At 37.1% G+C, this 72,089-nt stretch overlaps 1 protein-coding gene across 2 annotated transcripts; it reads left to right on the top strand.

Moving 5' to 3' along the window:
* The first annotated feature begins 38,011 nt into the window (after positions 1-38,011).
* cables1 (Cdk5 and Abl enzyme substrate 1) lies at positions 38,012-70,803 on the top strand. 2 transcript variants are annotated; one of them, XM_084412161.1, is made up of 10 exons: positions 38,012-39,211; positions 52,191-52,262; positions 53,019-53,111; positions 54,363-54,440; positions 58,436-58,541; positions 59,504-59,657; positions 59,998-60,101; positions 62,819-62,925; positions 68,125-68,329; positions 68,583-70,803. In XM_084412161.1, exons 1-10 carry the CDS (start codon positions 38,673-38,675, stop codon positions 68,721-68,723), a joined length of 1,599 nt encoding a protein of 532 aa, XP_084268287.1. In that variant the 5' UTR covers positions 38,012-38,672; the 3' UTR covers positions 68,724-70,803. The 2 variants fall into 2 exon arrangements, with proteins under 2 accessions (XP_084268287.1, XP_084268288.1); XM_084412162.1 differs by lacking the exon at positions 54,363-54,440.
* Positions 70,804-72,089: the final 1,286 nt, after the last annotated feature.

Raw genomic sequence — 72,089 nt, 5'->3', positions numbered from 1 at the left:
TCAGTCATATAATGCAGGTCTATGGTCACTGTCTCGAAACACAAGCACAGAGTCCAAATTAAAACAATTCCCCATCGTCCAAATGAAACAATTCCCCATCATAAGTACACATTGATGGCCTAAGACACGAAACGAGCGGTTTGTGTGAGAAAACGAACAGTATTTATATCGTTGTTATGTCTTGAAAACAGCACACGTCCAAATGATCTGACGGCGCGGGCGGGTATAGATATATACATAGATGTCGCCTTGGCTACGGTTTCGTTCCAATGAACTGCAGTAGCGAAGGCGACATCTAGTGTATACCTCTATACCCGCCAGCGGGCGGGTATAGATATATACACTAGATGTCGCTTGGCTACGGTTTCGTTCCAATGAACTGCAGTAGCCAAGGCGACATCTATGTATATATCTATACCCGCCCGCGCCGTCAGATCATTTGGACGTGTGCTGTTTTCAAGAGACAACAACGATATAAATACTGTTCGTTTTCTCACACAAACCGCTCGTTTCGTGTCTTAGGCCATCAATGTGTACTTATGATGGGGAATTGTTTCATTTGGACGATGGGGAATTGTTTTAATTTGGACTCTGTGCTTGTGTTTCGAGACAGTGACCATAGACCTGCATTATATGACTGACAGACAAGAACGGTTTGACCTAAAAATATCAAAATTGAAACTACTGCGGAAACAAAGACACCTACATCTTGGATGCCCTTGAGGTAAGCTAAAACATATCAAAAATGTATTTCAAAGTGAACTATCCCTTTAAGTAGCTTTTATAAATGTGCCTTAGAAAAACACATTACTGGTGTGGATCTTGAGACAAAACAATGGCACTGACATATTTGAAGATAAGTCATTGCAAGTTGTTTTTACTTAAAACAGCTCAATAATGCATTTTAGTCTGTGACTAGGCTTAAACCTTGTCTGTGAAACCAGGGGAATATAATATTACATTCACACAACCCAAAGACATGAAAGATACTGTAAGGGAATTGGAGAGACAAAAATTGCCCATAGGTATGAGTGTGGATCTGTCAAGGGATGAGGTGAGGACTCACTTGTGCAGAGTTAATGGGCTTTTTTATATATACAGATAAAACAAAAACAACTAAAACTACCCCGTGGGGGAAAAACACGACTGGCAGCTGGCCAGGACAAGGCAGGACTGGAACAGGCAAGCCACACTGGCAACACACGACAGGTAACATTAGATAGCAAAATGGCACAGGACTGAAAACACAAGATTACACAGGGAGCAAACAAGGCAGGTAACAAGGGAGGACAGGTGAGGCAAATCAACCAGTAATCAGAACAGATAGGCAGGGTTAAAGTCTGCGTGAACCGGAAGTTGCAAACGACTTTTTGTTTGCCAGTGTTGTGACGTATTTCCAAGTGAAACGGAATAATGAACATCTCTGCTCATAGCAGACTAATGGTTTGAGGGGAGTGGTTTAGCATTTTCAACCCATCCGTCAAACTGATGTCATCAGAAAAGGAACGCCATTCCAGACCGGAAGTAACTTTTCAGATTTTGATTAAAGATTACCACGGCAAACAATTTTTTTTCTGTGTATTAATTTGCACGGATTAATTGTTCACCACAAGACTAGTAATATGCGCTAACAAAGTAAATGGGGTCAATTTTGATTTCATGTCGACTTTAAGACAATAGACAGGAGAGGCTTGTTCGACTCGACGCAGCGCTGTGCAGACCGATCGGCAGTTGACTTGAAGTAGTGCTTGCCGGATAGAAATTCTGTCCGACTTGAGACAGTGCCGACGCCACATGACTGTGACGTATGCCATCAAAGTACCGCGAGAGCGATTCGAGAGCAGCCGGAGAACTCTCAAGAGCGGCTCATGAGCTCTGATGATGACACAACTGTTCCACGATTGGCCGGATTCATCGCATGACAACGATCACGTGTGTTTCGTGTTTATTCTCACACCTTCAGTTCCACTTATGTTCACAAATCAGTTTTTTATAGTAAAAAGTAAAATCTCTTTTCATTTAGTCGCGATGTTATATTGAGTCATCAAAAAAAACTGATAAAAAAAAAAAACGTAGACCCCACTTTAGTGATAGTAGGCTATAGGCTTATGTTGAACTTTATTCTTGCACAAACAGACGCTGTATTTAGCAGTAGGCCTACATAAAGTATTGAATGAAAATCGCACGCTCACACATCAAGACTGGAGTGCAGAGAACGAGCGAATGCTCTTCCCATGCACTTACAAACAGAGCATGTATGCCCGAACCCCGACACAGAACCGAAACCAAATTAGGCCGAAGTGTGATTGTGTCTGATGTGACCTTGCGATGGACTTTCCTCTTCTGTGGCCCAAGATGCTGGGGTACAATGAGCAGTAATAACACCTTCACATGCACACAGATTATGTAAAATGCTTCTCATTTAAACCCCTTGAACATGTATTTTGGGATGGAGCTCGAACTCATCATAGAGTGCAGCAAGGATGCTATATTTTTGGCAAAATCCAGATACAAGTTAGCATTTTAGCACTCCACGTTCTGAAGTCAGTGTTTTTTTGTTTGTTTTTTGTCTGTGGTTAACACAAGCTCAAGATATTTTCACGTTTTATAAAGACTGAAAGAGTCATCGGAAGCTTAGTATCCCTGGGCTGGGATAGGAACATTCGAGAGTGAGGAGATGGGGTGGAGGAGGGATGCTGGGAAACTGTTGTGGAGAACCGAGGTGAGTCAGCTCTATATATAACTTGCCTCCCCTCGTGCTTAATGGATAGATTATCTGAACGTGCTTCTCACTAACTTTGTTAATAAAACATCATTACTTCTGCCTATTGTATTTAGGCTTTAAAGACTTGTTCATTTGTAAAGATTATCATGATGAACAAAACATGTAGGCTATAATAATAACTTTTGTTGGTCATAAAGCTTATTTTCAGCAATAATCCAAAAGCCAATAGATTTTTTTTTTTTTTTTGAGGGAACCAGAGTGATGCTAACTTCCAGATTGGCCTACAAAAATATGTCACTACTGCAGCGTTCCATTGGACTGTTTTCACTATTCATGTTTGGGACTGACAACATTTACTTACAGGTGTGAGTGTTGGAATGTCGAAGTGCCCTGTTTACACAGTAGCTTACAATAGCAGCTCAACTACTGTCTGTATGCACATGCAATGGAAGTCAACCTCCTATTCTATTCATGATTATCACCTGTAAACACAGCAATGTGGCTAAAGTAAAACTAGAAAGTCTTATCATATTTGACATATTTTTACCTGAGTGAATGGATCTAAAATCTTCAGATAAGATTCAGCTCATATCTTCTACTTATGATACCAAAACCACATATAAAAAACCTACAACAATAAAGCATTTGAATAATAACTGTTATTTGATGTACTGTGGTTAAATTATCACATAGATTCATTTTGGAATTAATAGTTTTGCCATAGAAAGTAGCAAAGGTCAACAGAAGTGAACTGCTCTGAGTAGGATGTGATCTAGTTGTCATCTAGTAATTATAGTCATTATAACATGGCTTGAACACAGCATATTGCACTGTATGATGTGACAAACAACTAGCTCACACAGAACAGGTTAGGCGGATAGGCGGTTGTGTCCTGAAAATATACAGGTGTGATTCCAGCTATAAAATGTGTGGTTGTCACTCTCATAAATTGCCAAACTGCGTGTGAGCGTGACCAAATGAAGAACTGAAATACAGGACTGACAACAATATAGACCTTACTCAGGGTAGAACCATATAAAAAAATTCTCAGGAGTGAAAACAAGAATGTGAGGGATAGAATTACACTGTGTTTAATGAATTGATGTTTAACAACAGAAGCTTCTGATTGACGAAACGTCTTTGTGAAAAAGATTTCAGTAGATAGAAACAGTTTTAAAAATAGCAGCAAAAACCCCAGAGTTCAGTAGCCAAACAAACTGTAAACATAGGGCGGTCACATGCCGTTAAGCATTTTCTGGCGCAAAATGTGACGTTTGAGAACCTAAAACCCTGTTTCTCCCAGTTGACACGGCAATACATAACCGCCATTATCAGAAATCTCCACTTTGGCCGGAGTTTTTAGAAATAATAATTTTCTGTGATAAAAATGGGGTTTTCGTGTAAATGAGAGGCCAACCCGCAGGGAAATATATGCGTCTTCCCTTTGTGTAAACGGGGCCTAACATTCATAGTTTGACTCCACACTCATTCAAATGAACTCTGAAGCAGTGTTAGTGGTAATGACATAATTAAGTGATTAATTGAGTGATGATTGATCATTAGTGGAGACACCTGATATTAATAAGCAGAATTACTGAAGGAAATGGTCACCATTAAGGTGATCGGTGTTTGCTTTAGTTGGGCGCTTGACCCTTCACTTCATAATATTAGATTTTGTCTGGTTGCTTTAACCATGTGTTTATAAAACATGTTTGTTATGGCACAGAAAACACAGAGAAAATGTGTTCAGGTGTTGATTATGCTTGATAGTTATATAATCATCATGTAATGACCTGATTAATTGATATAATTCGGAGCCCAATCTCTGATTAAATGGGTGATGTGTTGATTTTACATTATTGATGTTACAGCATTAGATTCTGCAAAAGTTTGCAACTACTTTATTTTTAGAGACACACACACATCAAGAATCAGAGAATGAATCTCAACAACGATGACAAACATCATATTCAGATAAACGGATCAACTCTGAACATCACAAAACAAGCTACTAAAAAGTCACATAAAACAGCAGAAAAAAAAAAAAAAAAGGTAAGAATAAAATAAATTACTACACAATTCAGATCACAATTTATTCATGCCGCAATGCATGGCAATTTTTTTGCGCAAAAAAACTAAAACAAAACAATGACTCATTTATTATTTCTCAGCATTCTCATGAAAGAACATGACGCAGTTTGGGTATTGTGTAGCTTTAATATGTCTAAATCAATATGTGCCAAACCATGATGGCAAGATGACGAATTTGATACCTAATGGCACCAGGTTGAAGCCTGTTTCTACAAATCCAGGAAGAGAATCTTGCCTGGGCAACTCCTTAGTGTATCGCTTAGGTTGTGTTGCCATTTGATCAGCTTTCTTGTTTGTTTAGCAGTACATCATGAGTCAAGAGTCTCTCTTTGATTTAGCTGAGGAAAAAGTTTGAGTATTTTCATCTTCAAACCATATACCAAGCTGAAATGACCACTTAAGAAGGGTTACTTCCCTTTCCATTCCATTTCCTTCATTCCCATGGCAGCTAAACGGACATCTCGCGTTTCACCTGTTGCTGACCTCTTACCTGTAGATGCCCCCTCACTCTCCTTCATCTAACAAGACCGTGTGTGTACAGTAGAGGTCACATTCACAGACGTTCACACCCTCACACCTTTCAATGTGACGTAATCTTGAATACAATAGTCTATTTACCTGTTTTGTCTCACTCTTAATCAGGGATTAAACATTAAAGTGCAGCAAGTGTGAGGTAAATATGTTCAGGCTATATTTGAACACTTCTAAGCAGCGGATATTAGTGTCAATACTGGGCTTTTTCAGCCTGGCATAGAATGTTTGCCCTTTTCTAAGAAACTAGTGCAGTGGGAGGCCAGACAGACTCGCCATAATGGTGTCAGGAGCAGGGCACGGTAGGAGGTGGAAGGTTGTAAATCAGAATAGTGCTAATTCTGAGTGAGTGAGAGACATTAGACATTCTGTTGACTATAAGTAACTGCTTAATCTCTGCTAACTCTTTATTGTGATGGTCCTCCAACAGACATTCTACTGACTATTGGTAACTTATTTAATCCCAGACAGCAACATCTGGTACATGTGGATTCAACGCGCACTAGATGTGGGCCGGATCTGGGCCAACACTATGTTGCTGTCTGGGTAACTTTGCAACTACGTCAACTTATTCTACTAACCCTAATCCTACCGCAAAAAGTCTACTAATACTCAACTAATACTCTAATGAGAGATCATTGACATGTATTATATTCTGTCATTATATTGTCAACTGAATGTCTAAAGTGGACCATCAAAATAAAGTGTAACCAGGATTTTCTCTAGGCACATTTCAGAGTGTGTTCATCAGTTGTGATTTATCTTGTGCAACTATAGCACTGTTAGCTAAATATCAGCTAATGTAATTAAATAATAGTGTGAGGGAGGGAAAAGTATGTTTTGTTGATACTCAGTCCAACACTGATCCTATCTGTAATGGTTCGCATATATAAACAATCCAAAAAGAGCAAAATGCAAGATGAAGACACTTCTAATGAACTAAAGAGAACCAAACTAAAACACAAAGAAACTAAAGACATAGAAATAACCTTAATTTAGTAGTAAGACATGACAGTGTCCTGACCTAAAACATAAATCCACTTTATCTGATTTCATTAGATTTCATGATTTCAAAACCACATCAACCCAAAGAGCTCCATTTATCAATTGTTTCTTACTTCTTGCGACTCCTACAACATTTTGTTTTGGCTTTCTTTTGGGGGTTTAAACCTTTGGTGCACAATGTAAATTATTTGGCATGCTGAGTATCCTTAGTGCGTACTTCTGGGAAAAATAACCAGGAACATTTTTTTCTTACTACTCTGAACAGGCTTGGGAAAAGAGGCACATATCTTGATTTAAATTTTTTCTCTTCATAAAGGCCTCTAGTATTGTAAAGTCAGTTTTTATTCCAAACGATTTTGTTTCAAAATGTTCATGTTGATGGATTCAAGAGAGAGAAGTTGAAAAATTCCCATAACATTTTGGGAATCGAGTTTCTGGTGTGCTGCTAATGTAGTGTAAACTTCAACAGAACACCCTCACAGGAGCCTTGTAATTCATTATCAAAACTGGAGATGAAACATGAGTTGGTTCATTTGTTGAAAAAATCCATCCATTTATCACAATGACAATTACAAAATTAAAGCAGTTGTCACATTAAAGTAAAAAGAACAAATGTGACCCTGGATCACAAAACCAGTCACATGGGTCAATTTTCTGAAATTAAGATTTATACATCATATGGAAGCTGAATAAATAAGCTTTCCATTGATGTATGGTTTGTTAGGATATGACAAAATCTGGAATCTGAGGGTGCAAAAAAATCGAAACATTGAGAAAATCACCTTTAAAGTTGCTAATTTATGTTTGTGATTGTGCTGCATTCACTCACAAAAATAAATGTTTTATATATTTACGGTACGAAATTTACTAAATGTTTTCATGGAAAGTGATCTTTACTTAATATCCTAATGATTTTTGGCATAAAAGTAAAATCGATAATTTTGCCCCATACAATGTTTTGTTGGCTATCGCCACAAATATACCCATACTTGTGACTGGTTTTGTGATCCAGGGTCACAAATACAAAATATATGTACCGTTACAGAGCCTTCTTCCACTTTTTGTGCTTAAGCATCAAGTTTACCAGAGGAGCTCTTTAAATGTTTATTCTGGTCCTTGTTACATATGTTGATTTTTTATTTTTTTTATAAAAACTTGAACTCATGGCCTAGTGGTTAGTAGCATTTGTGAAAGACACAGGTTTGAGTCTGGTGTGCTTCATGGGCAGAACCTGATTTCACTAAGTCCAACATGTTCCTGGATAAACATCTTTGTTGATCCTGGAACAACATTTCAATCAACCAATCAGATTTGAAGTTTACATAAGTTTATGTAAAGTTTAGGCTTAGAAACAGGGTTAGGTGCTTCTACATCGGCATCCTTCATTTCTGTCTGATTTAATGGATAAGTTATTGATAGGGTTAGGTTAAGGGATATGGTTATGAATTAAATTTTCAGACAGGAATGTTGTTCCACTATCAACAAAATATGTTGACCCAGAAACGCGTCTATCTCTGCAAAATCAGAACAGGCTTCCATGTATCCCATTCTCTCTTTTTCGTGATTTTTCTGTGATATTTCACTCTCTCCCTAAAATAAAAAGTGGAAAAACCCATATATATTATTATTATTATTTTTAAGCAGAAATTCAGCTACTTTTGAATTGTGAAATGAGCAATGGCTTACAAATAGCAGAAGACAATAACGTCACATACATCCCAGATAGCAACATAGTGTCGGCCCAGATCCGGCCCACATCTGGTACATGTGGATTCCACACATACCAGATGTGGGCCGGATCTGGGCAGACACTATGTTGCTGTCTGGGATTAAATATCATAGATGCAGGTATGAAATCGTGGGCCACTGAAGCTATGTTTATTTGGTGTCTTTTCTCAGCTAATTTTGATACATTAATAAGATTGTGATAGATTTTATGGATTAATCTGCATATAATTTAGTTCACATTTTTGCATGATTGACAGCCATAATAAATATACAATTTAAAATCATCTTACAATTGCATTAGAATCTCAATGAAATGTATAGTTACTTCTGTACATTTCCAACAAACCTCCCATGTTTGCATTTTGCAGATTTGCTCTCTTCTCTGGGGGCAGATTACATTGAGTTCTTGCTCATTACAGATACATTTTCACTGTCTGTTTCGAGAAGGTAACCCAGGATAAATGACTGTGTTGATGGTGTTAAACAACAATGGTAGGTTTACTCTTGTGGACTCTAAACACTTTAGGGTTGTGTGTCATTTGTCAAATGTTTGGAGAATGTTGCTGAAGCAACACTGCGTTACCATTACCATGAGGAGGGGGCGGTAAAAGGGGTGCAACATCTTATCCAGATCTATTATCCGTATCTAAACATATCACATTCGCTAGTTTTCATGGTTAAATAATTAGCACAGAGAGGAGAAGGAAGTAAAAATGTGGTGTACAGCCTGTGATGGAGGAGAGAGTCCAGACCCGGCTCTGAGACCCTCCCTTCTCCCGTGGCAACAGTAAGTGTGGACTTTGGATGCTGAAAGAATTATAAGTAGTGAGGTAAGCAGCTGTCATGCATCTATTGTGTATCAATTGGCCACAACATGCTTTTTCTATAGGCTTCATAAAAGTTTGTTAGATTCATCCTGTCATAAGAACGATCTTTGCTAAATTGAGTTAAAGGCTAACCAAGCCAAACTTTTATCAAATTATAATAAATGATTTTAGCAAATGACACCAACATGAAAATTGAAGGAATGGACAAGTAATTGAGGTATTGGCTATACTGTGCAGTGAGAAATGTGCATATAGGGCCCTGTTCACACCTGATACTAAGATGTGTTTTGGTCGATCGGATCACAAGTAGACGAGGGAGACACATTCCCGTATACATCTGGTGTTTTAATCCGTCTCTTTTGTCCACTTTCAACCGCTTCTGTCCTGATTTCTTCGAGGGGAGGGTCTATGAGCGGGTTATATGTATGTTTGTTTGTTTGTTTCAGATATTTCGATCTAATGGACGAAATAAGCTTGTGTAAATAACATATGAACGCGCCCGAAGACGACGGAAAAACATATGGAAAAACATATGGAAGCATCAGCTTTCATTTCTGCTGCAAGATCACGGCGAACGCTGTGAGTGCGTGTTAGAAATCAGGAATGGTGAGAGAACATTGTGCTTGGTATGTTTTTTTGTCTTCAAACCAAACTTAGGCCTTCAGCTGACAAAGTTTAAATCCCATAATGTTTATGCATTAGGTCAGTAGGCAGAGAGCAGGCGGTCTTTTGAGGCTGTTCGAACGCATTCGACCACATAAGCGTCTACAGTACGAAAGTAATCCAGTCGAATACGTTTTCAGCCCTGTTGACACCTTGTATTAAGATGCGTTTTCATCAATCCAATCACAAGTGGACGACACCACATACAGGTGTAAATGGGATTTTGAGCTTGTCCACTTTTGACGACTTCCAGAGGTAGTCGAAAACGCATCGACGGGATTGCTTTTATAGTGTAAACAGCCACAAAAGACCGTCTACTCTTAATGTGTAAACAAACAGTATGGGAAGCGCACTAGCCAGACACTTTACACTTTATCGTCTAAAGACCCAAGTGTGGTTTGAAGATGAAAAATGTACCAAGCATGATGTTCTCTCACCATTCCTGTTTTCTAACACACACTCAGTGTGATCTTGCGGCTATCAGAGCAGAAACAGAAAAGTGGACAAAAAAGACTGATTAAAACACCAGGTGTAAACTGGAATGTGTCTCCCTCGTCTACTTGTGATCCGACCAACCACAGCGCATCTTAATACCAAGTGTAAACAGGGCCTTCGACTACCTCTGGAAGTGGTCAAAAGTGAACAAGCTCAAAATGTCTTAGAACCTGTTTACACCTGTGTTTAGATCAGATTGATGAAAATACATTTTCATACCAGATATTAACAGGGCCTAAGGGTAAATCTGCTATTAGTATTTCAGTTGCTCTTTATTTTCTAGTTTTCAGATAAGTCTGAACAACATTTATGGGGGGAGGCTTGCTCAAGTAATCGCATAAAGTAAAAATGTGACGAAAACGTAATGAAGACTCACAATGAAATTCTTAAAAACTCATGTGGTGCAACAAAAATGCAGGAAACAAAAGCATAAATTAAGGAAATGAAATGACCCCTGCACACCCTCATGACTGTCTGTCAAGATCAAGAAGTCTTTTAAAATACCAGGTTATATACACTTTGGCTAAAAAAGCTTTTGCCGTGAGTTATATTACAGCAGAGCCATAAAAATAGTTGACTGTAAGTTTCTATAATGTTCTGTGTCCCTGCAAAGATACTTTGTCTTTCGTGTTGCTTTTAGAAATGCAGTTGGACTTCTGGGACTTCTTTAAAAATAATACCCACACCCCGGTACTGAGAGTGCACAGTACAACATTTCCAAAAACCGTCAAAGCTGTCACATTGCCAAATGGTGATTTGTTCTCTTGTTGGACCTTCTCATTTAATTTCAGCTTGTTAATTTCCCACGTTCTTCAAAATACTCTGAAATCATTAGGGACAAGTCAATAATCTCCCCCAGAACACAGTTCAGCTCACATTTAACATTAAATAATAAACTATTACAAGGCTCTTCCTTCGTGTTGTCACTTTTTGAATGAGACTTTATTCCATGTGGTCAGAAGAGTACATGAAATACAGCCACCTCTGATAAAGCTACTATTTTAGTCCCACTGTTTTCTTGGAACGCACATTTTCTGGCTTCAAGATGAACTCCCTTTTGAGCTAAATCCCTTTTGAAAGGCAAGGTAGGATACAGTCCAGTCAGTAGAGCTCCATTGCATTGTGACTCAGGCCATAGTGCTTTAAATAAACTCTATCAAGCAGATGTAACTGCTGAAAGCCCAATTATGTTCACTTCAAAGCAGTGTTTTCAATACTTCCCGTTGGCATATCAAGTTGTGCCCAGTGCTTTCATCTTGTCCTGTGTGCCCAAATGATCTCAGCTCATAGACAGAGTCAGGAAGTCATCGGGAACGCCTGTCGCATGAATGTTCCAGTGATGGAGTGAATGTGCTTAGTATCTCAGTAGCCTGGGAAGAGGATCCAAAGACCCCTAAATCTCAGATAAGACCCCTAAAGTCAAACCCGGTCTCATGAGAAATTGCATGAGGTGGTGATATCATATGAATTCGTATGATGTGATTTAAAGTCCCCCTGTAGTCAATAATTGTATCCCTTAAAATTCATCTTTGATCACCAAAATGACAAAAAAAGGAAAAAAGAATTCGTCATGCCTTAAAATAGCTAGAATGTAACTCTACACCCTTGCCTCATTTAGTATACGCGGTTCTTTGAATATGCAAACTAGCCCCGCCTCCACTCACTCACTCCAGCTCAGAGATCCACTCATTGACGATCACACGTTGACGTGATTGGTTACAAGGTAGTTTGTGACGTCAGAAACACCAGCGATTTCAAACTTGAGACTGTCTTTGGTTCACTGCAGTTTTAAGGAGAAAATACTCAGCAATGGTGTTGACTTATATGAATTTGCACATGGTTTGTCTTAAAGCATATTAAAAACACCACATAGACATATAAACAACATTAAAAAGCTGATTTTCACCACGGGGTGACTTTAAGTAAACGTAGAATATTTAGAAAAATAACAAGCAAGCATGAAGATCCACTTCTCGCCCCATCTCTAAACATAATCGCCAGTAGGGCATTAACCCAGAAAAGCATGAGTGAGATTATATGAATTCATACAAATTAGCCACTATGAGAGTGTGTTGAAAAGTCTTTATTATTGAAAACAAAAGGCTGATATGAACCTTTAAATGAAGCACAAATAGAATTTTAATTTATTTTACATGAAAAAAGTTGATCAAACGTTTCAAAAAGTGGTCACCCACTTCCCCCCCCCCCCCCCCCCCCAAGTACTTTTCCCAAAGTATGATTTTAGGTATAAAAAAACAGCTTTCTCTGTGTACTGTAGCGTGTTTGCAGCTTTTAAGAAAACGCACAATTGAAACATTATATCGCTTCTCTTTCCAGACACGAGTTTTTAATGCAAAAGCTTCCTTGGGTTACTTTAAGGAGTAAAAGCCATGAGAAAGTGCTGATGGAGTGTTTTCATACTCCGGCGTCGCCGTCGTACGTCTCCGTCCATTAGTCGGGCAGGGAGAGGGGAAATGATGCGGCCCATCATTGTGTGTCGGCAGAGCCTGAGAGAGATTGCGGGGTCGGAGGAGGTGTTAGGGAGCCTTGCGGTGCTGCCGTAAAGGAAAGCGCCGGCTCCACAGGGGGTTCCCTCCTCCCCACGGGCCCGCGATAGGCTGGGTGGCAGGAGGGCCGTAGCTCTGGGGGAGGGTCCCTTCTGCCCTCTCGCTGACAGGATCTGGTCAGTGTCCTGCCGCTGAGGGTCACGGCCCAGCTTACGAACACAAACTTATCTTCCGTGCATCTGCCGGGCCGCCTGCGCAGTCAGTCTGTCTCCTGCGCTCTCTTTCCTGCAGGGGGAGGTTGGGTGATACTTCGCTTGAGGAGAGTGACAGAGAGAGGGAGAAGGGGGACAGAATGGGAAAAAACCAAGAAGCTAGACCCTGCCAAGTCGCTGAGCTACATGGAAAACACGAGCTGCCTCCAGGGTAACAGGCCCACTTCTGAATTTCGACAAACAAAAATAACTCGGGCGACTGGATATGGCCATTCCTCAGGCGAAGTGCACTTTTTTTTTTCGATCTGTCAGCCAGAATTCCCAGAAGCTGAGCAAACTCATTCTGGAACCTGCACTGTCTTTGAGGACTGCTAATTTTCTCTACTGTTACAAGCGAGGAAGAAACTTAATAATACTGTTTTGCCCCAGTTATTTATCATTCTTCTCTCCACAGATGGAGATGACCTTTGAGTGACCAATGGTGAAGCTCAACCCTGGCCCTTGCAGTGACTTATTTCATCATTTGAGCGGCGTATGATTAAATTCTCATGACCTAATGCATTGTAGAATGCCTTGGAACTGAAGTTAATGTTTTCTTCTTTCTCTTTCTTTCTTTCTTTTTTTTTTTTTTTTTATTCAACTCCCACCCTTTCCTCAGCAGAGCAAGGCTGCGTCTGCCCAGGAAAAAATGACATCTTCATTAGAAGGGTTTGGATTGAGCAGAGAGTGAGAAAACAAATGATTGTAAGCGGTGTTGATGGAGTGCAGTGAATTCTACCTGCCAAAACCTTGTCTGGCTAACCTGAACCCAGACGAGAGAATTAGGAGATGATGAATGGCCAAGAGCGCGCTATCTGATGGGAGGAGCGCTGTGAAAGGCATGGTTTGAGTCTCTTCTTTTTTAGGAAGCGGTTTTGGTTCAAACTGCTGGTTTTGGGGCGAGTTTTTTGTGAGATGCATAAGCCAGTGACATAATGCTAATTATTTTTGTCCTATGTGTTAATTTCTTCAAAATTACATCTATACATATTTTTCATTCATTTTCACTGCATATCAAAACCCAGCTTATGAGATAAAAAAAAACATATATGTAATGTATATATATATATATATATATATATATATATATATATATATATATATGTATATATGTACAGTACTGTGCAAAAGTCTTAGGCATGTTAACCCTTTCACGCGTAGTGGTCACTACAGTGGACAGCTATTAAAAAAGCATTTTCTTGAATTTGCACGGGTTTTTATGGCAAAGTTGCACATCAACCTCTTCATTGGACCCTGGTGCATCATCCTATAAATTGCAACCAAGTGGCAAACCGTTGTGTTTCGATTTTTTCCCCCTCCAAACCAAGATGGCCAAGGGTCAGTCAGACATGCAAAGTTGCTCCGGAATATCCACCCATTCCTTCTATCCTAGGAGACTCTTGTAGGTAAAAAAAAAATTGCAGCATCAAGCAATATCTAATGAGTCATATCACAGTTACATTTTGCAAGTTTTGATTTTAGATTGAGAGAAAACTCTGATTAATCACATGTCCACTGTAGTGGACGTCATGCATCAATGGCTATATTTCAGCTACAATTCATAATTATAATGTGAATATTGTTTTTGAAATTTAAAACTTAAAAACTTAATCTGCAGTGACTTTTTTACTGTAAATAAATGTATTTGTATTATTAGAATGTAATTTTCATTGACATCGAAAAAAGTCATGTGATTACATAATGTATGACACTTGTAATGCATTACTTTACTTGTTAGATCAAAAAGTAATCTGATTTCGTAATGCACGTTATTGTAATGCGTTTTTTTACTCATAACATCAAAAAGTAATCTGATTACGTAATGCATGTTACTTGTAATGCGTTTCTTTACTCATAACATCAGAAAAGTCATCTGATTTCGTAATGCACGTTATTGTAATGCATTTCTTTACTCATAACATCAAAAAGTAATCTGATTATGTAATGCATGTTACTTGTAATGCGTTTCTTTACTCATAACATCAAAAAGTCATCTGATTTCGTAATGCACGTTATTGTAATGCGTTTCTTTACTCATAACATCAAAAAGTAATCTGATTACCTAATGCATGTTATTGTAATGCGTTTCTTTACTCATAACATCAAAAAGTAATCTGATTTTGTAATGCACGTTATTGTAATGCGTTTCTTTACTCATAACATCAAAAAGTAATCTGATTAGGTAATGCACATTACTTATAGTTAATTACTTGTTAGATAAAAAAGTAATCTGATTAGGTAATGCATGTTACTTGTAATGCGTTTCTTTACTCATAACATCAAAAAGTAATCTGATTATGTAATGCATGTTACTTGTAATGCGTTTCTTTACTCATAACATCAGAAAAGTAATCTGATTACGTAATGCACGTTATTGTAATGCGTTTCTTTACTCATAACATCAAAAAGTAATCTGATTACGTAATGCATGTTATTGTAATGCGTTTCTTTACTCATAACATCAAAAAGTAATCTGATTACGTAATGCATGTTACTTGTAATGTGTTTCTTTACTCGTTACATCAAAAAGTAATCTGATTAGGTAATGCACATTACTTATAGTTAATTACTTGTTAGATAAAAAAGTAATCTGATTAGGTAATGCATGTTACAATACATTACTCGTAACATTAAAACAAATCTGATTACGTAATGCATGTTACTTGTAACACATTACTTTATTTGTAACATCAAAAAAGTAATCTGAATGGGTTATGCATGTTACTTGTAATGCATTACCCCCAACACTGATCATTTCAGATGAGATTGAAAAAACGTATCGCTAGGTTTTCTCAGAGGAGGGCTATGATAGAAATGTGCATGTCCATCTTGAACATAATCAGAATTATCAGCTAATAAGGGTAAATATCCATACTCTGGTGCACTGGAGGGAGCATCTGAGTGGTTTCCACAGTTGTACCTTGACAGGCTGTAGAAAATTCTGATGGAATCACGTCCTCATGTTCTGATATCAAAGATACGCGAAGTGCAACTTGTATGAAGTTGTATGAAGCCTTTGCAATATTTCGCATTTATATTTTTTGTATATTTTATAGTTTTCGCATGATTTGATATAATTGTATTGATTAGTTTGTTAAATACACATACTTTATCTGTTTGATTATTGTATTATATTTAATACAGTATATCTTCAGTTTCAACCATAACCATATTAACATGCCTAAGACTTTTGCACAGCACTGTACTGTATATATACATACATATACATATAATCATATTTACATATATATATATATATATATATATATACATGAGAGAGAGAACAGAAAGAACCTTAAGTTGTGATGAAGAGCTAAAAATATAAGTTATTGTTTATAAATGATTTGTTGACGATTTGATTAGCTAATTATTAATTGCTAATGAAACCTGCTGAGCTAATACCTAACTAATATAAATTTCAAGCGTTATTAAAGACACGTAAACACTCAGTAATTAAAAAGAACAAATAAACAAATTAGCAATCGCACAAATAAATACAACTGAACAAAGATACGACTGAAATAACAGTGTTTTAAGATTTTCAGGTACAGAAGCTGTAATCAAATGTAAAAAAAATATATACACTACAAATATAGTTACAAAAGATATTCAGTCAAGAACAGCAAGTGGATTTTCTCTCTTTCTTTTGTTGTTTGATTAACATTATTATATAGACGGTAGCAGGAATATTAGGCTGCTGTCACTTTAAGAGCTGCACGGATCCAATATACTGTTACACACACTGTAAAAAAAAAAATACATCCCCAAGTCAAAATTTTCTAGTGACTGGTCACATCTAAATTTTTCAATTAGTCTGACCTATTATTTCTCATTGAGCCAATGTTAAGAGACTATTGCAACAAGAATTGCACTTGGGCCAATGTAAAAATTTAGATGTGACCAGTCACTAGAAAATTTTGACTTGGAGAGGTTAGAATTTTTTTACAGTGCATGCGTTTTTTTAATCAACTGTGTACATTCACTTTTGTCATAACCGACTGTGTTTATGAAGATATTTTGACACATTTTGGTGTTTATTTGTTCATTCAAGTGCAAAAACACACGGAAGAGAACTTTGTTCAATACAGTGCACTATACAGAATGAGAGGCGGCTTTATGTGTTCTTGTTTTGTATGTTTTGTGTTATACAGTATGTATGTGCACAGAAAACAGCGCACAAGCCTTGAATTGTTTAAAATCACATTAAAACAGCCTTTTCTGTGTGCGCACTTTGGGTGTGTGTATAGCACAGAAAACAGCACAGGTCTTCTTGCGCTTGAATGGTTTAAAATCATAATAAAATACAAAGGAATCAATAAGAGGAACCGAAAGTATCTGATTCCTGACCTTAAGTATTCGATTGAAGAATTGGAATACATTTTCGATTCCCAGCCCTAGTGTTTCTCAAACCCTCAGCCTCAATATTTAATGTGTGCAGACTGAATGGGGGAAATTCCTGTGAATGTCAACGGTAAGTAATGATTTGTTTTATAAGAATTTAGAGTTTTCCAAGAAATAATTACGCTGGTACAACCAGGAAACCATTAAATTATAAGAGGTAAACCTGTCATTAAAATGTAAAATGGTAAACCTCTTCTTTGGAAACTGACACTTGTTTTTTCACTGCATGTTTCCATGAGGTGAGGCGTAGATCTTTACAGTATCACTAATGCTACTATCTTTAGTTGAATAGAACTGAGTAAAATGTCTTAACTGGACCATTGAAATAAAGTTTAACCAAGTATTTAACCATTTTCAGCATCACATGCAGTGCACTGTCCTTATCACCTGATGTCTGATCATATGGTGCATCATAAAGGTTTTTAGCTGTCTAAAAGTAGAGCACACAGACTAACTGGTTAAAGTTTATGAGACCTACTGAAGTAAAAAGCAAAGCAGAGCAGATGTTTTTTGTGGTGTTCAGTAATAAGAAGGGTTAATAGTGTACAGAGGATGAGCAGTGAGTGATGTGCTACAGGTTTTACAGTGTCTTGTCAGAGGGGCTTTAGGAAATGTGGGGCAGTCTGTGGTTAGTGGTCATTTTTGACACAGGTTGATCCTCTGCTGTATCCAACTTGTATTTCACATTGTGAAACATGAAACAAATGACCTTTTCTACCCTGTTTGTGTCATTCCTGAGCCTCACAGACTCAAACCCAGGTTAACCACCCTCCAAATGTTTAATCAGTGTCATATATCACTGAAGAGATATTATAAATAAAATTAGACAAACATGTTCAAATGTTATGTGTGGACTTCAAGGAAAGAAAGCAAAAGTTGAGGAGGAATAGAAGTAAAATAAAAATGAAAACACAAAAAAAGCTTAATGGACAGAAATCCATTTTCAACCATAGAAACTAGTTTAGAGATAATGTCAGGTATCCTTCAGATGTATTTAATATGGTAAAATCGAAGTTAAATGGTTTTAATCAATCCAAAAAATATGATTTAATATCACTTAATAATCTTATTACATCAATGAAAGTAGTTTTTAAGGGTTAGATCAGGTAAATAGCTTCTTAAGGTAACAATTTGCTTTTGCTACTTGTATTTTAAAGAAAAGGTGATATACAGAAAAGGTTTCTGCACCAGAAACAAGCAAACAAAGACTGAAAATGCTAACTAACTAACGCTAACTATAAGTAATTTACAAATACATGTGAACTAACTCTCATTGGAGTATTAGTAGACTGTTAGTTTAGGGTTCGAGTTAGTAGAATAAGTTGACACGTAGTTGCAAAGTTACTTATAGTCAGTAGAATATCTTTTGGGGAGCATCAAAATAAAGAGTTAGCAGATATTAAGCAGACAGTCTACTAATGCTCTAATGAGAGTTAATTGACATGTACTTGGAAGTTACTTTTAGTTAGAAGAATGTCTAAAGTGCACCATCAAAATGAACTGATTCAGAATACTTTTGCTGTGTGTACTGTATCTGCTATGTTTTATGATGGTTCCATGGAAACAAAGCCATAAAAAAAGTATTTTCACAGTAACATCAACAAAAATTCAGTTTAACAGATCTCACATTGTTCACTCACCGCATCAGTGTGTTTCATGAATTATAGTGGCCGTTAAACACGGCTTGATCTAATATGGGGAAGCTTTAATAAAAATGTCAAACCACTTCACAATTTATGAGTCATTGTGATGATCTATACTCACACCTTGAACTTGTAGGCTAGGACTCCATGTAAACTTGTAAATATTTCAAAAATATCTCAAAAACAAAGCACACTTTATTTCAATAGTCCACTTTAGACATTCTACTAACTATAAGTAACTTTGCAACTACATGTCAACTCTCATTAGAGTATAAGTAGACTGCCTGCTTTTTATCTGCAAACTCTTTATTTTGATCCTCCCCAACAGACATTCGACTGACTGTAAGTACCCATGTAGTTGCAAAGTTACTTATGGTCAGTAGAATATCTAAAGTGGACTATTGAACTAAAGTGTAACCAAGGGGTGTTTCCAGAATGCATTCCCTAAACACTGCTTCTAAGCATCGTGATCTGGGGGAGAGGCTCAGATGAAATAGGGGGTGCTCGAGCTCAGCGTACATTCTGTCCTGGCTGCCTCTCTCAAGGCTAGTTGGGGCGTGTGCTTCGCGGTTTCCACCCCTGTCCGTTCAAGCAGGTGCCAGGCACGGTGAGAGGCTTCAGTCCTGCAGCGCTGACCCAGGACGCCCTCAGCCAGCCCGTGATGGATCCTCTCCTCCTCCTTGTGAGCTGGAATGGGCTGGAGCCTCACATTCCTATTTATCAGTGTTTGCGGTAAATGCATACATGTGCACAAACAAAGCGAGATTAACACAGTGACCTGATGTAAGTTTATCCACTAATCCGCAGAGGCTCTCTGTAGAAAAAGGGTTGTAGAAAGTATGGGGCATTTCATTAGCAGCCCACAAGGATTCATTTATTTACTTGACATCAGATAATACTCTGCTTTAATGTACTGTAAAAGGAATAATAATGTATTTCGGTTTCACTTTATTTTGATGGTCCCTTTAACACATTCTGTTGACTATAAGTAACGTTGCACCTACATGTCTACTAACTCTCATTAGAGTGTTAGGAGAGTATTAATAGACTGGTAGGGTTAGGGTTAGCATAAGTTGACATGTAGTTGCAAAGTTACTTATAGTTAGTAGAATGTCTGTTGGAGGATCATCACAATAAAGAGTTATCAGATATTAAGCAGATAGTCTACTAATGCACTAATAAGAATTAGTTGACATGTAGTTGCAAAGTTACTTATAGTCAACAGAATGTTCAAAAGGGACCATCAAAATAAAGTGTTACCTGTATTTTCATTGAAATTGTAAGTGACATATTGGTATCATACACCTGTCGCAATGCAGCGCCAGGCGAGACGCAAGTGTTTTTTGATAGTTTCAGCCCGACGCAGTTATCATTTTCAAGTCCTGTGCCCATTTGTGAGCCCGTGGGCTTTTGGTCTGAAAACGAGGTATGTTCAGGCGCATTGTTGGTGCGTTGCTATTTTGAAGCTGAAATAGACTGAGCCATTGACCAACAAAAACCTGGTCTAAAGTCAATGGCGCAATATTTTTTTTGTTATTTAAAGTGCGCGTTAGTAATATGCGCCTATATTTTGGACCCGCCTCACATCGTGCGTACACTTTGTCCCGAAGATGGTCTGCTCGTTAACCTCGCGCACGAGCAGATCTGTTTCCTCGCTACAAAAAGCGTTCAGTTTTTCCGCTTGAAAATTCAGCCATGTAAATAGCGAATCATCCTTAGCACGAGCGCAACTGGCTTTTAAAGGGAATGTGAGATGAGACTCTGATTGGTTTATTCCACGTTACGCCCAAAACACACCCATTACTCATTAAGAGGTATGGGGACAACCCTTTTAGACCAAGCGTCGGGTCATTAAACTAGCAAAAGCGGAAGTGCGCTCGCGCCGTGTGCTTTTGACCATGCGCTTAGATCGTTAAAACAGGGCCCAATGTGTTTTTTAGGACATTGCCAGGGACTTACTTCTGAGTTGTTTTTAGCATGTTGGCTATAAAGCTGGTAGATGTTAAAAGGCAATGACAAAAATATTCTCCTCAAAACTGAAAAGCATAAAATAGTGCTAAGTGCAATTAAAAAAGCTTTATTTTGCCCGATCTGTTTGCAATAGTCTAATAAGCATGAAAATATAGCACATTGTTAGCTTAGCATCTTGCTAAGGCCAAGCTTTATTGAACTCATTTGTGATGCCCTTTAGGCTACATCTACATTAATCCGGATACATTTGAAAACTGCATTTTCGTTTCAAAACGCTCTCTGTCCGCACTAGCATTTTCAAGCATTTTCCAAAAGTTTCTCATTAACACTGAAACGTCGCTAAATTCACCTGACTGCACATGCATAAAACCTCATTTTTATTTGACATCGTCCCTATCTCTTAGACATTGAGAAATAAAGTGAGATTAAATATACCTGAAGTATATTTGTATTGTTTAACATATTTAATATTGCAGATTTGCGTAATTTTTTGAGTTTGCAATTCACTGTTTTTAATCTGTTTTTGTGCAGGTCAGATGAGTAAATGCTTGCATTAGTCTAGAACTACAATAACCATCATGTTCACACACACTTACTCCTGATTTCTCTCAACATGGGGACAGGAGAGCTGTCAGTCAATACATGGGAAAACAAGTAACTTATACTTATTTTAAAAAGTAACTCAGATAGTTTACTGTAAATTTAAAAGTAATGTATTGTTACTTGGAAAAGTAATCTGATTACTTGTAATGTGTTAAACCACAGCAATGTTATATCTACAAATTGTATGTTTTCGAGTCAAATTCATAGGAAATTGTCAACTTGTACAAAACCTACAAATTCTCAAGAGATTGGGCTGACAATAAATGTCAATGTCCTTACACTATAATAGAGACACTTTATTAAAAGAATGAAAACATTAACAACAAAGTAGTTTGGCATAAACTTTAAATCCAACTTTGTGGTGTCTTTAAAGGGATAGTTCTGCCAAAAATGAAAATTAGCTCATGATTTACTCACCCTCAAGCCATCCTTGGTGTACATGACATTCTTCTTTCAGACGAATACAATCGGAGTTACGTTAAAATATTTCCTGGCTCTTCCAAGTGAATTGCTGTTTCTGTGTTGAAGTCCATAAAATGTCATCAATCCATCATAAAAGTGCTCCACACGGCTCCAGGGGGTCCTGAAGTGAAGCAATGCATTTGTGTTAGAAAAATATCAATATTTAAAACATTATAAAGTAAAATAACTAGCTTCCAAACGAACATACGGATTCCACTTAAGTGTAAAGCACAACTTATGCGAGTAATGCGATGTACTGCGGATATTTACGCTACGCCATGACGCACTACACTACTTCTGACGTCACAAGTTGCATATGTTGTGCATTAGGCGTGAATAGACTGCGTATGGCCGAATATATATATATTTTTTACTTTGTAACGTGTTAAATATGGATATTTTTCTTACACAAACGCATCGCTTCGCTTCAGCCTTTATTAACCCCCGGAGCTTCACGGAGCACTTATATGATGGATAGATGCACTTTTATGATGGATAGATGCACTTTTATGGACTTCAAAACAGAAACAGCCATTCACTGCCATTATAAAACTTGGTAGAGCCAGGACATTTTTTTAAATAACTCCGATTGTATTCGTCTGAAAGAAGAATGTCATGTACACCTGAGGGTGAGTAAATCATTTCATTTTTGGGTGAACTATCCCTTTAACTACTAGTACATAAAAAAAAAAAAAAAATTGTTAGATACAATGTACTTAACGGGTTAATATTGTATTGCAAAACACTTTTGCTGCTATTGTGGTGGGATACGGGTAAGGTTAGGAACATGGAAATTATATTGTGATAAATGAAAGATGAAAAAAAATATATAAATGCTAGATTTTACCTGACAAGGCAAGATTAGTTCAGGTCGTAAAATGTTGTGGTGAAACTGTTGTGGTGCATTATTATGAATTAATAATTCACATATAAAAATAAATAAAAACTTTTTCAATTTTTATTTAAGAAATAAGATTAAGATTAAGATTAAGATATCTTAATCTTGTATCTTGTATCTTAATCCCGAGTGTAATAAAATATATATATATATATATATATATATATATATATATATATATATATATATATATATATATATATATATATATATCTTTTTTTTATGATAACAAAGCATTGTCACGGTGGCTGTAATGAAGCGCACAAGGACAGAGATAGAGTAACAAAAACAGTCTTTAAAAAATCCACAAACAACACAGTTTGTAGGAGAAAAACATACAGCCAGGTTTAACATTAACGCTAGCATAGATGACACTGAACAAGGGAACTAAGGTAACACAGGGCTTAAATACAATGGGAGGGTGATCAAACTGAACGAAAACAGGTGTGAGGGACAAATTAACAATCAAGGAAACTAACTAGGAACTCAGGCAGGCAAACCAGAACACGGTGAATCAAAACCAAAACTCAACACACATGTTATACACATTACATTTTAACGGACATTATATTTAAACTTTTTTTGGGAGGAAATTAAATCATTGTTGATTTTAGAGGATTGTTGCTAAGAAAAGGGTTACAATGTGTTTATGGTGACGTTAATACAGTGTAATGGCACAAATAAGTGATATTAATTAAGTACATGTACTTACTATAGGGTAAAGGTTAGAGTTTCATGTTAGTTACTTATAATTATGCTAATGTACTGTTATTACTATAGTAAGTACATGAACATAAAGTGTCACTAGAAACAAATATAATTTATGTCCATAGCATAAGCAGGACAAGTTAAAAAGTTTGAGCATTAAAAATGATGCATTAATAATGATGCTTACCTTAGAAATCACCTCCCATTAGTGTCAAAGGACAGGTGACAGGTAAAAAGGACGGGGCGTTTAAGATCAAACAGCTTTCAAAAGAGATTTGGAATGAATGAATCATTGATCAGATACACAGATTGTATTTGAGGGGAAAAGGTCATTATGGCATAAACGTCAATGGAACGTATTGCTTGGATTTCTACAGAGCACATATTTTAAGGCACTAAACCAACATGTTTGACACACACACACACACACACACACACACACACACACACACACACACACACACACACACACACACACAGTACAGTCATCCCCATGGCTGAGGAATGCACAGGTCTTCTTCCTCTCTACTTGCTGACTCATTATTAGCTCCTTCCTCTTGTATTGAAGGACTGCTGTTCTTGCATGGGATTTTCCTCACATATTTGGATTTTCCTATAGCTGCTGTTGCAGTAAACTTGGAGTCGATACACTGACCTTCATAATGAATCAGCTGCTACTGTTTTCACCTCAAATTTCCCCCATAAATCCTCCACCATGTTTCCTCTTAGCCACCCTTTATTGTTTCATCAAGTGTCCCTATCCTGCTTGATTTAACCTGAAATCAAAATATTCTCCAAATAGTTATTCTACGAAGGCTGGGTTGTGATCTTTTCCTTCAGAATGGGGGTCAGTGTGAGGTGTTTTTATTCTACAAGTGTATTATTTTCTTGAAGGCAGACACCAGAATGTCTCTTCAAATGATGATGACTTGAATAAACAGCCAATATGAAAACTGAAGTGGAGCGAGTGATATTAATGAAGCATGGGAAGGGGCTTGTGGAACCGCACATGTACAAAGAGGTTTTCAATATTTAAGATGCCATGGATCATAGGCGCCGAATGGTTGAGCAACCACATAAAAACATGACACATTCACCATTCATTTTAACCAATCAAAACAATCGATTGGGATTCTGGAACCTCTCTGATTGGTGGATTTCACAGGGTCGTAATACACACAATTCTACCATTGTACTTAGCGTATAATAATACACAACAACCCGATAGAAAACCTTGTGCTTTCTGTAAGTAATTAACTCCAAGGGCCCTATCATACACTCGTCGCAATGCAGCGCCAGGCAACTAGCAAGTGTTTTTTGCCAGTTTCAGCCTGACACAGTTATCATTTTCACGTCCTGCACCAGGTTGTTTGAATAGCAAATGCATTTGCGGCCATTTGTTCGCTGGTCTGAAAATAGGTGTATTTTCCAGAGGAGGAATGGGAGAAGGTCATGTGGTCTGATGAGACAAAAATAGAGCTTTTTGGTCTAAACTCCACTCGCCGTGTTTGGAGGAAGAAGAAGGATGAGTACAACCCCAAGAACACCATCCCAACCGTGAAGCATGGAGGTGGAAACATCATTCTTTGGGGATGCTTTTCTGCAAAGGGGACAGGACGACTGCACCATATTGGATGGGGCTATGTATCGCGAGATCTTGGCCAACAACCTCCTTCCCTCAGTAAGAGCATTGAAGATGGGTCGTGGCTGGGTCTTCCAGCATGACAACGACCCGAAACACACAGCCAGGGCAACTAAGGAGTGGCTCCGTAAGAAGCATCTCAAGGTCCTGGAGTGGCCTAGCCAGTCTCCAGACCTGAACCCAATAGAAAGTCTTTGGAGGGAGCTGAAAGTCCGTATTGCCCAGCGACAGCCCTGAAACCTGAAGGATCTGGAGAAGGTCTGTATGGAGGAGTGGGCCAAAATCCCTCCTGCAGTGTGTGCAAACCTGGTCAAGAACAACAGGAAACGTTTGATCTCTGTAATTGCAAACAAAGGTTTCTGTACCAAATATTAAGTTCTGCTTTTCTGATGTATCAAATACTATATGTCATGCAATAAAATGCAAATTAATTACTTAAAAATCATACAATGTGATTTTCTGGATTTTTGTTTTAGATTCCGTCACTCACAGTTGAAGAGTACCTGATAAAAATTACAGACTTCTACATGCTTTGTAAGTGGGAAAACTTGAAATCGGCAGTGTATCAAATACTTGTTCTCCCCACTGTATATAAAGAGCGCATTAGTAATGTATGCCTACAGGTGGGTCCACAACGCGCAAACACTTTGTCCCGTAGATAGTCTGCTCTTTAACCTCGCGCATGAGCAGATCCGTTTCCTCTCTGGAGAAGCATTCAGTTTTTCCACTTGCAAATTCCGCCATGTAAATAGCGAATCCTTCATGGCGTGAGCACAACTGGCTTTTATAGGGAATGTGAGATGAGACTCTGATTGGTTTATTGCACGTTACGCCCAAAACACACCCATTACTCATTAAGAGAATAGGGACAACCCTTTTAGACCAAGCACCGGACACGCCGACCATTTTTCCTGTTGTTAAACTAGCAAAAGTGGATTCGGACCATGCGCTTTAGACCATGCGTTAACATAGGGCCCCAAATCATCAGGAATATCAGTGAGAGAGATATTATTATATATAATATAATATCATATTATACATGACAATATTCATGGAAAGAACGTGAATGAGGAAGTGCTTTTGTTTGGTTGGATCTTACGCTGTTGACCCTTCCTTTACCCCTTAACCCAAAATTAACCCTTACAATACCAGCAAACCGGTCCCTAACCTTACCCACATACAGCAGCAAAAGTGTTTTGCAAAACTATATGAACACAAAAAACACAAAGTACCTAACAATTATTTTTAAGTAGCCTAGTAAAGACACCTAATATAAAGTGTGACCAATTTTTTTCTACTCACTGTATAGTAGTGACAAATTATTATTATTTATATCAATCTTTTATCGTTTACTTATTCTTTTATTATTGTTTTTCTCTAAACTTTCCACACACACCCTTGCAGCCCCCATCACTTTTAGGTCGCTTAATGGTCCGGATGCTGCCTTAGAAGACAGTTGCCTATGTAGGCACTGGGCTGAAGGTAACCAGGCTCCTCACTAGGTTTTGGAACATGTGCAACTTCTTCTTGTTTTGGAACAACTTCAGTGTCTCCCACCAAACTCTAACTTGCTCATTCTCTTAAAATGAATGTTTTCATTTTGAGCTGAACAGTAAAGTATGTTTTCCCTTCTCTCCATACAAGAGAAGGGAAAACAAATACAGATTCAAACTGTTTTCAAAAATGCCATCCCATTATGACTAAATTGTTTTAATGTTCTAGTTGTGCGCAAGAGTGAAGATGTGATTAATTTGGTCAGCTCTCATCTGACAGCTTTATGAGGTGCCTCAGTTACCATCATTTCAAGAGGTCATAACCTCACATGTAACACATGATCATTGGACTAATAACTTATCGTGGGAAAATGTATTATTGTTTAATTATGTTCTGATAAATTATGTATATTTTATATAATGAATATATTACAGTTGAATTGCTAAAACACAACTCCATTCTCAACCACATTCTCAATAGCCTAAACCAATTTGTCGAATAAATCACTATTTCTGCAAAACCTTTATACAAGTTCAGAGAGGGAGAGGAAGAGGAGGAAGAGGATGAGGATGAGAAAGATCAAGATGTGGACAGTGTTGTGAAGGCTGGATCTGACTAGAAGGTGTTTTGCTTTGTCTGGCAAGAGACGACATTGCCTGTGATGTGGACAAACTAAAGTCCTCAAGCCAGACCCAAGATGAAGACATGGAGCCCTATCTTGCACCCAGCGCAATTAACTTTGCACACCGACGCATGTATCATTCCTATTTTGCACCCGCGCACAGCGGACTTTTCCCTCCACAGACGCACGTCTGTAAATTAGGGAATGAATTTGCGCTCCCGGGGGCGGTTCAGCGCAAAGAGGAGGCGTGTTCCGCCGCAAATTATGTTCCCTGGTGCTATTTTGCAGTTCAGATGCTATTTTAAGGGTGCATGCTTGGCCATAATGTAGCGTGTGCACAACGCGCATACACTTTGCTTCTCTCATCTACATAGGCAGCAGTTCCCATTTTGCAAACCATACATAATTACAAGGAAAAATATTACCACACAAGGGAAATCATTGTGGTGTCCATGACGATGTGAAAAAATATGCATAAATCTAGCTTACACAATTACCCAAATTATTATACGCCTGTTTAACCAAAGCTAATTTGGGTGGGTTTCTCCCATCCCCAATGTCACTTCTCTGTGTTTTACGGCCCTGACGAGAACGTTGGTCTCCTCGGCTGTGAACCGCTTGCGCCTGGCAAATCCGCCGTTATAATACCAATCCGCCATGGAACAAGCGCGCCTGCTCTTAAAGGGAATGTGAGATGTCGCTCTGATTGGTTTATTTCACGTTACGCCCAAACCACACCTATGAATAGCTGCTTCAGACCAACCCATTTTAGATTTGCGTCGGGCGCAAGAGTAATTTATCCCGCTGGTATAATAGCAACAGCGCCCAAGACCCGCCCACAAAGTTACTTGCGTTTCGTGTTTGATACTTGCGTTTCAGATCGTTAAAATAGGGCCCATGATGTTGAAGCAGAATCAATCTCTCATTGACCTTGATTTTGCAGTTGCTCAGCTTACAGTATTTGAGTTTACTGTAACACGCTTTTAATTTAGAGTATTATATACAGTGCTGTGCTGAATATACAGACATTCAATAGGCCTACTATTCAATATTCAGTACAATACTATACTTGCAGTGCATACAGTCTACAATATATTCACCTTACTCAGTTGCAATTAATTACTATACTTTTGTATGTAATAGCAAAAATCGTTTACTGTATACAATATAATTTTTTTTCTGTAACATTCTAGATGCTGTGTTGTCTGTTTGTTTGTTTGTTTGTTTTTTGATGTAGTGTCTAATGAATGATCTGTAGTGCTCCTTTTATTGATCTGAAAGTATTGTTTGATTTTGGTTGGAGTTTTGTGAGTTTAGTTTGACAATTTGGAATTTGTGTTTAATGTTTAAAGAAATGTGCCTTAGCAATTGTGAAAAATATGGCTAATATGGAATTATTAAATTCCAGAAGTTTTTTTTTTTCTTTATAATCAAATAAAAGTACTTCCAAAACTTAATTAATATATATATGAAAGTAAAATATGAACCTTTAGGAGAAACTTGTCAGTTCTATTTGTAAAAATGATCTGATAATCTAATTTCTGAGGAATTCAGGCACATGCCAGGAATGTGTGTGTGTGTGTGTGTGTGTGTGTGTGTGTGTGCGTGTGTGTGTGTGTGTGTGTGTGTGTGTGTGTGTGTGTGTGTGTGTGTGTGTGCGTGAGTATGAGTGAGAGTGTGTGTGCCTGTGTGTGAGAGTGTGTGTTTGTGCGTGTGTGTATGTGCGCGCGTGTGTGAGTGAGAGTGTGTTTGTGTGTGTGCGTGTGCGATTGTGTGTGTGTTTCCCCACAAAGATATTAAACCAGACGTGTGTGTTTAAAACGCATTTGTCAAGTTCTTAGAAATGTATTCTTTATATTCAGATTCATTAATTCAGTTTCATGTTGTTTTAAAAAAAAGAAGTTATACCATTGTTAAAAAAAAATCTATTTAATGACATGACTGTCATGTGGTGGAAACATCAAGTAAAATTAACATTAACCTAATGAATTACCTAATTAAGTGTTACACATACAATTATTATTTTCATAAATGTCTGTAAACATACGTTTAAAAAATTTTAAGATAAAATGTTCAAATCAAATGAAATCACATTCCAAGACAATTTCTGACCTTTACAAGAAGTCATTGATGTGGGTCTGCAGGGGCCGTTAACATTTTTGTGTCTAATGTGCCATAACATCAATGACACATTTATTCTTTTATAATCATTATAATTTGTCTAGAAACAGTATTTGTACACACATGTTCTTCAAGTGTTATCAATATTTCCCCAATATTTGGTCTCCATCAACTGAAGTGGGCTGATATAAATCTCTCCAGTTTGAGGGCCAGGCCTGACCCGTACGGTTGGCCCCCATGAGCCTTTGTTTGGCAGACGCCTCCGCTCCTCCTTTCATCCTCCCTTGAGATAAATCCCTCGCTGGACCTTCATACATCACAGTGGAGCTGCTGCGTTTGATGTGGCCCACGGGTGGGCTGGAGATGGACTTCCTCACAGTTCTCGCTCATCAATCCTGCGGTCTGACCGCTCATCTCCACCTCTGCCCTCTTGACCACAGAGAAGCAACAACAAGAACACTCAGCGTCAGACTGTGTGACGTTAGGGCAGAAGCAGCTATCCGTCACTCCGATCTGGCTCCTGAAAGTATATAAATCTCCACCTAATTTGGTAACTTCCATACATTTCCAACGAAACTGACTGACATTATGTGGCTCCTAATTATTTTAGTCACACCCAAAAGCAAATGTTGGTAACACTTTAGGTAACGAATCAGGTAACACTTTATTTTACAGTGTCCTTGTTACACGTTACATTTAGTAATGACTATAAATTATGCATAATTACATTCAACTAACCCTGAACCAAACCTAATCCTAACCCTATAGTAAGTACATGTAGTTAATTATTATTACTTAAATGTATAATTACACTGTAACAATGACACCTTAAAATAAAGTGTAACCAGTTCCATTAGTTAATGCCTTACCTAACATTAACTAACAATGAATGATGCATCTGTTATTAATCTTTGTTAATTATATGAATTCAAATATAACTGTTCATTGTAAGTTCGTATCATCTCAGGTCCATTAAACAATATGATAACACTTTACGGTAACACTTTATTTTATAGTGTCCTTAGCGTTACATGTTACATTACTGTAGTAACTACAAATTATGCATAATTATACAAGCAACTAACCCTAATCCTAACCCTAAATACCTGTCGTTAATTATTATTACTCAGTACTTAAATGTATAATCCCGCTGTTAAAATGACACCTTAAATAAGGTTACACTTTATTTTAAGGTGTCATTGCTACAATATAATTTAAGTACTTAGTAATAATAATTTACAGCATGTACTTACTCTAGGGTTGGGTAGGATTAGGATTTAATTGCATGTAATTATGCATCATTTACTGTTATTACTATGGTAAGTGCATGTAGCATATAAGGATACTGTAAAACAAAGTGTTACCAAAATAAAGAGTAACACTTTATTTCATAGTGTCCTTGTTACACGGTACATGTAGATACTGTAGTAAATACACATTACATATAATTATACTAAACCTAAACCAAACCCTAATCCTAACCCTAAATACTCAGTACTTAAATGTATAATTACACTGTAACACAGACACCCTTAATTAAAGTGTAACCCACATTTAACATTAGTTAATCTTAGCTAATTGGAACAATTACTAATACATTATTAAAATCAAACGTTCCATCTGTTAATATTATTTCATTAGTTCATTGAACTACTGTCAATAAAGATGAATAATTACTGTAACAAATATATTGCTCATTGTTAGTTAATGCATTAACTAACGGTATGGACCTTAATGTAAAGTGTTACCAATAATATTAACAGATACAACTTTTGATTTTAATAATGAAATTTAAATTTAAGAAATTAACATTAACTGTTGGAAGCATTTTTCATTATTAGGTCATGTTAACTAATGTACTGGGTAGTAACTGATTACATGTAATCTGGATTACGTAATCAGATTCCTAAAATTAAATACTTGTAATTAGATTATATTAAATTTTTTAAAACTTGTAATCAGACTATTTACTTTTTTATTTATTACATGATTACTAAATATTCACAAAATAGCAGTAAATTATTCATAATTCAATGATTCTCCCTAAAATTTCCTTCCTAAATAGGTTCAGAAAGTCTTCCACACATAACAACGGCCACTATAGGCAGCTATATGAAAAACTGAGAGGCCACACATAATAAACAAGTAAAATATTTGTAAAAAATATTAATTATAAGCTTTTCATCCTTTTGCAAACCACCTGCAGTTCCTTCAAAAACCCCAGTTTCAGAAACCCTGACACAACGTTTAATGCACTTCATGTTGCTGATAACAAAACAAATTAATACATTTTCTTTCTCTTTGCATATTTATATGCAACACGATTATTCTATTCAAAGCAGCGTGATAAACGAGTTAAAAGTAATCAGATTACATTGCCTAAAATGTGGAATGTAATGGATTACATTACTAACAAGAATTTTCCTCATGTCAGTTGTGTGCAGTAATGGATTATAATCTTTAAGGCGACATCTATGTATATATCTATACCCGCCCGCGCCGTCAGATCATTTGGACGTGTGCTGTGTTCAAGAGATAACAACGATATAAATACTGTTCGTTTTCTCACACAAACCACTCGTTTCGTGTCTTAGGCCATCAATGTGTACTTATGATGGGGAATTGTTTCATTTGGACGATGGGGAATTGTTTTAATTTGGACTCTGTGCTTGTGTTTTGAGCCAGTGACCATAGACCTGCATTATATGACTGACAGACAAGAACGGTTTGACCTAAAAATATCAAAATTGAAACTACTGCGGAAACAAAGACACCTACATCTTGGATGCCCTTGAGGTAAGCTAAAACATATCAAAAATTAATTTCAAAGTGAACTATCCCTTTAACAAACGGGACCTTATTATGAAGAGTTACCCACATTTCAAACTTTACGTTTGATTAATAAACCGTAGTCGCTTCACATGAGTCACATTTTACTTCCTGAACCCCTCTGATAAGAACAGACACTTTCACTTTCAAAAGCATCATATTCCAAAACATTTGTTCCCTTAACGTCTTTCTCCTCCAATCAGCGTGAATTAAGCAGAGTCCACACCATGTGCATCAAGACTCACAATGAGGTGCCAAAATCACTTGAGGGGGAGGAAGCCCCACACAAACACAGGAAGTGCTGCATTTCACACACAGGGACAGAGAGTCTGAGGTCTGAGCTCTGCTCCACTGATTTAAGGATAAGATTAACCTGACTGAGAGTTACTTTATTGTCGCCCGTGACAGCATACCCTCAAAACCCGCCGTGAAAAGTTGTGTTATTTTGGTGCATTATGAGACTGAGGAAGTAATAAAACAGCACAGAATGTGCAACCAATTGAGGATCTGTCAAATTAAGAGTGGAAAGCGAAAGGATCCTGGGTCTTGTTTTATTGATGTTTAATGCTGATCTGTCTAACACAATAGTCTTTCCCATTTTTCTCGTCCCCTTGAAAACCGTGGCTGATTCCGGCCAGGAAAACGTTACTAGACGGCTTCTGCGGCTTATGTATTTCTTCGCTTGAGTGTCTGTCATTACCATAACATGGTTAACTCAGCATGTTAGAATAATGTCATTGACCTGAGTGCTTCTGACCGAGGAAGGTTATCAGCGGGGAAGAATTCTGAGCAGATGACAGAGACCACACACCGATACTGAGCATGGCTGTTATGTGGTCCACATTTGACAACAATCTCATTCCAATATCTCCATTGATTTGGCCAAATTAGCAGAGTGCAAGATTATAGAAACAAATTGTTTAGCCATTTAAATGGCAATATGTCAATGTTGTTCTTTGTTAGATTTTTTGACAAATATATATATTTTTTTGCTTCATATTATTGCAGAGGTCTCATTCATTGCCTTTTATTTATCTTGTCTGTGGTAATCTCTCTCTCTCTCTCTCTCTCTCTGTATATATATATATATATATATATATATATATATATATATACACTACCGGTCAAAAGTTTTAGATCGGTAAGATTTTTTATGTTTTTAAAAGAAGTATCTTCTGCTCACCAAGGCTGCATTTATTTGATTAAAAATACAAACAAAAACAGTCATATTGTGAAATATTATTACAATTTAAAACAGCTGTTTTCTATGTGAATATATAGTTAAGTGTAATTTATTCCTGTGATCAAAGCTGAATTTTCAGCATTACTCCAGTCTTCAGTGTCACATGATCCTTCAGAAATCATTCAAATATGATTTGATGCTCAAAAATCATTTGTGATTATTATCAATGTTGAAAACAGTTTTTTACATTTTTATTTCATGACGCTATGATGAATAGAAAGTTCAAAAGAACAGCATTTATCTGAAATGAAAAGCTTTTGTAACATTAAACACTACCGTTCAAAAGTTTGGGGTCAGTAAGAATTTTTTTTTTATTTTTGGGGGGAAATAAATAAAATAAATCAATACTTTTATTCATCAAGGATGAGTTAAACTGATCAAAAGTTACAGTAAAGACATTAATAATGTTAGAAAATATTCTATTTTAAATAAATGCTGTTCTTTTGAACTTTCTATTCATCAAAGAATTTTGATTTCATATTAGATTTGATTTCAAATTTTGAATCATATTAGAATGATTTCTGAAGGATCATGTGACACTGATAATATGTGACACAATAATACTGTTTTTTATCAAATAAATGCAGCCTTGGTGAACAGAAGAGACTTATTTTAAAAACATAAAAAAATCTTACCGATCTAAAACTTTTGACCAGTAGTGTATATATACAGTATAACACACACATAACAATATACACATGAGTAGTTGAATATAACATGGACATGAACTTTTGTGTTCTGACACCAAGAATTTAGGGTTAAAATGTATGTATATGTGCGGTATGACAACCCCGACAGCAACATAGTGTCGGCTCAAATCCGGCCCACATCTGGTACGCGTTGAATCCACATGAACCAGATGTGGCCCGGATCCAGGCCGATAACAATGCCGATGTTGCTGTCTCGGAAATTGTTTAAAAATTATATTCGGTGTAGCCTCCCAATTAATATAAGCTCATAAAACTCCATGTAAAATAATTATACAAAAATTAAAACAATGTTGGGTTACATTTTATTTGGTAACACTTTGCATACACAAACTCTTGCATAATTACATGCAACTAACTCTAAACCAGACCAAACCCTAACCCTATAGTAAGTACTTAATATTACTCAGTACTTAAATGTAACAAACACACCTTAAAATAAAGTGTAACCCTTTAAGTACTGAGTAATATTAAGCAACTACATGTACTTACTATAGAGTATAGGATTAGGATTTAGTTGAGGGTTAATTGTATGTAATTATGCATAATTTGCTGTGATTACTATGATATTTACATGTAACAAATGTAACAAGGACACTGAAAAATAAAGTGTTACCGTGTAACCTTTTATTTTAAGGTGTCAGTGCTACAGTGTAATTATGCATTTAAGTACTAAGTAATAATAATTAAGTACATGTACTATAGGGTATAATTGCATATAATTAAGCATAATTTATAGTTATTACTACAATAACTACATGTAACAAAGATGTTGTTTTAGATGGAAGTATAGCTGTCAACAACACATGCTGCACAAAAACTGCAGTATTCCCAAATTGCACCACACTGTTTTCACCTCATTTCCTCAATAATGTCCTCCCGTGAGCTAGAGAACTGATTGAGTAAGAATTCCAGAGTATCTGTTACAAACGGCAAATGAACTTGAATTTCAAATATTTCATCACTGGTTTATATCACCTCCCTCATTCGTTTCATCACTGGAATCTGTCTCACAGCATTTCCAGGGAGAAATAAATCCTTTTAAGAGCGCTTAGAAGACACTCTAGCGCCACCTAGTGAACAGCTTGAAGAAAAGATCAGAACAGAGTGAGCCATCTGAACTAGCCAAACGTCCTCAAAGGTGCAACCACACTATCCTAAAATGTTATTTATTTTGCTTGTCGTTTTGTTTTTTATCCACTAAATATGTATGCCATTTTTTTTTATCATGCAATATACACTTACAGGCCAGTTTATTATGTAGGCCTACACTTTGCTAGTACCGTGTTGGACCCAATTTTGCCTTCAGAACTGCCTTAATTCTTTGTGGCACAGATTCAACAAGATGCTGGAAATATTCCTCAGAGATTTTGGCTCATATTGTCATGAAAGCATCACACAGTTGCTGTAGATTTATCGACCGCACATCCATGATGCGAATCTCCTGTTCCTTCACATCCCAAAGCTGCTCTACTGGATTGAGATATGGGAACTGTGGAGGCCATTTGAGTTTAGTGACTCACTGTCATGCTCAAGAAACCAGTTTGAGATGATTTGAGCTTTGTGACATGGTGTGTTTATCCTGCTGGATGTAGCCATCAGAAGATGATACACTGTGGTCATAGTGGACATGATCAGCATCAATACTCAGGTAGACTGTGGTGTTCAAACGATGATCAATTGGTACTAAGGGGCCCAAAGTGTGGCAAGAAAATATCCCTCACATCATTACACCACCAGCAGCCTGAACCGCTGATACAAGGCAGGACAGATCCATGCTTTCATGTTGTTTACGCCAAATCCTTACCCGACCATCTGAATGTCCCAGCAGAAATCAAGACTCATCAGTTTCGTGTTCTCAGCTGACAGGAGTGTCACCGGTGTGTCTTCTGCTGCTGTAGCTCGTCTGCCTCAATGTGTTATCCGTTCAGAGATGCTCTTCTGCAGACCTCGGTTGTAACGAGTGTTTATTCGAGTTACTGTTGCCGCTGAACCAGTCTGGCCATTCACCTCTGATCTTTGGCATCAACAAGGCATTTTCTCCCACAGAACTGCCACTCACTCGATATTCTCTTTTTCTGCCCATTCTCTGTAAACCCTAGAGATGGTTGTGCATGAAAATCCCAGTAGATCAGCAGTTTCTGAAATACTCAGACCAGCCAGTCTGGCATCAACAACCATGTCACGTTCAGTCACTTAAATCACCTTTCTTCCCCATTCTGATGCTCAGTTTTAACTTCAGCAGATCCTATTGACTGAATTGACTTACTTTAAATAAGTAACTACTTCACGACCACTAAAAAAGAATTTCTATATAGTATGAATGTGTGTAGTATGAATGTAATCTGGACGTACTACATTCGCCATGTTGTCATTATCATGTGAAATACCAGCCTCAGTTACATCACTTCACTTTCATTCATAAACCCTTACCCGTGGCCTCATGGGATAGTAAAGTGTCCATCGTGTGCACACTTCAGAATCTCGCCTGATGAAGTAGGCCATCCGGGTACTTTTTGTCTACTTTATGAGCACTGTGAATTCGGATATAGTTATTTTGTCACATACTGTTTTTCGCCTACTAGTAGGGAAGTATGCGATTTCAGATGCAGCCTAAATCTACATGCCTAAATGCACTTAGTTGCTGCCATGTGATTGGAGGATTAGACATGGTATGGAATTAGTAGCCTATGTAAAAAAAAAAATCTTATTTTGTGTTTGACAGAAGAAAGGAATTCATAAGGTTTGGAACAACTTGAGGGTGAGTAAATGATGACAGATTTTTCATTTTTGGGTGAACTATAACTTTAATGAGCAGTTGAACAAGTGTACCTAATAAAGTAGACGGTGAGTGTCTCAAGACGTTTAACTTTACAAACACTAGATGGCGCTGGGACGTTGAAAACAACTGCTATCAAACAGTCTTTCAGTGCAGAAAAGTCAGTAAAAGTTTGTTCTTGTAATAAATTTTGCCACCATATGAAAGTTCGTCCGTCATTCATTTCAGTTTAGGTAGTTGAAGTTGTAGATTAAACATTAATTACATTAATTTTATACTCACGTGAAGTTCAATAACAAGTTGGAGCTAAACTGCAGGACAGTGGCTCTCGAGTTTGGACATCCCTGGTCTACAGATTCGACAAACTTACACTTGTGAAAAAAAAGTGCATTTGTAAGTGTAGCCTACTTCAAATCTTATCTATTTTTAAAGTCTGTATTGCAGATCATATAATATTAATAAAATAAAGGTCACTTAAGTGTACTTAAAGAGTGTAGAGACTTTCACTAGTTAACAAGCTTAGTTAACATGAACCAAGAATGAACAATACCTCAACAGCATTTATTAATCTTAGTTAATATTAATTTCAACATTTACTAATAGGCCTACATTATTAAAATCAAACGTTGTATTTGTTAACATTAGTTAATGCACTGTGAACTAACATGAGCAAACAATGAACAGCTGTATTTTTATTACCTAATATTAACAAAGATTAATAAATACTGTAACAAATGTAGGCTATTGCTCATAGTTAGTTCAGGTTAGTTAAATACATTAACTAATGTTAACAAATGCACCTTATTGTAAAGTGTTACCAATACATTTTCATTCAATTGTAGCTAACATGCAGCTCCACGTTGAAAAAAATATATTCAGTTTGCACAGTAAATGTATATTATTTACGTAATAATATGTTAAAAGTATGCTAAAGTATTGGCTACTTCTTTTTCCACAAGGGCAGATGAAGTGGCCAGCTAGTAATCAGATCTAGCTACAAGCTTAAACTGAATTTTTGCAGGTTATAATGTAAAGAATACACAAGTTAAAATTCAATATGTTTAGCTAAAAGTTTTAATAATGGAGAAGGTATTTTTCCAGTTGTTTTGGTTATGAACTACAATCATCACACATGAACTAGTGCAACACATTTGAAGGGTGAGTTGAAATATTAGGCTATTTAAACGCACAATAACTACATTTAAAGGGCAGCAAGATATCGACTGGTCGTGCCTGAAATGTTTACTTCTAAGTCATTTTTATTTTTTAATGTCCTGTCCAAGTAGCCCAAAAGGGTGGAGCAAAAAATGAAGGCATGGGTGAAAACACGCAGGCTGTGTTTCAAAATCTAGTGAGCCGCCTAACATTTTTTAGCATAGTGGTCGTGCTCAGAATACATTCGGCTTTCACTAAACGACTGCGGTCTACAATTTTGAACTGAATTTCGAAAGCGCTCAGAATGCTGTCTAGATAGGCGACTCACTGTATTTTGGACAACCGCCTCGTTCTAATGAATCCCTATTGGTCAGACCAAAGCTCCTGCTGCCACAATACTGCACACACGTGACCCAGCTTTTCTGCACACACATACATACACACACACACAGTAAAACACAGCAGGCACTTAAAAGCCAACGCCATGGCGTTTTGACCACCAATTTCACCCCACATCCAAACAATCACCATGAACCCTCTCCGTTGACAAACACGCATTATCCCAGGCGTAATGGCGAGCGCGCTGCAGATGAAGCCCTCCAGTTTGGAGCACACGCGGAAGCGCGCGATAGATCCACGACGGAGACAAGCTGCACTCTCATTCCTCAGCAACATCTCTCTGGACGGACGACCAGTGCAGGATGACGGGGAGAGTCAGACCGAGGACGAGGACAGCTCGAGGACTAGACAGAGCCTGGTTTCTGCAGTGGGCCAGCAGGCATTGGCCGAGGCAGCGAACCAGGCTCTCAGCAGTGCCCGAGCTGCTGGTTTCATGGCTGGGATCCCGGCCTCTGGTGCTCCTCCTCCTCCTCCTCCAGCGTGCGGTGCGGGTGCGGGTGCGGGTGCGGAGGGGGATGTGTGCGGTGCTCAGGTGCTCCAGGCCGTGTTCAGCTCCCCTTTCTCAGCTGTCCCACCGGCTACGAGAGGGAGACTCCAGACGTACACTCAGGGAATCCTGCCCGTGTCCTACTCCAGGCAGTCCAGCCAGAACTACGGCTGTCTAGATGGAGGGCAGATTGCCAACTCTGCTCTGGAGCTGCAGAGATCCAGGTAAACGTATGCATTGAGATGCGGACACGTCATTATTTACAGCAGTTATTAACATGCAAGTTGTTCATTTTCAGTACTTGCAGATATACCAACTAATCTAATCCATTTTACTGAGCTCACTTGTAGGAATGCATTGATATTGTTCTGTTATGGAACCAAGTGGCATTTGTGCTGACGTCACTTTTTAGTCATTTTTACGTCCTCAAGTTCACATAGGTAGATCCTCACATAAATAAACTATGAACATCTTCCACTAACATCTGACTACCACAACAGTCTACTTTTTTTATCAGTATACCTATTGTTTAAAAAAAAAATTTTTTTTGGCATTTTGCTTGTGTGAAAAACAAGAGAGTATCATCTTTCTTTAAAATAAATGTAGGCCTAATTCAGTTTCATATTCAAAGGGATAGTTCACCCAAAAAGGAAAATTATGACATTAATTGCTCACCCTCATGTCGTTCTAGACCCGTTAGACTTTCGTTCGTCTTTGGAAAACAAATGAAAAACTTTTTGATGAAATCTGAGAGCTTTCTGTCCCTCCGTTGAGGCGCTTCAGAAGGGCGACTATGGCTCTTCAAAAAATTCATAAAGAGATTGTGAAACTAATCCATATAAATTGAGTGGTTTAATCCTAATTTTCTGTAGAAACTTGATTGCTTTAGATGATGATGATGAACAGATTGAATTTAGACTTTTATTCACATAAACATTCATCAACTCACACATCAGTTGTGGTAAACAGAAGCTCAATCATGTTCACTTGACGTGTGAGAACCAATGAGGTTCATTCTCGTGTTACGCAGCACGTTTGAGCTTCATCAAGAACCAATGAGATTCATTCTAGTGTTATGCAGCACATTTGAGCTTCATCAAGAACCAATGAGATTCATTCTCGTGTTATGCAGCACGTTTGAGCTTCATCAAGAACCAATGAGATTCATTCTCATGTTACGCAGCACGTTTGAGCTTCCGCAAGAACCAATGAGATTCATTCTCGTGTTACGCAGCCCGTTTGAGCTTCCGCAAGAACCAATGAGGTTCATTCTCGTGTTACGCAGCACGTTTGAGCTTCCGCAAGAACCAATGAGGTTCATTCTCGTGTTACGCAGCATGTTTGAGCTTCATCAAGAACCAATGAGATTCATTCTCATGTTACGCAGCACGTTTGAGCTTCTGCAAGAACCAATGAGGTTCATTCTCGTGTTACGCAGCTTGTTTGAGCTTCCACAAGAACCAATGAGGTTCATTCTCGTGTTACGCAGCCCGTTTGAGCTTCCGCAAGAACCAATGAGGTTCATTCTCGTGTTACGCAGCACGTTTGAGCTTCCACAAGAACCAATGAGGTTCATTCTCGTGTTACGCAGCACGTTTGAGCTTCCGCAAGAACCAATGAGGTTCATTCTCGTGTTATGCAGCACGTTTGAGCTTCCGCAAGAACCAATGAGGTTCATTCTCGTGTTACGCAGCACGTTTGAGCTTCCGCAAGAACCAGTGAGGTTCATTCTCGTGTTACGCAGCACGTTTGAGCTTCCGCAAGAACCAATGAGGTTCATTCTCGTGTTACGCAGCACGTTTGAGCTTCAAAAAATTAAATCTGTTCATTATATAAAGTAATCGTGTCTCTTCAGAAAATTTGGACTAACCACTCAATTCATGTGGATTCGTTTTACGATCTCTTTATGAACTTTTTGAAGCATCAAAGTGGTAGTTGCGTAGCTGTCAATGGAGAGATGGAAAGCTTACAGATTTCATCAAAAAGATCTTCATTTGTGTTAGGAAGATGAATGAAAGTCTTACAGGTTTGAAACGACATGAGAGTGAGTAATTAATGATATTTAATGACATTAATTTTTTGGGTGAACTATCCCTGTAATATATTGAATATGATAGCGTTCATGCATTTGTAAGTGTGGCATAAGTGTCTAAATAGTTTTTGGTGAAAAACACAATTCTATAATAATAATATAAAATGGTGATAGACCTGCAAAGTTCTAACATTTACACTTGCATTGCAACATCATAGTGTAATGTAAAAAAAAAAAAAAAACGGTAACGGTCTATAGTTTTCAAACTTTAGAAATCCAGACAATACTGTACATCAGGGTTTCTCAAACTCGGTCCTGGAGGGCCACTGTCCTGCACAGTTTAGCTCCAACCCTGATCAAACACACCTGAGCAAGCTAATCAATGTCTTCAGGATCACTAGAAACTCACAGCTAGGAACCAGGACCGAGTTTGAGAAACCCTGCTGTACATCAAATGTACACCTGTGTAGTTGGTCCCACTTTATATCAGGCGTCTTTAACTACGTTGTACTTATGTAAAAAAAAAAAAATTGTTTGATACAATGAACTGATAGAAGTGTGTCACAGTGGGATACAGGTATATTCTTAGAGGAATACACATTATAAAAGCTGTGAAGTGAGGGATTACCTAGACTTTATTGAAATAGGAGATTAGCTGCCATTGAACTAATGGCCCCATTATACACATTAAACACAGCCCCTCAAAAAATCAATCATTCAATAAACTCCATTCAGACTTTACTACAGTACATCCTTCATTAATATCCTGAAGTGACCTTCATCCTCTCTGTGGATACAGCTGATGACACCATTTGCATGGGTGAATTTTTCACTTCAGCTCTTTCGCAGTGGGACCAAAACATTTAAACAAGAATTTAAAAGATATCTTTCAGTACAGATTAAATTACTTTTAGTTAATCAGCTGTGGTTTATCTGGTTAATTTTTATTTCTAATGGCCCTCTAAAAGCAGTAATAATCCTCATATTCTGATTCTGAACTATTAAGATGTGAAGATCCCTAATGTTTCCCATCCGAAATGTCCTCGTTGAAGAAAAACACACTGCAGCCAGTATCTTTAAAGTCCCGGCATCATATATTTAGCATGGTCATAGTGACAAGTGTGTCTAATCGGAGAGGAGCAGGTGGTGACACCGAAGTGTCTGCAGGGCACATTACTTTCAGTTCTAACCAGCATAACCACAACGTTTCAATCTCAGCCAAACAGCCAGTGTCTGTTGCTCTAACTGTTGCTTCAGAGGCATGCAAAGCACAGCCAAATCTACACTCATTAACGTTCGCGTTACAGGATCGCTTACTTTCTCTTTCTAGCATGCAACACACACGCACACATCTTCTGCACCTGCTTTGTGTGCTTTAATCTGAACATATCAACATGCTGTAATCTGAGACTCTAGAGGCCATGCTTCCGAGTTGGACGTCCTTTGTTCAGTTGTTTTGTTATTGAGCCAGAGAGACAGCAGGGAAGGTTTTTGTGAATATAGGTAGTATATTTTGTTTGTATAAGAAATTGGACCTACAACATATTACAGAAATGTTAGGCAACACTTTATTTTACAGTGTCCTTGTTACATATGTTACATGTACCATAGTAATAACAGTAAATTATGCATAATTACATGTAACTAATCCTAATCCAACCCTAACCCTATAGTAAGTACATGTGGTTGCTTAATATTACTCAGTACTTAAATATATAATTGCACTGTAACAATGACACATAGCCAAATTTGATTCAATGCACAACTATTTTCTCAGGACAGTAACTTTTTCAGAGCTTCACTGCGGCACTGAACTGACCTGAAACCTAATTCTTGCTTCATTTAATGATTGTGCTGTTGGTTTAGTTGTGCAAGGTGGGTCAAAATGCACTTCATGACCTAACATCTACATGAACTGGTTTTTACTCCAAACAAATTTAATATGTCTGAATCATTCTGTCTAGGGTTCATCAGTAAAATGTTTAGATAGAAGATAGAAAAACCTCTTAAAGGTGCACTTATGTAACTTTTGGCGCTCTAGCAGTTAATAAACAAAACTGCCACGTGTCTTATAGAAAAACACTGTAGCCGGAGCTACTTCTCTCTGTTTAAATAGTCAGAATATAAACCCTTACTGTAGGTGTACCGTAGTTATTCACAGTTTGAAAGATGGATTCATGATGCACTCACTCATTATATACATTTTGGGTTACACTTTATTTTAAGGTGTCAGTATTACAGTGTAATTATATATTTAAGTACATAGTAATATTAATGAAGTTCATGTACTTACTATAGGGTTAGGATTTGTTTAGGGTTAGGTGCATGTAATTATGCTTAATTAGTATAGTTATTACTATAGTAAATACATATACAATACAAGTAAATACATACAAAACAAAATACTGTAAAATAAAGTGTTACCAATATTTTTTTTTACAAAAAATGTTACATAGTGTATCTTTAAAGGTATGGTTCACCCAAAAATTTAAATCATTTTAAAATAATTTTTAGAACATATTTAGATGTTTTAACTGAGAACGTGATATTGAGCAGAATTTAGAGATTATTCATACTGTAAAAACAACAAAAACAAAAGTATCATTAAAAGTAGTCCACATTACGTGTTATTCTGTTTTTTGAGGCCATAAGATAGCTTTCTTTGATTAACAGACAAAGTGGAAGCCATTATTTACTCAAAATCTGTAACCTTGTACATTATGATACTAGCTTTGTGGTAATTGAATAGCTGTTGATATAATTTTTGACAACTTTTACTTTGAAATATTACTTGGCAGCACAACTTATATGCAACTTTTCTCATTTAGCTTCAAGATGAAGTTGCCATATTTAAAGTAAGCCATATTTGTTATGAGGACAGTTGTTTTTTCTGCTGATTTCGATAAATCATGAATTCATGAATGAACTTTTTCTTAAAGGTGAAGCGTGTCATTTTTGAGCTACCAAAAAGAATAGTAAAAACAATGATTGTTTTCAAACAGTTTTCCTGACACAATCCCCTCGTTTAACATAGGTTCAGCTTAACATGTTTTTTCACCACTTTTACTGGCAACTACAGCTCTTTTTTTTTTTTTTTACCGTAAATTTCACAGATTTGTAGTTTTTTTTTTTTTCGTTTTGTTTTACTGTGTATAGTCGTCTCCTCATATTAAGCTCAGATAGGAGAAAGTATTTTAACAATTACATACTTGAGCTTTAAACAGTGTGGGACTTGTTCTTAATGGGCAGCTGCTGGAAACAAACACTGGTTCCAGGCAGGATGCCCAGTCTCTGCCCCGACTCCGTTCCCCCTCTTCCTCCCTCCACTCCCTGCCTCTGACCTCCACTTCCTCTCCCAGACCCCCTCCTGCATGGGCTGCCACTTTCCGCCAGGAAGACCGAAACCTTTAGATGCGCTGCCAAGAGCAGCCTGTGAAGAGAGGCTGTGCAGAGTAGTCGTGCCTCTCATGTGCTGGCACATGCCTCCGAAAAACATGTAGGCGCACACACCCTATATACGATCCTGTTCTTCAGGGCCTTCTGTCTATGCTACCAGACGGTCTGCCTTGATTGGGCGAACCAGACAAAAGCATTATTGCAAGCCGTTCAGGTCTCACTGTGTGAAGAGTGTGGTGTTACGCAATTCTTGCGCTCTAATGGGTAGCTATACATCTGTGTAAATGGCCTGTGTCTTTCTGGTGCCAACTAAATCTTGCCTCGCGATTGCAATAGTTCTCCAAGACAACTAAGTATAGCGCTCCAAAAATTTGCAAGCAGTCATTTACATTAATTCTGTATTCGTAGTTTTACTGGGAAATCAATGCAGGACAAGTCTTTTCCAGCCTTAGCAGATCAAATTACTGAAGAAAAAACGGTAACACTTTACAATAATGCTCATTAGTTCACATTAGTTAACATTAGTTAGCATGAACTAAGAATGAACAACACTACTTCAGCATTTTATTAATCTTAGTTAATGTTAATTTCAACATTTACTAATACATTATTAAAATCAAAGGTTGTATTTGTTAACATTAGTCAATGCACTGTGAACTAACATGAACAAACAATGAACAGCTGTATTTTTATTAACTAACAAAGATGAATAAATACTGTAACAAATGCATTGATCATTGTTAGTTAATACATTAACTAATGAACCTTATTGTAAAGTGTTTCCGAAAAAACAAAACAAATTAATTGTCTTACCATTATAGGGATTAGTATTCAGTATAGCCTTTGACTGGAAACGTAGGCCTAATTTACTTTGAATTATTTTTGTCCCAGATAGTGTAACAGTGTTACAGAACAATTTGTTACAGGACTTGGAGAGATCAACAGATATCATTTTAGATCAAAATAAAATGAACATTACAAAACAAGCAACATACTTCTTGCAACAGCAAAATTGCAGCAAATAGAAACAGGCTCCAGTAACTATTGTTACGTCAGTTACATAATTTCATACTTTTGTTCACTATGAAGTCAGTTTTTGTTATACAGTAAAAGTTAGTGTTGCAGTACAGAAACTTATATTCAGGAATATACTGTGAATTTATTTTAGAGCACATGAATGGGACAGAGAGGGATCTACTTTGTCCTAAAGATCTTTGGTTTTTCTTTTTCCACATATTGTGAAATCTTTTAAGCATTGCACCTAACTTATTCTTAACCAAACATTGACATTTCTTCCAGACTCATTATTGGATGTGTTCCATAACCATTGAAACAGGCCATGTTTTGGATGGAGCGTGTCCTTTTCCTTTCTATTGTGCGGTTAGCTGGCATTGCTGAAAGATTATGCTGACATTTTTTTCCAGTGAAATAAAGGGAGTTAGAATAAGGTTTTAAACCAAACCGTGAAACCAGTATTGGATGTGGTGGAAATTGCAACCAGGCAAATATTTGCCAAGACATGATTAAAAAAACACAAAAAACACGTGCTGTCATGGCTTGTTGCATTGCTTTTTTCCTGAGAATTTTCAGGAACAAAGGACTTTTACAGGATTAAATCCTGCACTTAAAACAATGAATGGTGCTATTTTAAAGATTGAGTTCAAGGAAATGCTGTTGTGTAATACTGGCAAGCAGAAATAAGGGATGGGTTTTCAAGTCACTTGCGTCGGAGCAGTATGTACAAGGAGAATTGTACATTCTCTTAATTTACACAAAAGTACAGCAAGATTTTTACACTCTACCCCCTAGAAAATAATGTGCATCAGGTGTGTTTTGCTTTGTTTTTAATTTTTGATAGATAGATAGATAGATAGATAGATAGATAGATAGATAGATAGATAGATAGATAGATAGATAGATAGATTATATTATATTGCTATATTACAATGCTATTATACTGTATTTTGTGCTGGCAATTAGCTTATTGTTAATAAGCTTAACAATGTCACTTCTAAATATCTAAATGTATTTGTATTGAATTTCAACTTGTAAAGATCGAAACAAGTACAGAAATAGAGATCACGATAAATACAATTTTATTTACTTAAAGGTTAGAGGTTTGACAAACTCCATTTAGCAGTCTATTTAATATGTTTAATTAATTGGAATGAATTATAAAAAAAAAAAAAAAAAAATTGGTTTGAGTGAATGATTCAATGATTCACTCATAAAAACTTGTTTCATTACTGGATTAATCTGCGTTTCTGAATGAAGCTCTTGAATGAATAATGAATTCAGTGACAAATACATTTTTAACAGTGGTGTCGTCAAGTCACCTTCATTTATATAGCGCTTTTAACAATATAGATTGTTTCAAAGCAGCTTTACAGTGATAATAGGACATTAAAGTAACAGAGATTGTTTTGGCTTTACAGCAGCTCTAGAATAAAGTTATTGTCCAGCTAAAGTTAGCTTTGATTGATTCACTTCCGTTGCAAAGATCATTAGTTATTAACTTAGGGGCCGCTAACACGACACCGTTCTAACAGAAAACCCTTAACGCGCTCCGGCCCGCTCATCCGCACAACAACAGTGCCTGGCGGCTCGAGAACGCAAACCTTGAAATAGATTCCAAGAACACACTATTCACACTACAGATACTACAAAACAGTGTAGAATAGTTTTGTGAAATATGAAATGGGACGCAGATACTGTAGACACTATAATAGCGCCCCCTGGCAGCAATGCTGAGAAAGCAGCGTGGTGAAGTGCTGTTGTTTTGAACACTTTTTGGAACACAACAACATACCTTGCATGCCTTGAAACATTGCTTTTTAGGACTAGAGTATGTTGTGTTTCCTTGGGAATGTGACCAAACTAACAGTGGTTGAAATACACCAAAGGGAAGTGTATGTAGATTGCCATGTGGAGTAAGTTTGAGGTGTTGTTGTGGGCAGCCTGTGCTCTCTGGTGTTATTGTACAAGGCAAGTACTGCTGGTGAAGTGGACGCGTCCAGGCAATCTTTGTTGTGCTTGCTTTTTTGGAATACAAACTCATATTAAAAAGCAGTATTTTGCACTGAAGTATCATGTCCACAAATAGAGGTTGGATAGTACTGTGTGCACCACTGAGTTTGAGTGTGTTTACACTTGCCATGTTTGGTTCGATTAAAACGAACCCTGGTGCGATTGCTCTGTTAGTGCAGTTCATTTGAATAAGTGTGAACGCTGCCATCTGAACCCTGGTGGCATCAAACAAGCGGTCTCTGTCCACTTCTAAACCAACTCTGGAGCGGTTCGAATGAAATATGAACACAGTACGGACCAAAGACATGTAATTGAACCACAATCAGGACATGATGTCACAAGATGGGACCCTAAAAAGGACAGAATGCTCAAGCAAACCTGTTTTTTCGCGTCATTGTCACTGTTGCCCATCACATTTCGGTACAAGCATCAGAACCACGTCTCCTCACAGCAGATCTTCATTTGTGTGTGTGATGGAGGGATTCCTGCCGCTGTTTTGACTCTTCACGAGCTCTCAGCTGGTCAAAATACCATCATATGTAGCTATGCACATACATCACGCATATTTATCCCAGAACACAGCATTGTTTTGGCTGTTCGGTAAGTTCCGTCGTGAAATAAAAGCTGACCAATCAGGTTGTGAACATATCCCTATGCCTTTAGGCTTGGGATCTTTAGGTTCGGTGTTAAAATGGAAATGCAAAAAAAAATAAAAAATTGGTCCAGACCAAACGAACCAAGCGAACCAAACTACAAGTGTGGACACAGACATACAAAATTGCTAATAAACAATAAAGTACTGCTGTTTCACTATAGTTGATGCGGCCATAATGGATTCTAAAGTCGGGGTTGTTGCAATTCAAACTTAAAGGTCCCATGACATGAAAATTTCACTTTTATGAGGTTTTTTAACATTAATATGAGTTCTCCTAGCCTGCCTATGGTCCCCCAGTGTCTAGACATTTTGATGGGTGTAAACCAAACCCTGGGTATTTTTGAGAAAATGAAAGCTCAGACGGGCGAATCTAGAAATCTTCCCCTTATGTCGTCATAAGGGGAAAGGTTACATCCCCTTTCTCTTCTCTGCCCGTAAAGAGAATTTGGCCCGTCCATGAGAAAATGAGCTGCGCGAGCACGATATTGTTTTTTCCTCGAGAGACATCATGGCTTGCAAACGAGCGAAGCATGGCAGTTAGGGCTGAACGATATTCTGTTTTAACATCGACATCGCGATGTGCGAATGAGCGATAGTCACATCGCCGGAACATGCGATGTGAAGGGTAACGTTAGTAGTACCCATAAGAGAACGGTAGCACACAGTAAACACGAGTTTGTTGTATGGCTTTTTGCTGGGGTGACATACGCGTTCTGCGTGCCTGCACAGTGATTGGTTCGCTGTGCCGCAGCTCACCGCGCTCACAGCCAACATTCAAAAATGCGCGACGAAGAGGATCCGCCGAAAAAAAGTCAAAATCAGCTATTTGGGACTAGCCTATTTCGTCTACAAAAAGGAGGATGTTGACCAAAAAAAGGTAGGCTACTTTGCTGGAGTGTTATAAAGTTGTGGATGGTTGTCTTTTTTAAACATTCGTTTATTTTTCGTGTTCGCATTTATGAGGAAAAAACAATGTTACGTGACATTACGGACGCGACCGTTATGAAAGCGGCACTAAAAGACTGCTTTAAAACTTTCACAGAGACCTCAAACAGAAAGCACAAAGCCTTTCTTTAAAACGAATTTCGTTTTGTATTAATTGTATCTTAATTTTAATCAGTATTTCATTATCCAATTTCCTGGATTTAATAATGATTAATAATAATTAAATATAGCAGCCAGCGCCTGAACCGGAGATTAAGCTATCATCCATGAACCGAAACTCAGCGTAAAAGGTAGCCTACTCGCCTCACACACCTAAAAAAAAAAGAAAAAAAAAAGAGAAATATATCTATTATCTACATAAATCTCTACTTTTAAACAGAACCATTAAAAAAAATATATAGCTATATTTAATCTGTATGAAAAGTGCATTTCTCCCGATCACTGCTGCGAAGATCGCGAGTCAGTATATTGTCAACTTCATCTTTACAGAAAACACTTGTTTATTAATAAACAATTAAAATGTCTCATTGTAATATTTTACATATTATGAATCATTACTTTTGCTGGGTCTAGGTGGCGTTTACATGAACGCGTCACTGAATCAGCACAGAAAACATAATTTTTCAGGTCCTAGAACCCGAAGAACGTTAGGTCCTGTGTAGAACGTTCACCGAATTCTGAGAGAAATATGTTTCTGGAATAAAATATTAAGTGGCCTTTTTGTTACTTGTAATGAAGCTTGCTTATTAGTGAAATTATTAATAACATGGAATGGTAATTATTGACTTTAGCCTGGATTGATGGCTCGCAATATCGCGATATATATCGTTGGGGGAAAAATATCGCAATGTAATTTTTTTTCCAATATCGTGCAGCCCTAATGGCAGTTGCTCAGTGTTTGGATGTACAAATGAACACAAAGGTATTTTTTTAGTTCCTTCATCCGAGCCTCTGAAGAACCAGTGGGTTATGTGAATTTCTGATGTGTAATTGTTCAAGTTCAGACAGATAATCTTTCTCTCAAAGTCGTTCAATACTGTTTATGCATCAGTAAATCAAGCCAGTGACCTTCATTCACGCGATCAACAGGCTGTCATCTGCTCAATGCTCATCACTGCAACCTTTTATGTGATGGGAATAGATCTAAATACTTTAAAAAAAAAACTTCTCACGATTCGTTAATCTCGATAGCTGTATAATAGCTGTAATAGTAAAAGTATTCGAGAGAGTTCCACATGTAATGCTAGCTATTTCATATGCAAGCATGTCAGCCAATCACAGCAGTGGGCGTTTACACTGAAGTCTCACAGCAGACACGCCCCTTCAAACAGAGCGTTCAAATCAGAGGCTAAAATCAGGCTAAGAAAAATGCCTTTTGTTTCTAAATTATTACAATTTTTGATCTTAAAAACATACTAACATTATAAGGGCACCCCAGGACACATTATAAAATAATAAAATAATCCATGTCATGGGACCTTTAAGAAAAAATGGAAAAAAAAAAAAGTTCCAGAAAAAAGGTCCTACTGGGAACTAGGAATTTTCCACTTACGAGGAGAAATGGAATGCACCATAACAAGTGCGTGGAAGTCTCAGGCTGCTTGAGGAAGATCTGATGGAGTGTTTGATGAATAAAAATAAATTAAGAGGAATTTTGAGGGTGTGTAAAGAGCCAGTTTCAAATTGGTTATACATCAAATTGGATTTCTCTGAGATTGTCAGGTCAACAGATGCCTATGTCAGAGTGCAAAAATTAAAATGTTCTCAACTCTTAGTTGCACAATGGAGCAATATTTTTCGCAAACCTTCGCATTTTTTCTTTGATCTTGGAGTTAGTATAAAAAAGTTAAAAAAATAAATTTCTTTTATTTAGCAAGGATGCGTTAAATTTAAATGTGGAAGAAAATAGAAAGAGGAGTTGAATGAACTCTACATACAGTGTACTTTCACAGTAGTCACACTCTTATCAGGTGTCTGTTATTGGTCTGAATTCAGAGCTCTTTTGGCAGGAACACAAACATTCATCAGCCCACGTTTCTACAGATACAGGTCTTTGCAACAAGGAGCTGCAATCTGCCCCTGAAAAGCAAAAATCAAAAACTCAAGCTCAGAGTGTGTGAAAAACAGCTTATGATAATGTCTTGAAATAGAAACAAGTGTTGCTTATGAGGCATTTTCTCAATCTCCCATGTGTGTTGTACCTTATCAGCAGACTAATATATGTTCCTCATTACCTCAGCCTGTGAGAAGGAATGTGTTATGTGAAAAATGTAACTGAAATCTGTGCTGGAGCTGTGACTTATCCTCTTACAGGGGCTTGTTTCTGGAACATTCTGTGTGTGATCTCATATTACATCAGGAAAAAAAAGTCAAACACAAAAGGTTTGGTACTGATGGGGAAACTTTAACCTGGATTTGAAGTAATGCTATAATGTTGTCCTCAACTAATCTTTTTCTGGCAGTGTGCTAATTCGTAAGTTGGTTATATGTTTGACTCAATAGGTGGTGCTGTGCTATTTTTGTACATGAGCCTATTGTGTGGCAACAACTGTAATGAATTGATTATTTGTTGAGTGTGTAGGTCTAATCATGGCACATGTAATGCGACAATCCTATAAGATCATTACAAATCACACTGTACGACATGGATCTAATAAACTTGGGTATGACATGTACGTAGACTGTACGATGATGTCACCTATTGAATCGTAGGCTACGACGCAAGGTAGTATAGAAGAATAAAACGTCATCAGCATGTGAACTTGACATGCCAATTTTGCAAATGGAGCTTGAGGTAAGTAGTTTTAAGTTTTAGAGCCATGTCGCGTTGATCAATACGCCATTTCATGCTGCATTTGTATCGGCTAGTCAATGGCGTAGGTCGTAGGAGTCACGACCACAGAAATCAAAAATCGTACAATGTGTACTGGGCATAAGTCCGACTTTAAAACACCAAAATGAAGACATTTGGTTATCACTGGTTCGAGTCTTGCCTGCAACATTCCCTATTCCCATTCCATCAAAAGAAGCGAAATGTGCTTTCCTTTGTCATTCAAGGAATATATGAATATGTGAAGTTTTTACGTTCATGGCTGCGATTTTAATGAATGGAGCAAAACAAAATCTCACCGTTGTTGTTAATTTGCAGGCGGAGACTAATATCCCAGCGTTCTTCACTGGAGACTCTTGAGGATATTGAGGAGAACGCCCCTCTACGCAGGTATTACCAGTAGGAACGTTCATGTTCTGTGCAGAAACTTCTCAACAGCTAGAGACATTACATAGTAATTGTTTGATTCTGCCAAATTGTGGTTAATTATTGCTATGGTTACCCATTTAATTATTCCTTCAGTTAACATTAGATAAATCTCTTTACTTTTAAAAGTGATTTTAGCACTGTCCAATATGATTTTGAAACATTGCACATAGTTTATATTTAACACAGTTGTTTTATTTAATCTTTAACGAGACTGGTTTCTTCAGACATATTCTGGTTTACTAGAAGTACTTGGAGGGAGTTACACTAGGATAATGCTTATATAACAATAAATACATTAAGAGGAAAAAAAAACCCTGATGTACAATAACAGTTAGTGTAAGAAAAACATAAGGTCAAAGTCTAATTTATTTATATAGTGCTTTTCACAATATACATTGTTTTAAAGCAGCTTTACAGAAAATGATGTTAATATTTAGAATATATCAATATCTTCATGCCTTAGTCACATTTAGCAGATTAGAGATGGGTGATAATATTGTATAATGATACCAGTAATCGAGCAGTTGCGATATGCCATGTATTGTGTATCGCCCTACGTGAGCAGATTGAGTTGGACATTCTTATATATCCAACTCTGTATAAAGAGCTGGGCGATAATATAGTTGAATATTGTGAGAAAATAAAGTCAGACAGCCGAAATTTGCTATATATTATATATATTCATGAACATTGTTGATGCTGCTTTGTTTCATCTAGATGCCGAACTTTGTCTGGTTCACCCCGACCAAAGAGTTTCAAGAAGGTCCACTTCATCAAAAACATAAGACAACATGATATGCGCAATGGAAGGTATTCTTACATCTACCCAACAACCCACACACACACACACACACATCTCGCCAAGAGCAGCACCCACACGCACCAAGTGTTTGAGAGAAACACTCCCCCTGAATTTATCCATAGATTTCACAGATTTTATTACAAAATTATTTCCCTTTTTAATGGAATTTTCCCAGCATAATTATGGACACTAAGTATGCAAACATCATATTTCTTCCAATTTAATAAAGTCGTGTCATTTGGGTCACAGTGATTTCTTCAAGTTATACATGTTCCTGGGTCAACATATTTAGTTGATTCTGGAACAACATTCCTGTCTGAAAATGTAGTCCCAACCCTATATAACTACCAATAAGTTATCTCTAAAATCAGAAGGAAATGATGGTGAATAACACTGATGTAGAAGCACCTGACCCTGGTTGTAAGCCTAAACTTGACATAAATCCTCAAATCTGAAATGTCTTTCCAGGATCAACAAAGATGTTGATCCAGGAACATGTTGTACTTGGTGAAATCACATTCACCGTGTGTGTGCGTGTGTGTGTGTGTGTGTGTGTGTGTGTGTGTGTGTGTATTATCCCTAACTGACCCTATGGTCTTTTAAGATTCAGACATGAAACCCAAACATTTTAGGCATGTTATTAGTGGGTATTTTATTATTATTATCATCATCTGTGTTTAGTGTTTGCCAGATGCTCTCTTTTATCTGAATCTGAATTTGAATGTGAATGGGTGTGTTGTAAAGCAAGAGGTTGTGACCAGCATTGTTTTTCCTTAAGGCTTTTGAGAATATCTATCAAATACACACACTTGCAGTCTTTGACTTTTGTTTTAGTAAAGCTAACTGCAGTGTTTGATGTGTGAGAGAGCGAAAAAAAAAAAAAAAAAAAATTCTCCAGCTGTGCTTTGATCCATTATTTAGTTTATTTTGTGCTTCAGATCAGTTATTAGCAGTTCCTGAACTTCTGAAGGAAATATAAGACCTTGAAAGCCTTGGCAGAATATTCCATTCTTAAATCCTTTGTTTCTTTGTAAATATATTCAGTTTCTCTGTGGTTTCTCAAAAAAGTTTACTTCAAAGAGTGTTTGCCTTTCTTTTTGTTTTCTTTTTTCTTATCTTTGTTGCGTATTCCTACGTAATATGACATACTATTAAATATCATTTATTTGCTGTGTATCTCTCCATCTTTGCCTGTGGTCCTGACCTCTATATTGACAGAGTTCACTTAAATTAGTTTATGTATCATTTTGTCTTTATAGGATAGTCCTTATCAGTGGCAGAAGATCCTTCTATAGTGTTTTTTCTGTCCTGCCCTATCGAGATTGTAGCCAAACAGGGTATGTATTCTTCAGCATGCAAATCTTTTATTCACCATCAAACTTTTTTTATCCCTTCACTTTTCCCATCTTCTCATTTTGATTATTTTTTCCCCTGGTGATTAAGAATGGGTCCACAATTAAACGTTTAGCATCCTTCTTTTAAATAATCATACTTCTTTTAAAGTATGTACGCCGAAAGTGTACCTCAAGGTTTTTTTTTTTTTTTTTATATATATATTTTTTCATGTTTTTAGACTCTATGCACGGATCGTTTGTATCAGTATTTCATAGCTGTCAAGATTTTGGGTTGCAGGTGTGTAATTTCAATTCAGAGAGATTGACCAACAAGCTTGGGCATGCTTTTTTTCTTCTTTTTTTTTCTTCAAGAACAGGCTTTTTAAATCCTGAATCTGCTGCTTTTCAGCTTATTTGTTTAAGATTTAATAAATCTTGCCATCTGCTTTGATATTTAACTTCTAATGGGTTGTTTTTCTTACCTACATCTTGGCATTGCCTGCTTTAAAAATTGTTTTAAGCTGAAGTGTGTAATTTATTGCTGCAATGAAATGCAGAAACAACTAAGTAAGTGGGTTTATTTGCCTGAGAAAAGTGAGAGCTAGTGGTGGTGCGTTAAAGGGATAGTTCACTTTGAAATTAAATTTTGGTATGTTTTAGCTTACCTCAAGGGCATCCAAGATGTAGGTGTCTTTTTTTCCGCAGTAGTTTCAATTTTGATATTTTTAGGTCAAACCGTTCTTGTCTGTCAGTCATATAATGCAGCTCTATGGTCACTATCTCAAAGAGCATGCACAGTGAAGTCCAAATTAAACAATTCCCCATCGTAAGTACACATTGATGGCCTAAGACACGAAAACGAACAGTATTTATATAGTTTTTACCTCTTGTACACAACCACGTCCAAGTGATCTGAGGGCGCGTGCGCTTCCTGGTGTGTCACACACACGCATGTGCGCGCGTTCTGGCTTAGTCTGCGCAAGCGCCGGAAAGCGCTTGGTTGTGTACAAGAGGTATAAACGATATAAATACTGTTCGTTTTCTTACACAAACCGCTCGTTTCGTGTCTTAGGCCATCAATGTGTACTTACGATGGGGAATTGTTTAATTTGGTCTTCACTGTGCATGCTCTTTGAGGTGGTGACCATCGACCTGCATTATATGACTGACAGACAAGAACGGTTTGACCTAAAAATATCAAAATTGAAACTACTGCGGAAACAAAGACACCTACATCTTGGATGCCCTTGAGGTAAGCTAAAACATACCAAAATTTAATTTCAAAGTGAACTATCCCTTTAATCTGTTTGTTTGAGTATCCTGACCAATCCAGCACAGCTCAGCCAATGGTGTAAATTTGAGGAGGGACTTCCTGTTTGACTGACCAATAGAAGGTGGAGGAGTTGAAAACGGGAAACCTGTTTGAAAACAGTTACTTTTGCACTCACATTTGGTGATGCTAATAATTACACAGTTCATTTTTAAAACAGTTTATGATTTATAGAGTGTTGAGCAGTTGATTGAGCATAAGAGTGGAGGCTCAAGAGTGGTTTTCTAGTAACTTGAGGGCATCGCAGTCATTGGATTTATTATTATCTGAGATTAGGCTCTGTGGGGGATAGTGTTGATATGACCTCAAGTCCTGCATTTTATTCACATACTTTTATTTGATCAATAATGAATAACGACTGAACGGCTAGATGTTGCACCATTCATCATGATTCTATAAATTACGAAAGAAACCTGTTCATATTATTGATTTTAAAAGATACATTGAGACAAAGAATGAATACTTTGTGAAACACTGTATTTGAAACTGGGCAAAGGGCACCATTAAATCCCTTTAAACCTTCTGTTTATGGCTACACTTGCTTTTATTGATGTACAGTGGGCAATTGATAAAAGCCTAGTAGAGATAAAAGCCTCAGTGTTTTATAATATATTGTATATGGATAAATTCAGTCTCTTGCAAAAGTCTCAGACCACTATTGAAAGTGCATTAGTTTGCACTATGCATTGCAAAGTGTATTGGCATAACAGTTTCATTGAAAAGTTTCCACCAATTCCAATACCAAAATGACGTTTGGTTAGTCCCTCATTTTGTTTTAATGGCAATAAGAGCAGACATGAACTCAAACACTTGATATTCTAGTGGAAGAAAAGAAATCTGACATTTTCTGACATTCAGAATGCTTCTTTGTTTTCAATGTAGTCTCATACATTTGGACCCCCATGTATATAGTGTTATATAATTGAAACCACCCAGTTATGCTGTCAATATGATGAATATGCTACATTCAGCATGATTTAGTCCATTGATGTTTTGACTTGGTGGATTGTCAGTACAGTGTATTGACAGCACAGTCTAAGTGGGGTTTCCTTAATGTAGTGCCAGTTAATGGACATGTTGTGCTTGCATCACACCAGTGGCCGAGGAGCGATAGATCCTCCTGTATTCCTGATTGAATGTTAAACTAAAAACACACACAAGGTTTATGTCAGCAAGCCGAAGGAACGAGTCAGGTGAACTGATCATTTGGTTATGGGATGGCCAAGAGTGTTTCTTATACCCTGTGGATCTAGACTAGATGTTGCCATGGACTCCTCCTGAAAATCTGGTTTTGTCTTTAAATATTTATTCAAAAACTCTCAAGGGCACCTGTTCATATTAGTTCCTGCCTAATGCTTTTCCATTGACTGAGCTGTTTGAAGGGCTCCTATTACCTATAACTGCTGTCTGTATCCTCACGGGATCTGAGTTTATTGATGCATCACTAAACATCTCACAAATACTGTGCTAACGCCTAGTTCTGCCTGGCATCTACTAATACGACTTTGCTTCTAAGTCTGCACGTGAATAAATGCAGTATTTTTGGTTTATTTGGCCATCACACCTGGTTAGTTGGTCTGTCTCTTGAGTTTTGTTTCTCTTCTTTAGTTATACTTTAGGTGTTGACTTGTCAACATTATTTACTTAGATAATGTAATCTTTCTGCTTCATATGTCAGATAATAATCAAATCTTCTAGTGTTTGCCAAACAAAGTCATGATGTTTGTAGACTAACTGTGTCTTCTGAGTGCTACTAACAGTTTTCTAGACACTTGGTTGTTTCTTTTCCTTTGAGGCCTTTAGTATGTAAAGGTAACTGAGCACTAAAGAGTTTTAACTAACCCTCCTGCAGTTGTTTTAATAGCATTGATCTACTATTGTAGTTTTTGTTAATGGTTTGAATTAGATTTTATTTCATTTAAATTGTAGTTAAAGTTTTAGTAATTTTGTCATGTTTAAAAAAAAAAAAAAGTCTATAGTTTTTTTTTTTTAATGATAAATTTTGCCTTTGAAACTAGCTGAAATAGAATAAGTTTAATTGTTTTGTATAGTTTATTTCATTTCAAGTAATGATTTTATTTATGGTTTTAGTTAACGATAATGTCCTGAATTTAACACAGTTGTGATAATCTTGAAAAAATATATTTCTGTTCGTTTTGCAAAAAAAAAAAAAAAAAAAAAAAAATCCCAAATTCTCCCTGTCATGTCAGTTGCTAATAATAATTATCTATTTTTTTTATTAGTCCTGGACCCTGACAAACAAAATATTTATATATTTATAAATATATATTATCCATTCATCCATTCACCTTGATCCTTGGGGCATGAAACAATAATGCAATGCAACTGATTTGTTTTTTTGTTGTGCCACTGTTTGATTATATGATTCATTTAATTCAGTAAATAATGTTTAATTCAAAATGATAGTGTATAAAATGATAATAGAATAAACACTGTTTAGTGTAAGTGTACAGAATTTGGTTTAAAAACAACACTTATATTATATTGTTTTCTTTCATCCTCTTAAAGCCAACATTTCAAATGCCTTTTAACCTTAATAAAACGAATGCAGGCGTGCAGGTTATTGTGGCCGATGTAGTAGCAGGTTTGCCAGTACAGACTGCTGTGTGTGCATGAGGGGCTCTGAGCTGTTCTCTTGCCCCAGCAGGGATGTGAAGGCAGAAAGCGGGCGCCAGCGACACCCCTCGGGTGGCATAAGTGCCAAGGAGATGGTGATCGGCCTGGAGGGGGTTGAATTGGGTGCAGATGGCAAGGTTAGTGTACAAATTATCATTTTTTTGTTGTGTTATTAAAGGTACAAGTTTTTTTTCTTACCCTGATCCACTATGGTAAGCCTATTAATAGTGTTTAGACCTGATTAGACCCTATTAATTAGATTTTAGACCTGTCGGGATGGTTTTCGTGTAAACCGTGCGTGTCTCGCCAGCTCCGTAAATAGAGAAAAGTTGCTACTTTTACATGTGTTTGGTGTGAGAGTGAAATATAGGTTAGATGTCACGACGAGAAAAGTTGAGATGGAGCTGCTAAATCTCGAATCTTCAGGGAATCACCCGTTTTAAACAAAAGCCGAACAGAGGAGAGTCTGCTGGCAAAAAGAGAACATGACAGAGCTCGTAATAAAACAAGAATCAACATTGTCTTGGCTTTTCGGAAATCTGAGGGATTTGAAATGTTTTGAATGCGACACGGAGATTATTACTCAACAGATAAATCGGCATGTGTAGAGTTCATTGTAAACATTATGGATTGTGAAAGGTCATTTCATTATGGTTGTTTATGCTGTGCTAAAAAAAAATTTCAAGGAAGTACCGTGTCTATTAATGTGTACAGCTACAGTTACGTCTTCTGCTAGTCAGCTTGAGATCCTTTAATCTAAACTTGTTATATCTCTTTAGCCTAGTAGTTGAACATGTTTTATGAGCAGTATAATAACCATACTCATCCGCACAGTCACGCAGAGTCAAAGCACAGCCAAAACAATGTTCTTCCACAAAATGCATGCAGTTTTGTTATTTAACCGCTAGAGGGCCAAGAGTTACATAGATTGTCCTAATCTTGAAATAAAAAAATGTAAGGTATGTGGTTAAAGGAACACTGTTTTCATCTTCCCTTCTCCTTGTATATTCATTTTATGGCCTCTTTTGTGGCTAGTATACATTCTTAATCTTTGATCATATATTCATTAAGATTTCTGATACTGTAAATCTCTTGGCAGACAGTGTCATACACACAGTTCCTGTATCCAACCAATGTCCTGGGTCGTCGAAACACCATCGACTCCACGTCGTCTTTCTCTCAGTCTCGCAATGCCAGCCACCGCAGCCTCAGCCTGGCACGTGCCAACAGTAACCAGAGTAGCCTTGATACAGGTGCGTGTGCCAACAGCTTGTCATGGCTCTTTCATTTTCCCTCAATCTCCCTAATATGTCCTGACAAGAGGCTGCCTGTTCAGTTTAATGAGCATTTTGGTAAGACCTTAGTTTAATAATGTGTTATGTATTTTTTTTGAGCTAGGTCATGAACTTCTTGATTAAAACATATTGAGTGCCCTACCAAAATAGTCGTCCTCTGTTCATACGCTCAGTGTGTATCAGAAATGTTGCTGTTCTGAATGTATTGGCTACATAACGAAGTTGTGTACTTGTTTAGACTATTAAGCGATCTCAGCGTATGTATGGTCTGTTTATTTGCCCCTCTCTTTTCTCATAGGGAATGAACTGGGAGATTTGAGGGACTATGACCCAAATCTTCTGGATGACCCGCAATGGCCATGTGGAAAGCACAAAAGAGTGCTTATCTTTCCCTCGTACATGGTGAGTTATGTCACGCAATGCAAATCTGGACCGACTCATGTGATTTTTTGTGAAGTCTGTATGCATTTAGTGGAAAAATTGCTGTTTTGATGCGCTGTCAAATCAATTACTAGCATCTAACATACAAGTTTGTGTGTGTGACAGGAAAAAAAAAAACAAATGTTGCATTAATTGCGTTAAATAATTAATCACATGTGTTAGTGCTGTCAAAATTACCGCGTCAATGCAAGATTCGGAAAAAAAATTCAGTTTAACGCATTAAAAGTATTTCAGCATTAGTTTTTTTCCGTCATCCTTTGGCTAGCGTTACATTATATGATCACACTCTTATTTATGCAAATGCTTTAAAATCATTCAAGACACAAATCAAGTTTTTAAATCAAGACACAAAAGAGAATGCATGTACTGGTGCTCGTCTGTGAATCTCCTGTCTGTGTGACACACACACACACACACACACACACACACACACTCGAGCGCACAGAATGCCGCTTCAGACAGTGCTTAAACGGACAAAAACACACAAAATTATACCAAAATGCCCGTTTTGTCGAGCATCTTCGCAAGCACAGTCTTAAATGAGTTAAATGAAGTTCAAGTCTTAAATGAATGTAAAGAGTTGTGTTTATCCACATCATGTGCGGCAGGTCTTAAAGTGACAGAAGCCTAATAAACCTGCTGCTGTCTGTCATTAAAGGAATAGTTTACTTATTAAAATTCGGTTATCGTTTACTCACCCTCAAGTTGTGTCAAACCTGAATGAATTTCTATTCCTTTAAGGATAATCAAAGAACAAAAAAGAAGAAGATAAAACACACTCACTGCTCTTGACTGAATAAATTCTGTAGCTTTAATAAGGATTAATCTATATTTAATTTATAATTTATGCAGTGAAGACTGTGAAGTGTTTGATAACTTTATTCAATTTCTGTATATTCTACCTGTGAATCTTGAAGCACTGTTTGCAAGGTTACATGGGTCAAAAACCACGAAAACAATGTCTTTTTGTGCATTTTGACAGGGCAAATAAAAATCTGGAACTGGTCTGATTGGGCCAATAGAAAAAATTGAGCCCTGATATATTGAAGGGCACAGGTACATGTGAGATTCATTATAAGGGGTTTATGTGATTGTTTCAAGATTCTACATTAATTTGGAGTTGAAATTATTAATTCAGAAATGATTACAATATAAAAAAAAAACTTTGTTAGGTGCAATTAATCGATTATTTACAAAAAAAATATGCGATTAATATATATTTTTTTAATGGACTTGACAGCACTAGATGATTCTCTTTCCTAAAATAAAAATAATATACATATAACAATTTATAATTTTTTAAAATGTAAAAATACACTATTATACAGTTTTGGGGGGCAATAACAAGCCATTGTGCAGAAAAACATTTAATAGTCTACTAAATTAAATAATTGGCTGTTATACTGTCATTGTACTAAGGCCAAAGTAAAATATTATCAGGAAAAAAATTGCTATGCATAATATTGACAGCATGTCCTTTTTTTTTTTTTACATACAATTATTATTATATTATAATATATTATTAATATTAATGATGTTTTTAATAAATAAATGTAATAAATATATTAAGTTAACATGTTAACTTACCCCTATTTTTTATTTACATCTTTATTTCAGATGTTTTTCTTAATTAATTGGGATAAGTGAAAAAAGAAACAAATGTTGATATACATTAAGAGTATAAAATATCAGAAACATTTGATGTGAAATATTTAAGTTCATATACGGATGGCAGCTGAGATCTCTTCTGAAACTAGAAACACAGAAGATTCTAAGCAGGAGACTTAACAAAGAAATCTCTATCTGTTAATCTCACTGCTCTCTATGAGAAACATCTTAGATATAAATATGTCATTTTAGATTTTTCTTTCATATGGAGTACAAAAAAAATAAAATAAATACAGGTCATGCTACTAGTGTCACTTTTATTGGTTACCGTTACAGGCACATTTGCAGTGTGAACTTGAATCCCTAGTTGGCAGTTAATTAGTAACTTTGTTCCAGACTGGTGACCTTGAAAAATAGTTTTTTCTCCCAAACACTGGATATGAATATGGGCTCACTGCAGCCTCTGCCTTTGCTCGTCTTCATTATTTTATTTTTTCTTGGCAACTGTTTTTTTTATTTTTTTTTATTCAAATAGCAGCTAGCGGCTAAAGGTGATTTTTATCAGGTTTACGTAACAGAAGACTGTTCATTTCCTATTCAGCTCTGTTTGTGTTTTTGCATTGTATAGTAGACACACACTTGAACTCAAAAACAGTTTAGGAGACAGCCTTTCCCTTCCTTCTATTGGTTATTCAATTGCTTGTAACAATCGCCATTGTGTTCTATGAAGGGAAGTTTCCAGCAAGAATGTATAAACAAAGTATTTAGCCCTGGACATTTACATAATCATCATCTCAGTGTATACAACAATAAACATTCACTAAAGTATAGACGTTATGATTATAATTAGCATTAAACTGTAACTCTAGGAGCAGGATTGAGCATGCTCAAGAAAACCCCGAATCTTGAATCTGTTTATTGAACAAAACCAGACCAGACCACATGCTTTGAAACTGGGCAAATGTTTCAATGACCCAGTGGAAACTGTGTCTCTTTCACCCATGTGATGTGTGTGTTCTCATATGTGTCTTTGACAGCCAGTCTAAATGAATATCCACACTTCTTTACAGACCACAGTCATTGAGTATGTCAAACCCTCCGATCTCAAGAAGGACATGAATGAGACTTTTAAGGAGAAGTTCCCTCACATTCGTCTAACACTGAGCAAGATCAGAAGGTAAGGAAGTTGGTATCGAGTCGAACCATTCTGATGATTGCTTGTAAAGCAGCCTACTGTACATGCTGAACCTTTAAAGGCAAGAATTACAATTTGGCAATGACGTGCACAAATGATAGATCAAAGCACGAGAACTGAGCTGTTACTTTCGCCTGTTGGACAATTATACTGACATAAAACTTATATCAAGATGTAGGATACTGACCAACTAACATTGGTCAGTCGTATCCAACATAAAAGATCAGCGAATGAAACTGTGACCACAAACACCAGCTACTTAAGTGAATGAAAGACAATAATCAGCAATTTGCCTTGACACAAATGACTTTATTTGACACCGAGTTGTTAGAAAAGAAATGCATAGTGTCACCATTGCATGACATCAGGAACTGATTCATTTTTTTAACCAGTTAATTGAAAATATGGAATGCCTTGTCTGCCAAAATAATAAATAGATACACAAAGAAATGCAAAAAAAACTAATAAATATATATTTATGTATAATTGTATTTTTCCACATTTATTTATTTCTGTGTATTTATGTCTACATTGATTTATTTGTACTTTTATTTTTTACCAATTCTTTGTCTGTATGCTTACGAAACGCGACTGCAAATTCAGTTCACGTTCGTGTTTCCGAATTCCTAAATGCTTAAAATATAAAGCATATTTCAAAGATGCTGCTCATAGATAGTGATTAATCACACGTCTTAGGCTAAATCATCAATTGGAATTATTCAGGATTGAATTAAAGTTTAATTATTAAACAAAAGGTGCTCATGAAAACGCAGCTAGTGAAACCCATCTCATGCCATACATTTGTAGAAAAAATTGCTCCTGGAAATAAATAAATACATATTTCCCTGTTAAATTTATTTTCCAGGGGCAATTTTTTTCTAACCTTATTAAATGTATGCGTCATCATGCACGTCAAATTCTTAAATTGAATCAAGAAATTAAATTAGAATAATAAGGGGCTAGGGCTGTTACCAGTAAATTATACATACAAAGAAATGTAAAAAAATATATATATTAGCTTTTATACTTTTCTTATTTATATGTGTGTGTGTGTGTGTGTGTGTGTGTGTGTATGTATATACAGTGCTATGCATAAGTGAATACACCCATGCTAAAGTTGACTAAAAAGAGGAATAAAAAATCATATTTTGGAAATTGAACTTAATGCCTTAATTTAAAAAATTAGGAAAAATCCAACCTTTAAGGACACCAATTTTCTTTGTGAATGAATAATGTATCGTAAATAAATAAATGTTCTTCCTTAAAATACATGGTGCATAAGTGAGTACACCCCTATGTTAAATTCCCATAGAGGCAGGCAGATTTTTATTTTTAAGTATTTTTTTTAATTATTTTTTTAGGATACTATGCATCCTGATAAAGTTCCCTTGGCCTTTGGAATTAAAATAGCCCCACATCATCACATAGCCTTCACCATACCTAGAGATTGGCATGGTTTTATTTCAGTTAGCCTAAAAGCTAGTTTGATTTGCATTGAGAGATGATCTTATGGAAAGTACCCCATGCCAATCTCTAGGTATGGTGAAGGCTATGTGATGATGTGGGGCTATTTTAATTCCAAAGGCCAAGGGAACTTTATCAGGATGCATAGTATCCTAAAAAAAAAAAAAAAAAAAAAAAAACTTAAAAATAAAAATCTGCCTGCCTCTATGGGAATTTAACATAGGGGTGTACTCACTTATGCACCATGTATTTTAAGGAAGAACATTTATTTATTTACGATACATTATTCATTCACAAAGAAAATTGGTGTCCTTAAAGGTTGGATTTTTCCTAATTTTTTAAATTAAGGCATTAAGTTCAATTTCCAAAATATGATTTTTTATTCCTCTTTTTAGTCAACTTTAGCATGGGTGTATTCACTTATGCATTGCACTGTATAAAAATAAATTAATTCAGAAATGAATTGCACTTCCCATCAATACAGGCAAATAACATTAAAACATTTTATCTAGTTAATAATATGAAATGTTCGCTATCATTTTGAGCTGGAGGTCACAAAGAGCCATTTATGGAGAAACGTTTTTTTAGGCCAAATGTTTTTTGGATTGTCTTATGCTTTTTTAGCTTTCAAATGCTGTTGTTCTTTAATGGGGTGTAAGGGAAGTCAATAATATTTTATTTGTAGTCATCAGTACAATATTTAAAATGATTTAAAGGTGCAGTAAGCGATTTCTGAGAAACACTTGACGTTTGAAAAAACCCCGCTCCGCCCCCAAAGTGCACGAACACACAGTGCAAGAGTGGATGTTTCTTTATCATAGCAGAAGTGAAGCAAAATAAAGCTTTGCGAAAAATAAAGCCAAGATGACGAATGAACGACAAGGAAGAACAAAAGTATTTATAAGCAAGAGCAGGCAGCACACACTCAAAACTAAACGTAAAAACAACCCAACCTTGATTTCTTTTTTAAGAAATCGCTTACTGCACCTTTTAATGTTTAAAAAAACATATAATGATTGTCAATGATTAAATCATTCAAATCCATTTTCTCGTTTTTATGACGGCTAGCATTTAAATGATTATATCTTAGCAGTGCTTCGGTGTAGAATAAAACATAAAACTCAATGCATTTCTGGATCAGAATGATGGAGCAGATATATAAACCTTACATAATTTCTACATATTCTACAATATCTGGAACTTTACCAAATCTTGTTTTCTAACATTACATTGATAATCCTTGGAAAGCAGTGAGGAAATGAAATAATTCAGTTATTCAATCAAGATTTAATCCTTAACACAGGTCTTAATTCTAGGAAAGGTTGGAAGTAAACCAAACCAATGGCTAAATCATTATACACGTGCTGCAAGCATGAATGCACAAAGTCCAAAAATTGCTGCAAGAAAAACTTTAACAAAGCAGATTGTTGTTTTATAAAACATCTCTTTGTTTCTGATGGGCTGCTAAGCTGAAAGTGTAGGATGAATTGGGGCAGAGGTCTTCAATTCTGCTTCTGGGGACCTAATGTCCTGCAAAGTTTATTTCCAACCTGCTTTATCTCTCCTGCCTGTGTGTTTTAAAGTCATCCTGAAGAACATAATAACCTGCTTCAGGTGTTTAATTAGAGTTGAAATTAAACCAGGAGTGTCAAACTCAGTTCCTGGAGGACCACCATCCTGCAGAGTTTAGTCCAAACCCTGCTCCAACACACACATCTGTAGTATTCAAATAAGCCTGAAGGACTTTAGCTGGATCAGGTGCGTTTCATTGGGGTTGAAGTCTCTGTGTGAGCGATATATATCGTCTACTGGGGCTGTGCGATTGACGATTTAAATCGGATGGACAAAATAAAAAGTATCGTTTCCTGAGGAACCTGTTGCTCCGTAATTTATGGTCATACGGATAACCAAACCTGTCAAGAAATGATTCAAAACTGTAAAGCTTTTGTAAAATACAGAAAACAAACACGATGCCGGTTTCTGCCGTCTCGGTTTTACTTTCCATAAAGTAAAGAGAGGGAGAGAGAGAGACTTTAATAATTGTCTTTAATAATGTTTTAAATTCACATTAATTAGGCTGGTAGTTTTTGTAGTATCAAAATTGGAATAAAGAATTGATATTTCCCTGGTGTCCAAACATTTGTACCACTAACCCAATCCTCAGCACTGAGACTTATATCATGATGAGACTTTGGTTATATCGCCCAGCCCTATCGTCTACTATACTGTCGTGATTGTTGTTTAAATGATGTGTAATCTGACATTATAGAGAGTATGTCCTTCACTTTGCAAACACCAAACAACTGCATGATGTAGCCTTTTCGTTTTAGGTTAGACTACTGCACGTGCGCATTTAGGGAACGTTTACATGACAACGATTTGAGTTTTCCGCGCACAGACGACACCATTGTCAAAATGATCCCCATTCACACGGATCCACGAAAACGGCTAAAAACACTGTATTCTGCTGCCAGGCCAGTAGATGGCGATGACGCACTATTGACTAAACACGTAATACGCATGTGCATGACGTCATCGTCTTCAGAGATGTGCTTTTTTGTTGTTTACACAGAGACCGTTTTCAAAAACTTGCACTTTGTAACCCGGTTTCAAAAGTTTGCGTTTTCAGCCATCCAAAACCCTGTTGTCGTGAAGTTTTACGTTTTTAGTTGAAAACGGTGTTGTGTAAATGGCCCCTGAGAGTGCAGTGTGATTTACTCTATTAAAATGCAGTAAAAAGTGCCCTTGTATTGAGTATTGTCTTTTAGGCTATAGTTATAGCTATAGTTAACCTGTTCACACAAACGGTTGTTTCAAACTGTTGTTTTATCACACAAACAGTGCTTTTACCGTTATTAAAAAAAACTGATTTATGATTATTAGTGGAACTGAAGGTTCCTAAAAGGTTCCTGAAGGAAAGAATAAACACGAAACACATGACTGTTGTCATGGCCAATCGTGGAATAGCTGTGTCGTCATCAGAGCTCGTGAGCCGCTCTTGAGAAGCTGCGTCGGCTGAGTCCTCCGGCTGCTCTCGAATCGCTCTTGCTGTACTTTGATGGCTTATGTCACAGTCACGTCGGCGCTGTCTCATGTCGTACACGATATCTAACCAGCATGCACTACAAGTCAGCCGTCGATCGGTCTGCGCAGCGCTGCATGAAGTCGAACAAGCCTAAATGCTTTGTTCCTGAAATGATCAGCCGTTTGAACAAATCTGTTGCATTAATGACTCCATGATTTGCTTATTCACAGTGACTTGCCGCCACCTACTGGTGTAATTCTAAATAATTTTATATATAGTCCAAAAAAAGCGGATAAAAGGTAAAAATCTGTTTAAATTTTAATTTCTGTCACTGCTGCAAACTAACCACCACACTGAACCTGAAGAATAACAAAGACTTTAATAAACCTGCCAAGGTACCAGCACAATAGCACTCTAATCGTCATCATTTTTTGACATTATCGCACATCCCTAGTTGAAGCTAAACTCTGCAGGGATGTGAAGCAGGGTTGAAGACCCCTGATTTGGGAGATAGCAAATTGGGTTTCAGCAAATTGTTTTTGATTCATTCCCTGTTCTTTTGTACAGGAACTAGAGACAAGCCTTTTAAGGTATCAAAGTTTCGAAAGTATTGGAAAAGTATTTACAATCTCACATAACATCCGAGTAACTTGAGTATAGATGAGAATGTGGCCTTCTGTTTTGTGTTCTAGCCTGAAGCGAGAGATCCGTAAACTAGCTCAGGAGTGCGGCTACGAGGAGTCCACGGTGGCCATGGCCTTCGTTTACTTCGAGAAGCTGGTGCTCCAAGGGAAACTCAACAAACAGAACCGCAAACTCTGCGCCGGTGCATGCGTCCTGCTCGCGGCCAAGATCGGAGGAGACCTAAAGAAACACGAAGTCAAACACCTGATTGATGTGAGTTTATCTTTGCCCATTGACTCTTTTAGCTCATTACTTGGCAACCACAGCTACTCAACAGATGGCGTTTACTCAACATGCCTTGACTTTGCTTGTTTGAATAACAGACATAGCTATAATGGGGCCTTTGGGGTTAAAATAGACAAAAATAAGCATTCTTTAAATCTTGTTACTGTGTATTTTTGGATGTTTCCATGTTGCGTAACGATTGCCATTACATAACGAGAACCCCTGATCTCTTTCCGCCTAGAAACTGGAGGAGAGGTTTAGGGTGAACCGTCGAGAGCTGATCGCCTTCGAGTTCCCTGTTCTGGTGGCCCTGGAGTTCAACCTGCATCTCCCAGAGCACGAGGTCATGCCCCATTATAGACGCCTCCTGCAAAACTCCTAGCGAAAGCCCCCATCAGGGGAGTTCTCCTTCTCTCCTGATCTTCTCACCCCTGAAGCCCCCTATGCACATCGCCAACTATCATCTCCAGATGTTGGAAAGAAGACACTTATTCCACTGTTCTCTTTTCAGCCAAAGTGACATCTCTATATCGAACTTTTGTTTGAACTCTAAGAAGCTACTTTCTAAAGGGAATGGCTTTTCCTAGACTGTTGATTTCTCCGTTCACTGAGGACATTTTAAGTGTTCATTTATTTCCCAACCTACAAGTGTTTTCGTCATTTGCTCAACCCCGTGTTACTCTAAACTAGCATGCTGTTGGACAAACGGAGAACTTTTGAAGAAGCTTCATGTTTGTCTTTTCCATGCAGCGAGTTTATAGAAACACGCCATGAAATGGGGGTCCTTTCAACTTTCGCTCTATTCTAAGTCTTCAGAAGATTTCAAAGCGATGGTTCACCCAAAAAGGAAATCTATTCCAAACCTGTATGACCTATGACAGAAGATATTCTGAACTGTTTTTGCCCAAACAATGAAAGTCAGTGGGGTCCAAGGAATATGACATTGACTTACATTGTATTCATTTTTTCGTGTTCCAAAGAGGAAGGGAAGTCATAAAGGTTTGGATTGACATGAGGGCGAGTATAGATGATGACAGAATTTTCATTTTTGGGTGAACTATCCCTGTAAACTTTATTTGCTGAAAATCTCTACTGAAATCTTTGTTGTGTTTCATGTAAACACGAACTGCATACTGGCTGGAATTGCATTGAGTAAAACGAGTTGAGGATGAGTGAATGATGACAGAACTTTCATTTTTAGACTAACTTTTCACAAGAACTGTCTTTTTTTTTTTTAATGCAGAACCAGTTTGGACTGTTTGATTTTGCATTCTTTCCACAGATTACAGTATTCCTGTATTTTTCCATTCTTCACATCTTCCTTAATCCCAAAGTTTGACACTCTGCCAAAACTGACTAGTTTCGATCGCTCTTGGTTGAAAGCCTTAAAAAAAGAAAGAAAAGAAAAGTCGAATGATCCTGAACTCGTGCAAGTATGTGACTGTTCTTCGCTGACGTTTCCTTATGTACTACAAGTGCACTTTTCAGGTCTTGTGTATGGCGGACCTTTATGGCATCTGCAGAAGCTCTAGGTGGAAGGGTCTTCATCTCATTTCTCATTTACATTCATTTCAGCCAGCATTCCCCCTGTCCGTGTTACCACCAAGCAAAAATATGTTGCAGTGGCATCTCGAGTGGGGCTTTTATACAGTTCTTAAGGGGTACATTTACGTACCCCTGTCGTTTTTCTACCCTTGTGCGTTGACTTTGACAGTTTAGTGGTGTGGCTTGCTGCACTCATGGTTACTGTGTCCGTGCTCTATGTTAGAGTGTATTCTGAGCACATTTGTAGTGCTACACTGTATGAATCAACATCAGGTCATACCGCTGATAATCAATGCTAACTATTTGGCCTAACTATAGGCTCAGCAGTGGCGGGAATGAAATCTGTATGACTAATATGCTACGGTGTTGACTAATGCATGCACACCAAAGCAGTGTTAAACTTGCGTTTGTTTGACTTGTAAACGCTACTTTAAAAAAAAGAAGAAGTTTGATTTGATGATTATTTCGAATCCGTTTCCGCTGAACCAGATATTTTCTATCACCATTGGTGGTACAGATTTTTTTGCGTGTAAGCTGAATTTTATCTCTCAGCGCACAGATTGTGTTACTACATTCATAATCCTGTATGTGTATGTTCACTATGCACTACGCAATTCCATAGATATGTTTGAAATTGATGCAAAATAAAATCAGTTGAGAAGTATCTAATAGCAGAAGGAATCGAATACTTTTTTTAGAGCAGTAACTTACATTTAACCACTTAATTGTAAAATTAATAATGCCTAGAATGTGAAGTTATATAAAAGAACAAGATTTGGCCTTGTGAAATGCACTTTAGGATTGCTAGCAAGTGACTAGGATGGATGCCTAAAACCGATGAAACATTTGTACGATGCAGATACATTTGTGTAAATATGCTGCTTTGCTTGTTCAATAAAAAGCTACATTTTGAGAAATGCTTTCATTTGATCTGTGTATGTTCTGAAGAATGCTTCAATATATTGCTGTCATTTTCTTAGGTGCTCAGTTAGACCGTTCTGTCATTTTAAATATTTAAACCTGCTTAAAAAGAAACAAAAATGTCACATTACATGCATGTAGTAGCCTTTGACCCTTTAATTCTCACATTTAACTTAAGTTTTTGACTACCATTTTTATTTATTTATTTATTTGTTATTATTTTGTAATGTTGTGAGGAAACCTTTTGGTTTCTGATTTTTTTTTTTTTTTTTTTTTTTTTTTGTTAAATGTTTATGATTCATGTGCCTAATTTAATTCCTTGGTTATAAAAAAAGTAATTAAAATAAATTACCCTGTTTATTATTAGAAGCTAGCTTAGGGTAAATATTCACATCAAACTATGTAACTGAAAATATTTAGTTCGAGTTTTTCGCATACAAATGACAACCTTGTAATTTCCGCGAAAACGACTAAAGCCGCTGTATTCATGCCAGGCCAGTAGATGTTGATGTCACTTTGTAAAGAAAGTTTTTGTACTTTACACTGAGATGATAACAGTATAATTTTAAAACACTTGCACTTTGAATCCCGTTTTTAAAAGTTTGCGTTTTCAGTGTTAACCCATTTAATCCCAAATTTTTCTCAGACACAAAAATATCCAAATCATGTGTCATTAGTATCCCTTTGAAACAATCAATCATAATTTTTTAAAATTTTCATGGAAAAGTATGTGAAAAAGTGTGTTTTATGATCGGTCACAATTGTGACCGGTGGGATACTGTGTTGTATCAACCATTGGACAGACTGAATATAGGTCTATTTGACCTGTGCGTGTGTTTGTGTGTTTGTTTGTGTGTGTGTTTGTGTTTGTGTGTGTGTTTGTGTGTGTGTGTGTGTGTGTGTGTGTGTTTTTGTGTGTGTTTTTGTGTTTTTGTGTGTGTGAGTGTGTGTGTGCGTGTGCATAAGAGTGTATAAAATCCTTATAAAATCCTTGAGGCCACGAGATACTATCTTGAGGCAACGAGAAACTATCTTGAGGCCACGGGATAGTGTCTGGAGGCCACGGGATAGTGTCTGGAGGCCACGGGATAGTGTCTGGAGGCCTCGGGATAGTGTCTGGAGGCCACGGGATATTGTCTGCAGGCCACGGGATAGTGTCTGGAGGCCACGGTATAGTGTCTGGAGGCCACGGGATAGTGTCTGGAGGCCTCGGGATAGTGTCTGGAGGCCACGGGATAGTGTCTCGAGGCCACGGGATAGTGTCTGGAGGCCTCGGGATAGT

The sequence above is a fragment of the Rutilus rutilus genome, assembly GCF_951802725.1.
Source record: "Rutilus rutilus genome assembly, chromosome: 6".
Lineage (NCBI taxonomy): Eukaryota > Metazoa > Chordata > Actinopteri > Cypriniformes > Leuciscidae > Rutilus > Rutilus rutilus.
This window is presented reverse-complemented; position numbering and strand designations above follow the sequence as displayed.

What these genes read in the sequence shown, in the direction of transcription:
- cables1 (XM_084412161.1), top strand. Translation starts at nt 38,673, where the DNA reads ATGGCGAGCGCGCTGCAGATGAAGCCCTCCAGTTTGGAGCACACGCGG. An exon ending in AATTGGGTGCAGATGGCAAG is followed by an intron (nt 58,542 to 59,503) that starts GTTAGTGTACAA and finishes ATCTCTTGGCAG; the next exon opens with ACAGTGTCATACACACAGTT. An exon ending in AAGTCAAACACCTGATTGAT is followed by an intron (nt 68,330 to 68,582) that starts GTGAGTTTATCT and finishes CTTTCCGCCTAG; the next exon opens with AAACTGGAGGAGAGGTTTAG.